The sequence below is a fragment of the Colossoma macropomum genome, unplaced genomic scaffold (genome assembly GCF_904425465.1).
Source record: "Colossoma macropomum unplaced genomic scaffold, Colossoma_macropomum, whole genome shotgun sequence".
Lineage (NCBI taxonomy): Eukaryota > Metazoa > Chordata > Actinopteri > Characiformes > Serrasalmidae > Colossoma > Colossoma macropomum.
In genome coordinates this window covers 1,863,213-1,924,160 of record NW_023494790.1, presented here as the reverse complement: position 1 = coordinate 1,924,160, position 60,948 = coordinate 1,863,213, and the positions used below count along the sequence as shown (strand labels likewise).

The following is a 60,948-nucleotide window of genomic DNA, read 5'->3' as shown; positions in this document are numbered from 1 at the left end:
TACAGTCCATGAAGACGCTACATGTTCACTTGCAGCTTCGCCTTTAGATTTAACTTCTTGCAAATGAAACTTTTACAGTTACACTCCTAAAAAAACACAGTTCCTCAAGGGTTCTTTAGTAAAGAGGACGCTTCTATGAGAACCATGAGTTCTTTATAGAACCATTTCATGCTTAAACAGTGATAACATGGTTCTGCAGACTGATGGAGAATGTGTTGCATTTGTTTCTATATAGAACCTTTTTGAAAATGGTTCTATGTAGCACCAAAAAGGCTTACAAGCGTGACACTGTAACAGTAGAAGGACCTTTTTGGTGCTGTATAGAACCACACACATCATAGTCTTCATCAATCTGAAGAGCCATTTAAGCATGCAAATGGTTCTATATAAAACTCATGGTTCTAAATGGAACTATTACCTTTACTGAAGAACCATCTTTCAAGAATGTAGACTGGCATACATAACTGTCCAAGAGAAAAACGAACAGCGACGTCTCTCTAACTCATCTTCGAATTCAAGTCAGTTTTATATAATTATGAAAATTTCTGGTTTCATATGAACAGATTTGGAAGTGAGACGCTTGATTGGATGTAGCTCACACGCTTTGAGCGGGGAACCATAGAGAGCCCGCTTTCTAGCTTGTGTGGATGAACGATGCAAAATTATGTAAAAAAATTTAAAAATAAAAACCATATCGCTGCTGTCGGAGGAAAACCTTCTTTTTCAGTTTTTGTTTTTGTTTTTCAGTTTTTGACATCATTTGAAAGTAACTACTGTCCTTTTACATCGTGTGTAAATTTCATGATGAATGGATCAAAAGAAACAACCTAAAATGACCTCACAAAAACTCTGGTTCCATTGACTTACATTAAAAGTAAAGTAGGTTTTTTCCTTCTCCTGTAAAGTTACCATTTTGGAGATGCCAGGTTTTGTTCCGACAGCAGTGATATGTCTGTACTTTAGTCTCTTTGTAAGCTTATGTGCAACAGCGAACAGCGTATCTGATTGTTCACTGCTCCACATTATGTTCAGTACTGTTCCTTAATTTCCATAACAACAAAGAAACGCCCACCAGCGGTGAGAAAAGAGGTCTAGCACGACGAAATGCAGCGAGAAATAATGCATAAGCATAATGAGCATAAATATAAATGTGGATTTTTTTACATCTGAAGCAAAGAGTGGAGCTTGATTTTCTCCTCTCTCTCAAAGGTCAAGGCTTTAAGTGCTGTTTATCTGATGGGGCAGTTTTGGTGTCTACCAGGTCTTCCAGGTGGTTGTTAGGAGCCACATTTTCTTTGGAGCTTTTAATAATTACTCTAATTTTGGAAACTCTCTTATTCTCCCTCTTTATCCAAGTGGACCATCTTATACTTAATCTCCTCACAAATATCTCTTTAAAAATGAACAACAAGTACTTAAAGTCTGTTTAGACTGTAAGCTGAATAAATAATGGTGCTCTCTGACTTCCCTGCAGTACTGTATGTGTTTGTGTAGGAGCAGAAGGGCAGCAGTTTCTCCGTCCACTAAGACCAAGGGTGGAAAGCTGCTGGCTATCCACACAACCATGGCAACAAAGATCGGTTCAGTATCTTTTTGGGTACGAAAAGCAGAGTTTTTATCCGATGAGTCTCCTGAGAAGGGCAGGTTTGGAGAAAGGCCAGCAGTACTCGTTGGGCACGGGGCCGTTGACGTTGCACTCGAAGAAGGAGAACATGGGGAACCATATGCGCGCGCGGCGGCTGTGCTGGTATGCCCGCGTGTTGGCCAGCGTGTGGTAATACAGGAACAGACGGGTGGTGATGTAGAAGGCGATGAAGACGTCGATGGAGTAGTGCTCGTGAGCGGCCAGGATGAAGAAGATTCCAAACAGGTTCAGCACCCACGACAGCGTGTGGATGAAGTTCCAGCTCCGCGGCGTGTCTGCAGCACAGAGAGAGAGAGAACCACGACAAATAAACACTGAGAGACAAACACCAAATAAACACTATCGATACTAGTTCATTTAAACCCTGAGGGCCCCATTTTCGTTACTACATATTCTCATTACTACATGCTTTACAGTTATCAGACTATCAAGTTACTTATAGCATAACATTATGACCCCCACCTTGTTTCTACGCTCATTGTCCATTTTATCAGCTCCTACAGTTACAGACTGTGGTCCATCTGATTCTCTGATACTTTGTTAGCCCCCTTTTATCCTGTTCTTCAGTGGTCAGGACCCCCATGGACCCTCACAGAGCAGGTACTATTTGGGTGGTGGATCATTCTCAGCACTGCAGTAACACTAACGTGGTGGTGGTGTGTAGGTGTGTGTTGTGCTGGTCTGAGTGGATCAGACACAGCAGTGCTGCTGGAGTTTTTAAACACCTCAGTGTCACTGCTGGACTGAGAATAGTCCACCAACCAAAAATATCCAGCCAACAGCGTCCTGTGGGCAGCGTCCTGTGACCACTGATGAAGGACTAGAGGATGATCAACACAACCTGTGCAGCAGCAGATGAGCTATCGTCTCTGACTTTACATCTACAAGGTGGACTGACAAGATAGGAGTGTCTAATAGAGTGGACAGTGAGTGGACACAGTGTTTAAAAACTCCAGCAGCACTGCTGTGTCTGATCCACTCAGACCAGCACAACACACACTAACACACCACCACCACGTCAGTGTCACTGTAGTGCTGAGAATAACCTACCACACCTGCTCTGTGAGGGTCCATGGGGGTCCTGACCACTGAAGAACAGGGTAAAAGGGGGCTAACAAAGTATCAGAGAAACAGATGGACTACAGTCTGTAACTGTAGAACTACAAAGTGCACCTATATAGTAAGTGGAGCTGATAAAATGGACAATGAGCGCAGAAACAAGGAGGTGGTCAGAATGTTATGCCTGGTTGGTGTACACACATATACACAATATACACTAGTATTTGCTCTAGTATTCCAATGTACAGTTGTACAGTAATAAGTTATGAAACTAAACTGTATGTAGTTGTACACATTGCCGTATGTGCAGTCTGAGTCTGAGGTAGGTAAATTTCATATCCGTGATGGGTGTATTTGTGTATTTGTGTTCTGACTCACATTCAGTGACGAAGAAGTTGAGCATGGTGAGGACGACGGTGTGTCCACTGAACATGTAGTCGCCGCAGGTCTGAACACCCGTCAGAGTCATTCCGAACCCACTCCAGATCGCCACGGCCCGCTGCAGCTTCGCCCACATATCACCATACATCTACAGGGGGGGGAGAGGGGGAGAGAGGGAGAGAGAGAGAGAGAGAGAGAGAGAGAGAGAGAGAGAGAGAATGAGAGAGAATGAGAGAGAGGGGAGAGAAAAGAGAATAGAGAAATAGAGAGAGACAGATAGGGAGAGGGACAGAGAGAGAGAGAGAGAGGGAGAGAGAGAGAGACAGACAGACAGATAGGGAGAGAGAGAGAGGAGAGAAAAGAGAGAGAGACAGACAGACAGACAGAGAAGGGGGAGAAGGAGAGAGAGAAAGAGAGAGAGAGAGAGAGGGAGGAGAGAGAATGAGAGATAAGAAAGAGAAAGGGGAGAGAAAAGAGAATAGAGAAATAGAGAGAGACAGATAGAGATAGGGAGAGAGAGAGAGAGAGAGAGGGGGGGGGAGAGAGAGGGGGGGAGAGAGAAGGGAGAGAAAAGACAATAGAGAGACAGACAGACAGACAGAGACGGGGGGAGAGAGAGAGACAGACAGAGAGAGAGAGAGAGACAGAGGTAGAGAGAGGGGAGAGAAAGAGAAAAAGAGTGAGAGAGACAGACAGTCAGAGAGAGAGAGAGAGAGAGAGGAAAGAGAGACAGAGGCAGAGAGAGAGGAAGAGAAAGAGAGAGGGAGAGAGGGAGAGGGGGAGAAAAGAGCAGAGAGAGAGACAGACAGAGACAGAGAAAGAGGCAGAGAGAGACACAGAGAAACATAAAAACACAGTAAAAGTATTTTAAAATAAACTGTAATCAGGTTTGGGCCGACACCTCCCAAAAGAAAATACCCTTTACATGATTTTGTGCATATTCAGCTCATCATTATCTCTATTAACGCTTTGGGTTTAATTACATCAGAACATAATCCAGTAAATATCAAACGTCTGAACACTGTTTTGTAGTAGTTGTTACTGTGGGAGCTCAGTTTAAGCTAATTCAGTAAAATGGCCCATATAAAGTGTAGGAGTACCTTCCCGGTGCACTGCAGGTGCTGCCCTGGCACTGAGAGGGAAGTGACAAACATGGTGATGCAGCGCAGCATGAAGACCGTCCCCATCAGGCTGCACAGCCTCCTCAGCAGGATGGACCTGAACACGCAGACACGCAGAACTGGGTCAGGACAGCGCAGCACTCAGTAGATCAGCTTTAAAGCCTCAGTGGATCAGAGCCACACCTTCGCTCTCAGTTACAGTTACTGCAGCTCAGATACAGCTGCATGCAAAAGTTTAAACACCCCTGGTAAAAGGACGTCGTTTACACCTGGTACCTTCATGTGTCTTGAGTATCAGGATTATATCTGGATGAGGCAAAGCCACACATGTTTCACCTGCGTGGAATGAGCGACACGTATAGTCATGCTTTTATTTCGCCGCCCATGTTAACTGGTCAGCGCTTTCACAGAAGCTGTGTGTGCGAAGCAGCAGAGCGTTCCAGATGGTGCACTGAAGCAGCGCAGTATTTAGAGAATAGACCCAGCACCAATTTTTTCGGCGCGTTGTGCGCGTTACACAGCAAAAAACACTGAAATAAGCCATTAAAACCAGTGAAAATCAAACAGAAAACTGTGTACAAACTTAAAAACACTTATTTAATTTAATTCATGATGAAATCCTAGTTAAACATTCTGTGCTACAGACAGGTTTCCCGGTTGGTCTACCAGCCTTGAAACTTTTGCCTAATCAGAAGTCAGAATGCTGTTGAGGATAAACAAACATACCGTGCACATTTATATATGATATTTTTATTGATCAGAGTGAGTGACGTGACCATTTATCCAGCTGGAAAAAGGAATGTCTGTATAACTGTCTCGCTGCTCTGCAGCACAAATGCTGTATGTATGAAAGGCCAGGGTGTTCAAGCTGTAGCGCTTGCACCACGCAGAAGCAGTGTGTGTGAATAAGGCCTAAGTGTAAATGCATCCAAGATGCTTTTAAAACAGATACAAGTCGACCGAAATGGTTGGGGACTGGATAAAAAAAAAGCTTCATAGCTTAACGATTTGTGGTGCAACTCTAAAAGAACAGTTTGAAACTAACTAGTGCAAACTAAAGACTTTAAACTAAAACTTAAGTACAATCTTAAAAATGATGGTTCTACAAGCGTTCTTTAGGCAAGGCAAGTTTATTTGTATTGCACCTTTCATACACTGCTGTAAATCAAAGTGCTTTAGAAAAGAAAACGGTTCCATATAGGACCATGGCTTTTCAAAAAGGTTCTATATAAAACCATATAAAACACATTTTCCATTAAAGCAGAGCAAAGTAAGTCTGTGTTTTCATTTACGTTATATTTTTTATCCTATACTAGTACATCAGCACATACTGAGACATATTTACAGCCAAGATGGGAAAATAGATATAAAATGTTGTGGCTCCCAAGGAGGTTTGATTTTTGTTGAAAGGACAAAATGGCTCTTCTTAGGATTTGGGTTGGCAACCCCTGTCTTAGTGTGAGGTGCCCAAACTGAGACAAAGGCCTAAACCAAGTGAAGAAATCCTTGCTGGTGGTTATTAGCAGTGTTATCTGACAGGTCAGTCTAAGGCAGCTTCAGTCTGATGGTCTGAACTCCAGACTGCAGCGCCTAAACTGCTCCGAGATATTTTTAGAACTGGGAACATCAGCCTGGAAAAACCCAGGACTCTTCTTAAACCATCACACGTTCACCTCAAACTGTGTGGAGGTGTTCAGTATGTCTAACAGACCTGATTATGTGGTTTCTGACACTGTATGACTGTTATCTATAAACATGGACTAAAGTATGTCAGCATAGCTAAAAACAGCAGCCTGAATTTTGTCTGTACTTCAGTCCATTTTTATAGATTAAGTCTTGTGAGTGGTGTGTGTGAGTGAGTGTGAGTTCACCTGTGTTTGTGCAGCAGCAGCACGAGCAGCCAGATATTACACAGGATCAGACCACACGCCTCAGCCATGGCGAAGGCCCAGGGGATTCTGGGTACACTGTAGAAAAGAGGGGAAACCGTTAATCCTCTTACAGACACGCTGAGCTTCATCAACTTGATCTTTCCTTTTGATTTTAATATCAGACTCACTGCATACAACTGCATGACCACCACACCTGCGCCTAAAAGCTGTTATTCACACATTTTCAGTGTTTTACCTGCAATCACACACCTCACCCTGTACGATTCATGCACGATTCAACTTATGCATGATTCGACTCACGTACAATTCAACTCATCGTGTACAATTAAACTCATCATGAACAATTCAACTCATCATGTATGGTTCATGTACGATTTAACTCATGTAGTATTCAATTCATCAACTTGTGCTCGATTCAACTCATACAATTCACCTCAGCATGTACGGTTCAATTCATCATGTACGGTTTGATTCATCAACTTATGCTCGATTCAACTCATACAATTCACCCCAGCATGTACGGTTCGATTCAACTTCTGTACGGTACAATTTATCATGTATGATTCATGTAAGATTCAACTTATGCATGATTCAACTCACGTGCAATTCAACTCATCATATACGATTCCACTCATGTACGATTCATGTACGAATCAACTCATCATGTACAATTCATGTACGAATCAACTCATCATGTACAATTCATGTATGATTCAAATTCATGTATGATGTAGGATTTAACTCATCAACTTACGCTTGATTGAACTCGCATACAATTCATCAATTATGTATGGTTCAATTAATCATGTATGATTCAACTCAGGTATATATCAGATATATCAACTCGTACAAATCAACTCATTATGTACGACTGATGTACAATTCAACTCGTCATATTCAGTTCATGGTGAGTTGAATCATAATTCACTCAACTCATCGCTTACAATTCAACTCATCAGGTACAATTCATGTATGGTTCAACTCATGCTACAACTCAAAAACACTAATTTTACAAATTATAAATACAAGTGATATTGATACAATAGGTATTAATTTAATGTCTGTCAATGTCCTGGAAGCCTGGTATTAAGTGCAGTTAGCTAATCAATCCTTAACAATGTTAAATGCTGCTGATGGAATTCAACAAATCCCAGAGATATCCAAAAGCATCCAGGACAAATCTGGAACCAAGCTCTATTCTTTAAAAGAGCTTAAATGATATCAATATTTTTGAAAAGAAAAACAGACACTTCTGTGTTTACGTTTACATGTATCTGCTCTAATGATATATGGGGTTTTAAATAATGTACTTAAGTGCTTTTGCACAGTGCTGTACTGTAACGTATCTTCCTTGGTATGAAGAGCAGGTCTTAAATAATGATTTGACAGTTTTCTTTATCAAACTATTGTAAAAAGCACAGATTGAAACTCTTCTGACCAAAAAGTGGTTTATGAAGTGGGATAAAGTACATGAGCTTTGGCTTTATTACCAACGTGGAGCTTTTAGTTTTGCAGTTTCCTGTTCCGGTTCTGCTGGAGTTTTTAAACGCCTCAGTGTCACTGCTGGACTGAGAATAGTCCACCAACCAAAAATATCCAGCCAACAGCGTCCTGTGGGCAGCGTCCTGTGACCACTGATGAAGGACTAGAGGATGACCAACACAAACTGTGCAGCAGCAGATGAGCTATCGTCTCTGACTTTACATCTACAAGGTGGACTGACAAGGTAGGAGTGTCTAATAGAGTGGACAGTAAGTGGACACAGTGTCTAAAAACTCCAGCAGCACTGCTGTGTCTGATCCACTCAGACCAGCACAACACACACTAACACACCACCACCACGTCAGTGTCACTGCAGTGCTGAGAATGATCCACCACCCAAATAGCACCTGCTCTGTGAGGGTCCATGGGGGTCCTGACCACTGAAGAACAGGGTAAAAGGGGGCTAACAAAGTATCAGAGAAACAGATGGACTACAGTCTGTAACTGTAGAACTACAAAGTGCACCTATATAGTAAGTGGAGCTGATAAAATGAATTATTTTAATCATGTTTTTAATGTCTATTCTGCTTTACTTTTTAAATGACTCCATCTTTTCATGTGTAAAGCACTTTGAATGACATCAGGGTGTGAAAGGTGCTATATAAGTGAACTTGCCTTGCCGGGTGGAGCTCAGTGATGAGTACATCGGAAAACCCGACACGCAGAGTCATTTTTCCAATTTTGCGCAATGCGCTTCGGCCAATTGTTTCAGCGCAGCCAACAGGAGAGCAGCGGGTGGGTCTGGTAGCTCCTCTCACCACCCAAAGCTTGGTTTTATCACAGAACTGCACTCGTGAGTGGTATGAAAGGGGTCCGATTTCTTGTCTTAACTCCATTAGAAGACCCCTTTCACACCACTCACGAGTGTGCAGTGCTTGCAAAGTGGGCAGCGTTCTCTGATAAATCTGACCTTTTGGGTGGCGAGAGGAGCTACCAGACAAGCCTCCTGCTCTCCTCCTATCACTGCAAACCCAAAAAGCACGGAGGTCATCTGGTTCCCTTTCAGGTTCTCTTTAACAGAACTAGGTACGGTTAATGTGAAAAACAGCCACACACGGGCGTGTTAAACCCACTCACCTGTCCAGGAAGATGTCGGGCAGTGGAGGATAGGTGCGCATGTCCGGCACGCGCTCATGGACGATCACCATGACGAAGGAGGTGAAGCCGAAGACGAAGACGACGTAGATGGAGCTGAGGACGGTTTTCCAGTATTCCGGGTCCAGCCGGCGACTCTGCTGCTTGTGCTTTCCGTTACTGTACTGGTACGGTTCTCCACCGAGAGCATCAACACTGTCACAGTCCCGCACCGACTCTCCGTTACACAGCCACTCTCCACCTGCGGACACACACAAACACGCCTCGCTCACACACTGACTTACTGAGGAGTCAAATTTACTATCAGCACAACAGTCTGAGTGAAAAGTAGAATCTCTAAATGTTTACATGAAGTTCAGAACAGATTTCATGAACTCCATAAGTTCAAAAGCATCTGATCAGCAGGTCAAATACAACCGAGAGTCGTCTGAACAAGAGCGCCAAAGGAAGGAATAAGACAAAAAAATTGTGATTTGGGAAAAATATGATGTTGCGGTACAGCGAGAACTTATAAACAATATATAGTAAACAAACAGTAGTGTTACCTAAAAAACTAATTAAAAACAACACGATTTTTATTCAATATCTGGAATTAAATCCAGTTAAATGGGACAAATATTTGCTCTCTTTATAATGAAACACAAGGTGGTCAGAAAAGCATATTGTATTGTACTGTTATACACCAATCAGGCATAACATCCTTGTTGTCCATTTTATCAGCTTTACCCTGTTCTTCAGTGGTCAGGACCCCCATGGACCCTCACAGAGCAGGTACTATTTGGGTGGTGGATCATTCTCAGCACTGCAGTAACACTGACGTGGTGGTGGTGTGTTAGTGTGTGTTGCGCTGGTCTGAGTGGATCAGACACAGCAGTGCTGCTGGAGTTTTTAAACACCTCAGTGTCACTGCTGGACTGAGAATAGTCCACCAAAAAAAAATATCCAACCAACAGCGTCCTGTGGGCAGCGTCCTGTGACCACTGATGAAGGACTAGAGGATGTGAAACTGTGCAGCAGCAGATGAGCTATCGTCTCTGACTTTACATCTACAAGGTGGACTGACAAGGTAGGAGTGTCTAATAGAGTGGACAGAGAGTGGACACAAGAACAGGGTAAAGGGGGCTAACAAAGTATGCAGAGAAACAGATGGACTACAGTCTGTAACTGTAGAACTACAAAGTGCACCTATATAGTAAGTGGAGCTGATAAAATGGACAATGAGCAGAGAAACAAGGAGGTGGTCATAATGTTATGCCTGATTGGTGTAATTTATCATGATAACATTACATATTGAGGTGGGTATAGTGTAGTGTGATACACCTCTGCCTTCTATACTGTAGACTGGGCTTCAAGCACCCTGCACTATACCAGAGTCCTTGGGCAAGACTCCTAACACTACCTTCACCTACCTGTGTAAAATGATCAAACTGTAAGTCGCTCTGGATAAGAGCGTCTGCCAAATGCTGTAAATGTAAAAATATTGCGATATTACCCAGTTAGGGCTGAACGATTTGTGGAAAATATCTAATTGCGATTTTTCTGACAAATATTGCGAATGAGAACTGCGTTTTTTTTAATTGAGGTTCTGAGGCTCGACCCCTGAACGCACTGTATCAAACTGCCAGTAAGCTGTGGTTGTGATGTCACAAAACATGGAGATTTTCTTGCCTCTGATTGGTCTAACTCACCTACAGGCAGTTCACAAACTCTTATTAGGTTCCGTTTCCCCTCTTAAAACTTAAAACAACGTTTTTTGCTACAGTACACACATAAAGATGGTTCTTCAAGGGTTCTTTAGTAAAGACAATGGTTCTATATAGAACCATAAAGAGACAGCAACTCATTTGCATGCATAAAAAGTTCTCTGTGTGGTGAAACGGTTCTTCAGATTGATAGAGAATGTGATGTATATGGTTCTATACCGAACCTTTTTTAGCCTTTCTTAAGTTCTCAATATGTTCAAAATGTTCTACTATTGATAAAGGTTTGACATCAACAAGCAACAAAATAACAGTACCAATCCTTTTTGATGCTATACAGAACCGCACCAACACGTTCTCCAATCGGAAGAACTATTTCACCAGGCAAAGAACTTTGAAGAAAGAAAATTGCAGCTCTTGCGATTTGAAAATTGCACTGCCTTAAATTGTGATTTATATAAAAACGATAATCTTTCAGCCCAATACCCAGCGCTAGTTAATATCACAAGGTTGCTTCAATTTGAATAGTGAGCTAGAAATAGTACAGTATTTGTTATATTTGTTCATTTTAATTGTAATTTAACATTTTTCAAGATTTTAAAAATTTCTGTTATTTCCTAATACGCACCCACCCACACACACACACTCACACACACACAGGGGTACTGAGAATGTAGCTGACTGACTAACACTGTACAGTCATAATACAGTTACATTGATGACATTTAAGAGTCTCTTAATCAGCGCAAAATATAGAAGTGTTTTATCATCTATGTGGAAAAACCTGCTATTCCAGTACAAACAGGCCAGAGTCTCAATATACAACACAACACAGGACCAGTCTGTGACTGATGTATTGTAGTCTGTGTCCAGCTGTGTCAGCCTCCACTGGTATGTTTAATGAAAGGTCTCTTTCTGACCAGCAGCAGCTGAAACCAAAAAGCTACATATTTGCAATTATAAGCTGCCACCAACCGAATACCAACAATTTTATTTATTTATTTGCCAGTTTTTCTCCCCAAAGTTAGTCTTTTTAGCCAATTCACACATGCTGTTCAGGCCTGGTCGTCACAGCTTCTTTCTTTTCTGTATGTTTTCATACCAAGTGACAAAACGGCTGAACATGGAGGAAAACACTTGCTAATCCACTCTGTATAGGTTCAATAAAAATGGAAAAAAAAGGATTTCGCGAAGCTAAAAACAGCTGTAAAATCTATCCTGAAGCCTCAAAGCTCCAGCATTAAACTACAGAAAAGGGACACACGACGATATTGGAATCGTGTCAGTATATAATTGTGTTAAATATTTTTTAAAATTAGACAGGAGTTGCCATGCGATGGACTGGCGACCTGTCCAGGGTGTATCCTGCCTTCCGCCCAATGACAGCTGGGATAGGCTCCAGCACCCCACCGCGACCCAGAAGGATATGCGGTTTAGATGATGGATGGATGGATAGACAGGAGTTTAGATTTGACTGACATTTCAAGCTGATATTTGATGAAGTATTTATTGTACTCAGAAAAAGCAGAATGTTTAGACTGGATTAGGCTACATTCAGACAGCGGTGTGTATTAAAAGTCTACGTCTTTTGCGAAGTGGAGAGGATCTTTATGGGGGGTGCTGAAGGCAGGAATTTCACTGGGAAGCGTTTTTCAGAAAGTTGGAGCGTCAGTGCACGCTCTCACTACAAAATCACTCCCATATCGCTCCATCCCGCAAGCCAGACAGTCCTTTTCTCCACACACTGGCCACCTCCATAGGACATGAGTGATGCAGCAACCGAACTGCCACAGCTGGCACTGAGCACAACGAAGTGCTACAGATGTTGCACACAGTTCGTCTCATGTCGTCCATTTCGCTGCGTGAATGATAAAGTATGTACATTTGTTTACACTCTCAGGTTTCTGGCTTGTGATTGGGCCATTATTTCAAGACTATGTCTTCCAAAAAAGCCTCTGAAGCACAAAAAAAACATTTTTTTGTCTAATAACAGCCATAAATTATTTAATTCATGAAATGAAGTGTGTAGCGTCTTGTCCACACATTCAAGACATAAAATAAATACAGTGAGAGTAAATCACACGGAGCGGGTTTTCTCTGATGTGTGAGAAACTGAAAACCAGGAGCGGAACTGGAGCGGATTGATGACAGAACCAGGGCTGAACGATTTGTGGAAAATAAATAAATAAATAAATGGGTGTGCTGTATGTGGTTCTGCACAGCATCAAAAAGGGTTGGCACTGTTACTTTGTCGCCTGTTGATGTCAAACTTATAACAACAGAAGAACATTTCGGTCCTATAGAGAACTCTCTTCAAAAAGGTTCTGTATGGAACCATATACATCACATTCTCTATCAATCTGAAGAACCATTTCACCACGTAGAGAACTTTTTATGCACGCAAATGGGTTGCTGAGTCCTTATGGTTCTACACAGAACCACTGTCTTTACTAAAGAACCCTTGAAGAACCATCTTTATTATGTGAGTGGATTAGCAAAAACATTGTTTTAAGCTAAACCTAATAAGTTGAACCTAATAAGAGTTTGGGAAATGCCTGTAGGTGACTTAGACCAATCAGAGTCAACCAAACCTGCATGTGTTGTGACATCACAACCACAGCTTACTGGCAGTTTGATACACTACGTTCAGGGGTCGAGCCTCAGAACCTCAATTAAAAATCAATTAAAGAACAAATCGTGCAGCCCTAGTAACACAAGAACATACAAATAAGCAGTTAAACACCAATAAGTGCCACAATGAGCTGCTCTATCTGATGAATTTGAATATCTGATTAACAGGTTTAGTGCTGATTAATAGGGAAGACAAAGTAACCAGCAACATCTGAGCTTTAACAGTGTAGCTGAATGTAACTGACCTTTTAATATGTTATAACTGCTTATTATAGTTTAAGGCGTTTGCAACCTAGTTAGTAACCCTTAATAAGCTAATTTAAAACCATTTATAAACGCTTTATAAGGGTGGTCTTATCGTAAGCTGATTTTTCATTGAAAACCATGTAAGAGGAGCAACCGAGTTTCTGGTGAACCTACCAGCGCTCCCCTGCGGCGAGTGTCCGTCGTGGGCGAATCCGAGCTCCTCCAGCACATCTGCGTTTTGTTTCTGCAGCTTACGGAGCGACACCATGAGCCTCTTGATGTCCCCGAGCACTTTGAGCTCGAGCGGAGGGGAGCGCAGGTCATACTCAGTGAGGGTCAGGAGGCTGGTGCCGTCCAGCCGGTGTTTGTTACACAGCAGGTCCACATAGTCGCAGAAGCCTTCCTCTCGCAGCCAGCGGCCCACCTGCTTCACCGTCCAGTATCGGACCCCCTGCTGAGCCATCGCACCGCTCACACACTCACGACACACCACACTCACACTGCACACACAGACACAGGAAAAGGAACAAACACACATTAAGTTTGTCTTATATGAATGTAAATAATTCTGCTCAAAATAATGCAGATCAATATGATCCTTATCAAATCAAGGCTTTTCACACTGCAATTAAACTGAAATATGGTACAAAGACTTACACCATTTCTTCATATCTGCATGATAGATAGATACATAGTCAGAGAGACAGTCAGACAGACAGACAGACAGACAGACAGACAGTTTGCTAGCTGGCTAGATAGGCAGACAGATAGACAGACAGACAGACAGTTTGCTAGCTGGCTAGACAGACAGACAGTTTGCTAGCTGGCTAGACAGACAGACAGACAGACAGACAGAGACAGATAGACAGAGTTTGCTAACTGGCTAGACAGACAGACAGACAGACAGACAGAGACAGTTTGCTAGCTAGTTTGCTAGCTGGCTAGACAGACAGACAGACAGACAGACAGTTTGCTAGCCAGCTAGAAAGACAGACAGACAGACAGTTTGCTAGCTGGCTAGACAGACAGACAGACAGACAGACAGACAGGCAGACAGGCAGACAGACAGACAGACAGACAGACAGACAGACAGACAGAGAGTTTGCTAGCTGGCTAGACAGACAGACAGAGAGTTTGCTAGCTGGCTAGATAGATAGACAGACAGACAGACAGTTTGCTAGCTGGCTAGAAAGACAGAGAGACAGACAGTTTGCTAGCTGGCTAGACAGACAGACAGATAGACAGACAGACAGACAGACAGACAGATAGACAGAGTTTGCTAGCTGGCTAGATAGACAGACAGACAGACAGTTTGCTAGCTGGCTAGACAGACAGACAGCCAGACAGACAGACAGACATAGACAGAGTTTGCTAGCGGCTAGATAGACAGACAGACAGACAGACAGACATTAAGTTTGTCTTATATGAATGTAAATAATTCTGCTCAAAATAATGCAGATCAATATGATCCTTATCAAATCAAGGCTTTTCACACTGCAACTAAACTGAAATATGGTGCAAAGACTTACACCATTTCTTCATATCTGCATGAATTAAAATAAGGAGGAGAATCTATTCCGCTTATAACCCACTACAATAATACTCACATATCACACCTTTTTCTGTAAAATTACTCCAATAATAACAACAACACTGCATGACGGACAGATTCAGTACCGCTGAAATGATCACACAATACTTATCGGATTGGTTCCACATTAACACCCACGGAGTGAAGTCAGCACTAAAACAATCATCTGCAGCTCTGAGTCCATCTCAGCCTCAAAGTCGAGCCTCAACTCGCCGAGCTGGAGGCTGAACATAACGAGCTCAGGGCTCAGTGCAGCGGAGCGATTTTAAAACACCGCTGATGAGCCTCCCCAATGCTGGAAAAGCCTCTGGCACTTAACCAAGTAATTCATTAAGACTTAACCACCAAGAACACTCAGTCTAATGGAGATCAGAGGGTCTGCAGATGGAAAACAGGAGGGGGAGAGAGAGAGAGAGAGAGAGAAAAGAGAAGGGAGACTGGAGGTCTTAGTAATTTATGAAATCTACAACAGTAGAAAACGTAACAATACGATAAGATGTGTTGTTTTTTTTCACCCCTGATAGACAGACAGACAGATAGACTATTAGCTAGCCAGCCAGCCAGGCAGACAGACAGCAAGCTAGCAAGCACACATATAGATACAGACAATTAGACAAGTAGGCACTTTGCTAGCTAGGCAGAAAACGTTAAATAGATCGACAGATAGATAGTTGCTATATATATAGCTGAATCTATCTGTCTGTCTATCTTCCTGTGTGTGTGTGTGTGTGTGTGTATATATATATATACACACACACACACATATATACACACACACATACACACACACACACACACACACACACACACACACACAGGAAGACAGACAGACAGACAGATAGATTCAGCTATATTTATTCGGAACAGAGAAAAAAGACCCAGCAGTTCTACGTTTTAAAAATACTATCAAAAAATGTGATTTTTGTTCAATATTTGGCACTAAATACAGTTAAACAGGACTAATTTTGCTCTCATTATAATGAAACACGCAGTCGGTGTTCTACAAGTACTGACAATATACACGATATGTTCAGAAAAGAATATAGTATCACACTGTGGCGTAATTTATCACGATGATGATATACAGTGTCATATTGCCCAGCCCTGAAACAAACTATAATAGTAATAAACCTACAATGATTTTATTCCATATCTTACAATCTGAACGGCTAAATCCATTAAATAGGTCTAATTATATCCAGGATAGGCTCAGAAAAGCATATCATCATACCGCCCTCCCCTAATAGACAGAACAGACCGACAGACTGACAGATAAGCAGACAGACAGACAGACACTTTTTGAATCCAATGCAGAGTTACAGCACCAAAAGAACAGAACCAATACACAAGACAGGCTCTAACCCGTACAGCGCTGACACGACTGTGACAGGAGACGCACAACACTAAGTTAGAACGCAAGTAAACATTTACACATGATGTAATTTCACCCCAAATAAAACGGCATCCAAACAAAGTGGCCTTTGCTGCAATGTTATCAGTGAATGAGCCCTACTTTACCTTACAAATGAAGCTCCCGGCTGAAACAGTCACGTTCCTGTTGTTTAACTAAACCACAGACAAACAGGCAGGACGGTTGTCACACCAGCAGCACCTCAAACTGCTGACCAAACAGACAGAATAACAGCTACAACACTTTTTACTTCTCTATCCTCTCCAACAAAACCTCTACAGCGCCAAACCGTGAGACTCCAACACAGTAATGACGCTAATACAGTACAGAGCTAACATGAAGATACTCTACAATACTGTATACAATACATTAGAGAGCAATTACAGCACAGCAGAGCTGACATAAAGCTAAGGAAAGCTATTTAATACCACAATTAGATTGTACTGCACTTTAATTCTCTACAATACAGCACAACTCAACACAGCAGAGCCAATATGAAGCTACATAAAGGTGTCTCACGACTTTACACTACACTGGCCTATAACCATCTAATAAACAGCGCAGTATAACACAGTAAAGCTCCATAAAGCTTTTTATACCACCATTACATAATAACCTACAATACAGTGCAACACAGCACAGCTACATAAACATGTCACACTAAAACAATCCAAAAAACACAGTATAGCACAGTAGAACTAACACAAAGCTAAGAAACGCTACAATAAGCATATGTTACACTACATTACACTATACTGGCCTATAGTGACCTATAGAACAGTGCAGTACAGCACAGTAGAGCTAATAAAGCTAATAAACTATCTATAATACAGGGCAGTACAACACAAACTACCTACAGCGCTATGTTACACTACATTACACTATACTGGCCTATAGTGACCTATAGAACTGGACAGTATAGCACAGTGGAACTAACACAAAGCTAAGAAACACTACAATAAGCATGTGTTACACTACATTACACTATACTGGCCTATAGTGACCTATAGAACAGTACAGTACAGCACAGTAGAACTAACACAAAGCTAAGAAACACTACAAAAAGCATACATTACACTATACTGGCCTATAGTGACCTATAGAACAGTACAGTACAGCACAGTAGAACTAACACAAAGCTAAGAAACACTACAATAAGCATATGTTACACTATATTACACTATACTGGCCTACAGTGACCTATAGAACAGTACAGTACAGCACAGTAGAACTAACACAAAGCTAAGAAACACTACAATAAGCATATGTTACACTACATTACACTATACTGGCCTTTAGTGACCTATAGAACAGTGCAGTACAGCACAGTAGAACTAATAAACTATCTATAATACAGTACAGTACAACACAAACTACCTACAGCGCTATGTTACACTACATTACACTATACTGGCCTATAGTGACCTATAGAACAGTGCAGTACAGCACAGTAGAGCTAACAAAGCTACAGTCTACCAGTCTGAGCTCCTCGACAGCAGACAGAGCCTGTGAGTGCTGAGTGAGTAAGGCGTGGCTGGAGTCACTCAGTTGCTCAACTGCTCACCCTTCCCTTCAATTTCAACTGACAGAGTCTCTAACAAACAGCACGGAGATCCCTCACTGAACCGGCTCTCGTATATACACAACACCGCTCCCCTCCCGAACTCCGTTAACACAGAGACAACCACACCGGGACAACACACACACGCACAGGGACAATGGGCCTCATTCAACGAAAGCAGCACAGATTTAACCGCCTTTAATGACATACGAACCACTCCGGCCTCTAATAAGCAGAGTCTGACTCATGGAACTTCACACGATGTGGAAACCAGCACATTCAAACACATCTGTATGTCTGTGTGTGTGTGTGTGTTTACTAGTATATAGTTAGTAATAACATTTTTCAGTTTTTGACGTAATTTGAAAACATCTTTTTTCCTTTACATTGTGTGAATTTTTCAGGACGAATGGACTAAAAGAAACGGCCCAAAATGACTTGGAACGAATTCTGGTTCCATTGACTTACATTAAAAGTAAAGTAGGTTTTTTCCTTTCTCCTGTAAAGTTACCATTTTGGATATATGAGGTTTTCTTTCGACAACAGCGACATACATTTTTGTATATATATATATATATATAGCTCATCTGCTGCTGCACAGTTCACTGGTCGCAGGACGCTGCCCACAGGTTGCTGTTGGCTGGATATTTTTGGTTCCAGCAGCACTGCTGTCTGATCCACTCGCACCAGCGCAACACATATTAACACGCCAACACCACGTCAGTGTTACTGCAGTGCTGAGCGTGACCCACCATCCAAATAATACCTGCTCTGTGGGGGTCCTGGGGGTCCTGACCACTGAAGAACAGGGTAACAAAGCATGCAGAGAAACAGATGGACTACAGTCTGTAACTGTAGAACTACAGAGTGAATCTATGTGGTCAGTGGAGCTGATAAAGCGGACAGTGAGTGCAGAAAGACCTCTCAAAATGCTGCCTGTTACCTATAATGAGTTTGACTGTTTTTCACCATCACTGAGGGCTGTTAGCACCATGAGATCTCAGATATGGCCACAATATGATCTGATTACATTATCACACCGCCGGTAATTATTTTAGTATTTTTTCACTCACAAGTACGTCACATTTCGAGTGTAGGAAAGCTGCAGTAATAACTCTGTAAAAATCAAGTAGACAAGCCGCACAAAAACACCCAAACATTCAACAGCGCAATAATAATAATAGTAATAATAATAATCACATATTATGCAACTGCAGCTATTTGTCTAAATGCGATTATTCTAAGTGGGGAACTCAGGCCAACATTGTTTACTTACTCCTCCAACTTAACCCACATTCCAGCAAAAGTGCTGTTATTTCAACGAAACAATGACCGCAGTATCTTTTACAGAGGGACAAACACAGCAGCTCAAAAACGGACTGAGTAACTTACAGAACCGCAGTGGAACTTCAGTCCGTTCGGTCTATTATCTACTTGATGGAGGCTGGAGCTGCAAACCAACACCGTATGATTTCTGCTAAATAACTTTTAAAAGCATCTGTATATAAAGCAACCTACACACGGTCTTTAGACCACTCTACCAAATTAGCTCAGTCCCACAGTAAACACTATTTTAAAAACAATGAAATATTCAGATCTTGGGTATTTATAAGCATTACGTTCTGATCTATATAAAGCCAAGGCATTAATAGAGACAGTTATAAGCTAAATATATACACAATCATCATTTATAGGGTTCTTTCTACTGGGAGGAGTCTGTCCCAAACCCCAACCCCTAAACGTACACTTGTGAAAATAATATTTAAATGTTTTTTTTTTTTCAGCGCTTTTGAAAATATCTTTTTGGATTTATTTTAAAGTGAATTTGAAAGATTTAGATGTGTCATGAGTTTGAGTCCCAAATCCAACCACTAAGGCCCAGTCCCAGTTCTTATTTTCACCCCTACCCCTTGTTTTCGAGTGTTGCCCCTTGAACTGAGTTACAGGGTAGTGGTTGAAATCTTCCCTCTGAAATGGGACCCTCAAATAAAAAGAGCATCACTTCATTAACAGCTACCAGCGCTGCTCTGTAGGCGACCCTGCCAGTCTGCAGTGACAGCAGAGGAGGGTAAAGTTCAGCTCCTCACTGCTGGGCTTTAGTTACATTTAGGGCATCATATGATCTTCAAAGAGGGGGGCAATTATTTATTATCACCCACCACTGATTCTTCAGTGATATGAAGCTGAAGTCAGATATTCACCAGCTTCTTGTTTTAAGTTTAAACTTGTGAAAATTATGCTTAAAATTTATTGCATTTATTTCAACATTCTTTTTGATTTACTTTCAAGTTGAAAGATTTTGATTTTCAATAAAGAAAATGCCGTCCCAGCGTTTTCATGTCAGTACCAAAACACCGAGTTTTGGTCTGTGGGCGGGGCCCTAATTTAGCCACGCCCCTGCATTTTAGAGCAGGAAGTGAGGCTGCATCCCTGCCCCTCATGGCCACATGGTGAGCAGTTAGATCCCACTGTTTTGAAGTAAAAGTGTCTCAAAGTCTGAAAATTAGTGACATTAAGAATTGTCACTCCTGAAACATATTTTCTGCAATTAAGTACTTTTTTTGTGTTTTATTGAAAAATATGATGATTTTATGTGTGAACAGCTGTTCAAAGCTGTTCTAAAGCTGTTCTGTGAGCTATAATTGTCACTACTGAAACATTTGGTAAAGTTTCAACAAGTTGTGGTTGTTTTGAATTTTTAATCATTAGTTTCAATAAAATAAACATAATTAATCTATAGGGTCACTCAAAGCAACAGGATTTTAGTCTCAAGTCCAAAATCAATTAAAAGTCCCAAATGTGTTTCAGCTCTGACTCTCAACCAGCTCAGCAGACTCCCCCAAATCTGCAGTGCTAAATTACAGCAACTGAGAGAGATCAAAACAATATAGGAGTTAATTTTTTGACTTAGTAACCGAAAACACTTATGATGAATATACTTTTATGGTACAAAAGCATGAAAGTATCAGAGATCAGGGGAAATTTGGAAACATATCTGTCCAGAACTGGCTGGTAACATTGCTATTGGAATACAAGATGACGTCGAAAACCACTGTACTTGAATCAGTTTAGCTGCCTAGAACAGACCTGTGTTACATTTAAGCCCACATTCACTGTTAGAAATAAAGGTTCTGTTCAGGTAGATTTTTTGCTCATCAAGGTACAAACAGTGTAAATGTTCCCTCAAAGCTCCAACAGTGGTTTTAAGGTCTGATTGTGAACCTTAAATCAGTTTCTCCAGGTGAAAAGTTCGTATTTGTACCTTTTCATAACCGAATGTTTTAAACAGAACAGTAAAATAAAAGCCTGGAGACGAGACGGGGTGTGTGGAGTCAGTACAGCTTAGAACATATCATTTCAGTGGATTATGGTTCAGTTATATTCCCTGACTAAAGGTACTGAGATGGACCCTTGAGGGTTCCAACCCAGTGACTGTTTAGTACCTTTATTTCTGAGAGTGTACGCTGTGCCCCGCTCTCTCTATCTGCCAACAAAAAACAAAATTAAACCCAAAAAGGGAATTATTAACTACATTAGTGATTGAAATGGAACCGAGATTACCTTGTTCACTAATAAGAGCATTTTAATTTGCACAGATCCACCAAGATACGACTGGAGAGTAAATGGATGGAGTGTCTACTCACCTCTGCACGCAACACAACCTGCATGTCCAACTGATATGACAGGCCACGTTACTCATAAAGCTCTTCTCTTTCTCTCCCTCTATCTCTCTAGATTTCTCTATCTCTCCCTCCCTCCCTGCCTCCCTCCCTCCCTGGGGCAGGCGAAAGATCTCCGCCACATCATGTTCTGGCCAAAGAGTGCGATCCTGTCCCGCCGGATAAGAATATCGCAGCACTAATCGCTCACACAATCTGCACATTGTGTTCAGTGGAGCAGAGTCCAGCTCTGTTACTGCTGCCCTCAGTGAAACTCATCCTACACGACTCTCACCACCAGATGTGTGTGTGTGTGTGTGTGTGTGTGTGTGGGTGTGTGTGTGTGGGTGTGTGTGTGTGTGTGTGTGTGTGTGTGTGTGGGTGTGTGTGGGTGTGGGTGTTCGCCTTTGGGGGCAACTGAGGGGGTTAAATCAGGACTCATACAACAGTCAGGGCAGATTTGACGGGTCGAGAATAAACCAAAAAGCAAATACTTTGATGATACTATTCATGCGAATAAACCGACTAATAATAACAACATATAATATAAATAATATATAATATAATAAAGTGGCCTGTAAGTGTGAAGAGCTGTAACGATAAAATGATTGGCTGAGATTCTGTTTAGATTCTGTTCATATTGGGAGCTTAATACAAACACATTTTCACATATTGGGAGCGCACTGCGAGTTCTGGAACACAAGCTTTCTAGAACACGAGTGCATTTCGCATATTGGGAGCGCACTGCAAGTTCTAAAACACAAGCTTTCTAGAACACGAGTGCATTTCGCATATTGGGAGCACAATGCAAGTTCTAAAACACAAGCTTTCTAGAACACGAGTGCATTTCGCATATTGGGAGCACACTGCAAGTTCTAAAACACAAGCTTTCTAGAACACGAGTGTATTTTCGCATATTGGGAGCACACTGCAAGTTCTAAAACACAAGCTTTCTAGAACACGAGTGCATTTCGCATATTGGGAGCACAATGCAAGTTCTAAAACACAAGCTTTCTAGAACACGAGTGCATTTCGCATATTGGGAGCACACTGCAAGTTCTAAAACACAAGCTTTCTAGAACACGAGTGCATTTCGCATATTGGGAGCACAATGCAAGTTCTGGAACACAAGCTTTCTAGAACACGAGTGCATTTCGCATATTGGGAGCGCACTGCGAGTTCTGGAACACAAGCTTTCTAGAACACGAGTGCATTTCGCATATTGGGAGCGCACTGCAAGTTCTAAAACACAAGCTTTCTAGAACACGAGTGTATTTCGCATATTGGGAGCGCACTGCAAGTTCTAAAACACAAGCTTTCTAGAACACGAGTGCTTTTCGCATATTGGGAGCACACTGCAAGTTCTAAAACACAAGCTTTCTAGAACACGAGTGCTTTTCGCATATTGGGAGCACACTGCAAGTTCTGGAACACAAGCTTTCTAGAACACAAGTGCATTTTGCATATTGGGAGCACACTGCAAGCTCTAGAACACAAGCTTTCTAGAACATGAGTGTATTTTCGCATATTGGGAGCGCACTGCAAATTCTAGAACACAAGCTTTCTAGAACATGAGTGTATTTTCGCATATTGGGAGCGCACTGCAAATTCTAGAACACAAGCTTTCTAGAACATGAGTGTATTTTCGCATATTGGGAGCACATTGCAAATTCTAGAACACAAGCTTTCTAGAACATGAGTGTATTTTCGCATATTGGGAGCGCACTGCAAGCTCTAAAACACAAGCTTTCTAGAACATCAGTGCATTTTTGCATATTGGGAGCGCACCGCAAGCTCTAGAACACAAGGTTTCTGGAATATTAGTGCATTTTTGCATATTGGGAGTGCACCATGAGTTCTAGAACACAAGCTTTGAAGAACACAAGTACATCTTCGCATTTTGGGAGTGCAGTGCAAGTTCTAGAACACAAGCTTTCAAGAACACAAGTGCATTTTCGCATACTGGGAGCGCACTGCAAGTTCTAGAACACAAGCCTACTAGAACACAAGCACATTTTTGCATATTGAGAGCGCATTGCAAGTTCTAAACCACAAGCTTTCTAGAACATGAGTGCATTTTCGCATTTTGAGATCGCACCCCAAGTTCTACAACCCAAGCTTCCAAGAACACAAGTGCATTACTGCATATTGGGAGCATAGCCCAAGTTCTAGAACACAAGCTTAATAAAAATAAATTAAATAAATAAACTAAAATAAATAACGTTCTATGCACTCGCTAGATGCTATAGTTGGAAGACAAGTCTGGATAAACGTTCTACCCACCCAGAGTCCAGCTCTGTTACTGCTGCTCTCAGTGGAACTCATTAAAGCTCCTGTAGGACTTTCACTCCCAGATGTGTCGGTGTGTGTTCGTCTCTGGGGGCGACTGAGGAGGTTAAATCAGGACTGAGAGAACTGAGAACTGAGAAACGTTCTCCAAGAACGTGTTTCCTCCTCGACACATGAAGCCCCTGAATCTGTTCCAGGTGCCCTTCACACAATAGCACTGGACAGCTGACTGCGTTCAGAGGAGAACACTAACTGCCAAGTTCCGTCACCTGAGCTAACAGACACTTGACTTTGGCTAGAACTGAGTGTGACTTTGGATTCCAGACAAACAAAAGCATGAAGCAGATCCTGGTTAGAACACGAGTACGTATAAACGCTCCACACACAAGGTAAAGCACTAAGACACATTTTGACATTAGCAATCTAGAGCACAAGTTCTAGAACGCAAGTACATTTTTTACATTTTGGGACTGCACCCAAAGTTCTAGAACACGAAAAAATGTAAGCATATTGGGAGTTCTAGAACACTAGTACATTTTCACATATTGGGAGCACACCCAAAGTTCTAGAAAACAAGCTTTTCAGAACACAAGTACGTTTTCACATATTGGGAGCACACCATGAGTTCTAGAACACAAGAACACTTTCGCGTTTTGGGGTCGCACTTCAAGTTCTAGAACACAAGCTTTCGAGAAAACAAGTGGCCTTTTGCATACTGGGAGTGCACCTCAAGTTCTAGAGTATAAGCTTTCAAGAACACAAGTACATTTTCGCATTTTGGGACTGCACCACAAGTTCTACAACACATGCACATTTCTGTATATTGGGATCGCACCGCAGGTTCTAGAACACAAGTACATTTTGGCATATTGGGAGCGCACCTCAAGTTCTAGAACACAAGCTTTCTTAAAAAAAACTGGTTCTACGCACTTGCTAGATGCTGTAGTTGGAACACAAGCTTGGATGAACGTTCTACCCACTTTCTAAAAACTCTAGTCACAACATACGTATGTATATAGCCTCCACACACAAAATAAGAGGACTAGAACACAAGTACCATATTAGCAGCATATCAGAATGCAACACAAGTTCTAGAACAGAAGGTTCTAGTTAAGTCAAGCATTCTAGGAGAGAAGTATGCTACTCATATTGTAGTACAGGCCAAGTGCTACAGCACAAGCAATCTAGAACACAAGTGTATGTTCACATATTTGGAGAGAACTCCCACGTTCAAGAAGACAAGTTCTGCACACTCGCTAGACGCTCTGATTGGAACACAAGTACGCACGGAGGTTCTACACGCTCTCCAAGGGCTCCAGTCAGAGCACAAGTGTAAATAAACACACCACACGCAGGTTAAGGGCTCTAGAACGTAATATAAAACGCAACGCCTGTTCTGGAGCAGAAGTGCGCATAAACACTACGCACTGGCTAAGCGCCCTTGAACGTCAGTTAAGTAAGGTTCTGTTTTGGGATATTGGAGCGCAGCCCGGCTCTCAGTTTATCTGAATGGCCGTAAACCAACGTGGAGAATTGGGGGTGAATGGGTAATAAATCACGTATATATGTATATTATATAGATATATTACACATATTCATATATCTTATTGTCTTTCTTGCTTGGCTGGCTGGCGCCAGATTGTAACTGCTCGCGCCATTAAAGGTGGAACGGGAAAATTCGAACAAGAAGCTGGAGAATAAGAAGCTGACTTCTTAAGGTAGCCAAGCCGAGCTAACTAGGCTACCTTAGCTTACGAAAGAATACCCAGCAGCAGTCAAATAAACCCAACCCCAGCCTTCACAGCACCTAATCGAGTCACAAAGACGTGTATGTGGCTTATTTATTCGCCCGGTCCCCGTTTTCGTGCCCAAAACACAGACGCAGCTGGTTAGCCTAGCCTGGCTAACTCGGCTATTGCTGTTTGCTATCGCTTCCCACTGAAGGCAGAGATCTGAGGCGGTCTGACTCACCGGATTACCTCATGAGAGAGAGCTGTTAGACCGCTGAGGGGGTTTTACCGTGACGGGTTTGAAGGCGACTCCAGATCTGCTCTCCGTTCGGACGTTTGCAGTAAATCATCGTTCACTGACTGATTACCACTGTCTGCAGGCGCGGGCATGCGCTTGACAGATGTGTGCGCGTGCGCTCGCGCGCGTGTGTGTTTGTGGTGTAAACAGGGCGAACAGCAGCCCCTTTCCTAAAACACTGACATCCGCTGGTAACACTAGGAAACATACGGAGCCCTTAAGGTGACATGACGATTATTTATAATAAGGCGTGGCCACAGTTTCCTATACTGACGCTACGAGTTACTATATTGGGGCCAGGGGTTACTACACTGAGGCCACAAGTCACTATATTGATGCCACGAGTTACAATTTTGATGCCACAAGTTACTATATTGAGGCCACAAGTCACTATATTGATGCCACGAGTTACAATTTTGATGCCACAAGTTACTATATTGAGGCCACAAGTCACTATATTGATGCCACGAGTTACTATATTGAGGCCACAAGTTACTATATTGAGGCCACGAGTTACTATATTGAGGCCACGAGTTACTATTTTGATGCCACAAGTTACTATATTGAGGCAACAAGTCACCATAGTGATGCCACGAGTTACTATATTGATGCCACAACTTACTATATTGATGCCGCAAGTAACTATATTGAGGCCACAAGTCACTATATTGATGCCACGAGTTACTATATTGAGGCCACAAGTCACTATATTGATGCCACGAGTTACTATATTGAGGCCACGAGTTACTGTATTTGCAGAGTTGAACAGCTGGCCATCCTGTGTGTCTGATGCTGTTGGTTCTTCTGCCTTGATTGGGTGCCACTGTAAAATCAGGTGCTGTGCAAACCTCACCAGCATGAACTGACTCACTATCTGACCATTGCTCCACCTGTTTTTCCCCGTTTCTGTATTCTAGTATTTTATACTAATGCTTTTTGCTATCTGGTGTCGACCAGAGCAGGATGGGTTTGAGTCTTGGTTCCTCTCAGTGTTTCTTCCTCTTGCTCTTAGGGAGTTTTTCCGTGTCACTGTTGCCATTGGCGACACTCATGGGAGCTCAGAGCCAGATTTTTCTGTAAAGCTGTTTTGTGACTACATATGTTGTAAAAAGTGCTATATAAATAAAGTTTGACTTGATTTGACTATACTGAGGCCACAAGTTACTATATTGACGCCACAAGTTGCTATACTGAGGCTACGAGTAACTATATTGATGCTACGAGTTACCATATTGATAAGTTTCTATACTGATGCCACGATTTAATATATTAAGGCCACAAATTAATACAACCTCATTTCCAAAAAAGTTGGGACGCTGTGCAAAATGTAAATAAAAACAAAATGCAATGATGTGCAAATCATTTAAACCCTATATTTAATTGAAAATAGTACAAAGACAGCACATCAAATGTTGAAGCTGAGAATTTTATTGTTTATTGAAAAATATTTGCCCATTTTGAATTTGAAGCCAACAACACGTTCCAAAAAAGTTGGGATGGGGGCAACAAAAGGCTGGTAAAGTTGTGTAATGCTAAAAAACACCTGGTGGTTGATTGGCAACAGGTCAGTAACATGATTGGGTATAAAGAGCATCTCAGAGAGGCGGAGTCTTTCAGAAGTAAAGATGAGGAGGGGTTCACCACTCTGTGAAAGACTGCACGATCAAATAGTGCAACAATTCAAGAATAACGTTTCTCAACGTAAAACAGCAAAGAACTTCTGCTTTTCATCATCTACGGTACATAATAACATTAAAAGACTCAGAGAATCTGGAGAAATCTCTGTATGTGAGGGACAAGGACGAAAACCAGTATTTGCTGGCTGTGATCTTTGGGCCCTCAGGCGGCACTGCATTAAAAACAGACATGATTCTGTAGTGGAAATCACTGCATGGGCTCAGAAACACTTCTGAAAACCACTGTCTGTGAACACAGTTGATCACTGCATCCACAAATGCAAAAGTTAAAACTCTAAAACACAAAGAAGAAACCAAGTATAAACAGGATCCAGAAACGCTGCCACCTTCTCTGGGCCTGAGCTCATTTAAAATGGACTGAGGGGAAGTGGAAAAGTGTCCTGTGGTCAGACGAATCAACATTTGAAATTCTTTTTGGAAATCATGGACGCTGTGTCCTCCGGGCTAAAGACAACTCAGCTTGTTATCAGTGCACAGTTCAAAAGCCAGTATTCATGATGGTATAGAGGTGCATTAGTGCACATGGCATGGGTGATGTGCACATCTGTGAAGGCACCATTAATGCTGAACAGTATATATACATGTTTTGGCAACATATGCTGCCATCCAGACGACATCTTTTTCAGGAAGGCCTTGATTATTTCAACAAGACTATGTCACATTCTGCATTTATTACAAGAGCATTGCTCCATATTATAAGAGTCCAGGTGCTAAACTGACCTGCCTGCAGTCCAGACCTGTCACCACTAAAAACATTTGGCGCATTATGAAATGAAAAATACGACAAACGAGACCCCGACCTGTTGATCAGCTGAAATCTTGTATTCAAACATGAATGTAAAAACATTTCACTTTCTAAACTACAGCAGTGTCTCCTCAGTCCCCAACAATTACAGAGTGTTGTTAAAAGAAGAGGTGATGAAACTCAGTGGTAAACAGGCCCCCAACTTTTTTGGAATGTGTCGTTGGCATCAAATCCAAAATGGTCATATATTTTTCAAAAACAATAACATTTCTCAGTTTCAACATTTGAAATGTTGTTTTTGTAGTATTCTCTTTTAAAAATATAGGGTTCAAATAATTTGCATATCACTGCATCTTATTTTTATTTACATTCTGCACAGCGTCCCAACTTTTTTGGAAATTGGGTTGTATATTGAGGCCGCAGTTTACTATATGGAGGCCACGAGTTACTATGTTGAGGCCACGATTTACTATATTCAGGCCACAAATTAATATATTGACAACACAAATTAATATATTGAGGCCACAATAGAAACTTAACTTGTTGCCTCAATACATTCATTTGTGGCTACGCCTTATTAAAAATAATCACCATGTCATCTTAGGGGCTTCATAGAAACAAGCAGAAAACCCAAAGAAATAAAGTACGACAATTACAGTTAACGAAGTATAAAGTAGCTGTGCATTAATTAACAATTGCAGAAGAAATACTTCTGTAAATAGTTTGCTGCAGAGGCTGTGTTTACTTTTTATCACTTCACAGAACAGTTTATGTAGTTTAGCCAGGAGTGCCCAAACTTTTGCACACGGCCAGATGCCTTTAAGAGACGTCTACAAGTCATATGCACCTATTTAGTGTGTATGCACCATATATACCTCCCTACAGAAAGGCAAAGAGTTACTATATTGAGGCCACAGGTTACTATATTGAGGCAAAGAGTTGCTATATTGAGGCCACAGGTTACTATATTGAGGCAAAGAGTTGCTATATTGAGGCCACAAGTTACTATATTGATGCTACATGTTACTACACTGAGGCCACGAGTTACTATATTGAGGCAAAGAATTAGTATATTGAGGCCACAAGTTACCATACTGAGGACATGAGTTACAATATTGATGCCACAAGTTACTATATTGAGGCCACAAATAACTATATTGACACCACAAGTTACTGTACTGAGGACACGAGTTACTATATTTAGGCCACAGTTTACTATATTGAGGCCACAAGTTACTATATTGAGGCCACAAATAACTATATTGATGCCACAAGTTACTGTACTGAGGACACGAGTTACTATGCATGCACAAACATATCACTGTTGTCTGAACAAAACCTCGTATCTCCAAAATGCTAACTTTACAGGAGAAGGAAAAAACCTACTTTCCTTTAAATGTAAGTCAATGGAACCAGAAGTTTTTACAAGTAATTTTGGGTCATTTCTTTTGGTCCATTCATCATGAAATTTACACACAATATAAAGAGCAACTGCCTTTTTCAAATTATGTCAAAAACTGAAAAACGACAATAATGGAGATACGAGGTTTTGTCCCGACAGCAGTGATTTTATATGTTTGTGGAATTTTAACTTGAACAGTAGGACAGATATTCGCTGAGATGTGTGTTTTTTGCATAATGGAAGTTTATTAGCCTAAATTTCAGTGCAACCCATTACGATTTACTCCCAGTGTAAGATAAATCAGAAAATCAAATTGATCAAATTGATTCCAAACAAATATATTCACTCAGATTATTACTGCACTGCTAAAATGCTAAAAAAATCAGAAGGTAAATCAGTTTGTGTCCGTTTCTGAGTCTATCAGTAGGGATTTAAATTTAGAGCAGTAGGCCACATCTGCTGCTGTCACTCTCTGATCAGCGCTGTCTGGAGCAGATCCACTGCGTCAAACCAGCGGCGTCCCTGAGCAGGCGCAGAGCGCAGGTCACAGGTCAGCATGTGTGATGGACAGAGAGAGGGAACTCCTTCAGTGAAAGAGCTGGAGAAGGTTCTGTATGGAGGGAGACGGAGCGGAAATCATGTGGATGAAGTCTGGCCCAACCTGTTCCTGGGAGACATGTGAGTTGGGTTTGCATTCGGGTTAGAGGTTCATCAGAGCTGCTTTAAAGAGCACAAATCAGTCAAAATACAATCTGCTTTCTGAAATAGTTTGATGTGGTGTGTAAACATTAATAAACATACTGTTCACTCCCCAGTGAGTACAGTATGGAAACTAATCTGCAAATCAGCTTGTTTTGAATTCAACAAGTTGTGATGTTGCAGCAGTTTAGCTCCGCCCATTCAGCCTACAGCAGTTTAGCTCCACCCATTCAGCCTACAGCAGTTTAGCTCCACCCATTCAGCCTACAGCAGTTTAGCCCCGCCCATTTAGCCTGCAGCAGTTTAGCCCCACCCATTCAGCCTGCAGCAGTTTAGCTCCACCTATTCGGCCTGAGGCAGTTTGGCCCCACCCATTCAGCCTGCAGCAGTTTAGCTCCACCCATTCAGCCTGCAGCAGTTTAGCCCTGCCCATTCATCCTACAGCAGTTTAGCCCCGCCCATTCAGCCTACAGCAATTTAGCCCCACCCAATCGGCCTGCAGCAGTTTAGCTCCACCCATTCAGCCAAAAGCAGTTTAGCTCTACCCATTCAGCCTACAGCAATTTAGCCCCTGCCCATTCAGCCTACAGCAATTTAGCCCCACCCATTCAGCCTACAGCAGTTTAGCTCCACCCATTCAGGCTGCAGCAGTTTGTAATCATGTTTCAGATAAACCAAATCTAGGGTTAAGAGTTTTCCACAGGGCAGCTAAAGACAATCAAATCCTCACAACGATGTTGCATTGATTTCTGCTCATAGGTCAATAGCTAATGACCGCTATGGCCTGTGGAAGCTGGGGATCTCCCATGTCCTGAATGCGGCCCATGGGAAAATGCACTGTCAGGGCAGCCATGGGTTTTACGGCTCGTCTATAGAATACTACGGCATACCTGCGGACGACTCGCCCTCCTTCAACCTGTCTGTTTATTTCCAGCCGTGTGCCGACCACATCCATCAGGTGCTGAGCTCACCTGGAGGTAAACCTGCTGCCCACTTCACCGCTATTGCAACAGCACACAACATAATTTACCTTTGATTTACCTCATTTGTATGCAGGTAGCTTTAACACTGTTGTGCGCTTTAACTGAATTTGCTGTACATATGGTAGAGTTTCTAATAAAGTGGCCAGTAGGTGGACAGGTGGCGTTAAGTTAGAGGATGGTAGCGTTAAGTTAGAGGATGGGTGGTGTTAAGTTAGGGGTCGGGTAGTGTTAAGTTAGAGGATGGGTAGTGTTAAGTTAGGGGATGGGTGGTGTTAAGTTAGAGGATGGGTAGTGTTAAGTTAGGGGATGGGTGGTGTTAAGTTAGAGGATGGGTAGTGTTTAGTTAGGGGATGGGTAGTGTTTAGTTAGGGGATGGGTGGTGTTAAGTTAGAGGATGGGTAGTGTTAAGTTAGGGGATGGGTGGTGTTAAGTTAGAGGATGGGTGGTGTTAAGTTAGGGGATGGGTGGTGTTTAGTTAGGGGATGGGTAGTGTTAAGTTAGGGGACGGGTAGTGTTAAGTTAGAGGATGGGTAGTGTTAAGTTAGGGTATGGGTAGTGTTAAGTTAGGGGAGCGGTAGTGTTAAGTTAGAGGACAGGTAGTGTTAAGTTAGAGGATGGGTAGTGTTAAGTTAGGGGATGTGTATTGTTAAGTTAGAGGATGGGTAGTGTTAAGTTAGTGGATGGGTAGTGTTAAGTTAGAGGATGGGTGGTGTTAAGTTAGGGGACGCGTAGTGTTAAGTTAGGGGACAGGTAGTGTTAAGTTAGAGGATGGGTAGTGTTAAGTTAGGGTATGGGTAGTGTTAAGTTAGGGGAGCGGTAGTGTTAAGTTAGAGGACAGGTAGTGTTAAGTTAGAGGATGGGTAGTGTTAAGTTAGGGGATCGGTAGTGTTAAGTTAGGGGGTGGGTAGTTTTAAGTTAGGGGGTGGGTAGTTTTAAGTTAGGGGATCGGTAGTGTTAAGTTAGAGGATGGGTAGTGTTAAGTTAGGGGATGGGTAGTGTTAAGTTAGGGGATCGGTAGTGTTAAGTTAGGGGATGGGTGGTGTTAAGTTATAGGATGTGTATTGTTAAGTTAGAGGACAGGTAGTGTTAAGTTAGTGGATGGGTAGTGTTAAGGGATGGGTGGTGTTAAGTTAGGGGATCGGTAGTGTTAAGTTAGGGGGTGGGTAGTGTTAAGTTAGGGGATCGGTAGTGTTAAGTTAGAGGATGGGTAGTGTTAAGTTAGGGGATGGGTGGTGTTAAGGGATGGGTGGTGTTAAGTTAGAGGATGGGTAGTGTTAAGGGATGGGTGGTGTTAAGTTAGGGGATCGGTAGTGTTAAGTTAGAGGATGGGTGGTGTTAAGTTAGGGGATCGGTAGTGTTAAGTTAGGGGGTGGGTAGTGTTAAGTTAGGGGATCGGTAGTGTTAAGTTAGAGGATGGGTAGTGTTAAGTTAGGGGATCGGTAGTGTTAAGTTAGGGGGTGGGTAGTGTTAAGTTAGTGGATGGGTAGTGTTAAGTTAGAGGATGGGTAGTGTTAAGTCAGTGGACGGGTAGTGTTAAGTTAGGGTATGGGTAGTGTTAAGTCAGTGGACGGGTAGTGTTAAGTCAGTGGACGCGTAGTGTTAAGTTAGAGGATGGGTAGTGTTAAGTTAGAGGATGGGTAGTGTTAAGTTGGTTCTGAATCTTGTGTTTGTGTTCAGCACGGTTGCTGGTGCACTGTGCGGTGGGCGTGAGTCGCTCTGCTTCGTTGGTGCTTGCCTACCTGATGATCCACCAGAAGCTCCCCCTGCTGGAGGCCATTAAAACTGTCAAAGAGCACCGGTGGATTTTCCCCAACCGCGGATTCCTCAAACAGCTCCGAGCTCTGGATATCACACTATACGGCTCAAAGTGAACAAGCAGCAACACTCAGGACTGTAATTCCTGATCTATATTGCTGTAAATACCCTGTGCATTCAGTTTACATACTGTGGATACATGTATATTCTGTGATTGTGTATGTGTATTGTATTAATTCATATTTATTTGTCAGGAGTTTATTTGTTTGCTATTTGTATCATGTCCCATTTACCAGATGTTAAAGAAGCCATGAGTAAAAAGCATCAGGTCAGAAAACTACTTAAAGGTGCAATGTGTAAAATTTAAGTGGCTCTATTAGCAGAAATTGAATATAGAAAACAGAACTATGTTTTCATTTGTGCATAAATCACCTGTAACTACGAATCGTTGTGTTTTCATTAGCTTAGAATGAGCCCTTCATATCTAAATACTGCCTCTAGAGGGCGTCTTTTGCGTTTTTATGCTGAAGCGACAGCTTGAATTGGGTGGCGCTGCAGCTCCAGTTGGAAGACGTAGAAAGAAGAAGAATCAGTGGTTGCTGCCAGTGCTGGGTGACCAATTTGTGTTGTGAGAAGTTGGAGAACCAAAATTTTGACAAATGGAGGATCAGACTTATTATTTTAAAAAAGTGAGGGAGGGTGAATCCTCGCAAAAACTTGAACCAAAATGAAATCGGGACAGGCAACGGCAGAAAACCTGACAGCCACTGTAAATTCTACTACATGCTTGGAAAGGGAGGGGTGAGGGAGGGGGGTTCAGTTGGTTGCAATCTGCAACCTCACCACTAGATGCCACTAAATCTTACACACTGCACCTTTAAAGGGACATTCTGGCCTACAATGTGACATTAATATGTTATTTGTCTCATCAGTTTGACAGATTTTGTAGACTGTAAGCTTTGAACATGTTGAGTTTACTTAAAAATATTTTAAGCTAAATCCACAAATTTCCCTTCTAGAAACTTTAGTTATTTATGCAAACCTGAATATGCTCTAAAATACGTAAATTTTCTTAATTCTTTATAGTGACATGTCGCTGCTGTCGTAACAAAACCTCCAAAATGGTAATTTTACAGAAGAAGGAAAAAACCTACTTTACTTTTAATGTAAGTCAATGGAACCAGACTTTTTTCCAAGTCATTTTGAGCCGTTTCATTTGGTCCATTCATCATGAAATTTACACACAATGTAAAGGACAACAGGCGTTTTCAGATTATGTCAAAAACGGTAAAACTAGGTTTTCTTCAGACAGCAGTGATACGCTATTACCACTTACAGTGTATTGTTTTTGTGTTGTCGGCCATCAATGTTCCCACTACAATACCCAGCATGCATCACGCAAATACATCACACAGTCATTGGGGATCCCTGTGGTGCTCAACAAACCCTGCTAGCTGATCTAGAGGTTAATAGTGCCAGCTAGCATTAGCGATACAGCACCTAAATTAGACTTTGTCTTTAGCCGCTTTTCCACTGCATGGTACCGGCTCGACTCGACTTGACTCGCTTTTTTTGGTTTTTCACTGGGCAAATCTGCTACCTGGTACCAAGTACTTCTTTTGTTGACACCTCCGTTGAGGTTCCGAGTGGGCTGAGCCGATACCAAAGAGGGATGCAAAAATGCTACCGAATGCTGATTGGTCAGAAAGAATTGCTAAACGTATATGCTAACGCTAGCTAGCACTTTAGCATGGCTTCTTGCGTTGCCTTTGAGGAACCAGAATCATCTCGTTGTCTGAACTTTAATGTAGTTTTTTTTCAGCGCTCTTTTGTCTTGCAGCCTCTTCCAAACAAAAATTGATCTCTTTCATGTCTCAGCAGTTTCATGCAGCGTCGCTATGGCGACCAGCCACATTTGGGGGCGCTATATCTGCAGTGGAAAACAAAGTAGCTGGTACCAAAAGCAAGTAGAGTTGACTTGAGCCACACCACGTGGTGGAAAAGCAGCTGTTGTTTTAGGAATAACTCAATCAGCTACCATAACATAAATGAATGAATTAAAACAGCCCATCATCAAATAACACCCAAAAGCACCTCCACCTTCAATGTGCATCATCAGAAGGGGTTTAAAGCAGGAAATCTCGCTCTAGCGACACTGCACTACCACTCTGAGAGGAAAGCAGGCGTGTTTACAACAGATGAAGCAATGTTTAAACTTTTTATTTTGGCTGGAGTGGCCCTTCAGTATCATCCAGCATCTACCAGCAGAGGAACTGAAGTGTTTTAGACTCTGTTCTTCTCTTTTTGGTCTAAAATTAAATGCTAAAGCTCCAGAGTGAGAAGTGAAAGCAGTCCAGGAGAAAGCAGTCCACAGCTAAATGTTAATGAGGGAGGTGTAGATTACTCACTAATACACAAACGTACACATCAAAAATTGTGCTTATTTAAATCTCCCCTTTGATGGCTGTAATAAAGTGCCGTTTTCAAGCAGATAAACAGCTCACAGTGAGATCCAGCCAGGCTAAAGTGCAGCCTCCACATGGTGGGGTTAGTTTAACACACTGTTACAGCTAAGACCCCCAGAGTAAATGATCAGAGACTCCATATACATGTACATTCAAAACAGCTAATTTTTAAAAGTTTTAATGAAGATGAATTAAAAATGTACCCATGTACAAAATGCATGTGAATAAACTTTCAAGAGACAATTATCAGAAGGTCGTGAATTTGGTCCCTGGTGATTCTACAGTTGTCCGTGGCCGGGAGTCCAAGAGAGCACAGTTGGCCTCGCTCTCTCTGGGTGGGTAGGATGGCCCCCCATCTCCCCCCATCACTCAATGCAGTGCTAGCCAGTGCAGGCGTCTGTTAGCTGACGTAACAGATCTGGAGGTTAGTGTTCTCCTCCGAGCGCGTTCGGCTGTCCAATGATACTGCGTTAGCGGCAGTTCGAAAAGATGTGGTGGAGCTTCACAGGTCTCAGAGGAAGCCTGTGTTTGCCTTCACCCTCCTAGCGCTGGGGGTATCGTGTGATTGGGGGAGTCCTGACTAGTGAGAAGAATGAGATACAACCAAATTCAGGAGAAAATTGGGAAAAAAAAGAATTTGTCAGTGTTGGAAACGAGTCTTATCATATTTTGATGAATATGTTTGATTTCAAATAACACTGGGCCTTATTCATTCCTAAGTTTGTTCTTAAACATGTTCTTGAGAAAGGTCCTACGTCACATTCATGTCTTGTCCCTAAAGCGCAGAACCGTTCTCACCTTTGTGCTCCTGAGTGTGTGTAGATTCTGTTCTTACCTAAGACCGAATCCCAGATGAGAGAACACTGGTGAATTTCAGGATCTTTGTAAAACTGTAAAGTGGGTTTAAGAGGAACGTTCTTCATAAGAACGGCTGGTGAATGAGGCCCATTGAGCTGTTTAGATTTAACTGTGTTTTGCAGAGATTTATCAGACATTTTTACCCCACCTGTGGTCAAAATCCAAAACGTTGTGTTGGTTTTCTGAGTGTAAATAAGATACAGGTCCTCTACAGAGACACACTTCTGCACATTTTAATACACAATCACTCTTTAATTGCTCAATTTCACATATTGTGGTAAAATATAACATAAAATGTCATAAAACACAAGACTTTATGGCACGTAGTTTGTTTTTTTCTCCAATATGGTAAATTCAAAACAAATAAAAGTTACGTGCTAAAACCTGCAAAAGTGGCTCTGATTCTGAAACATGTTCTGCAGAGATGGTCAAGGTTCTTCCCCTCCAGGAGGTCATGAGGTCTGTAAGCTCCTGTACTACACACTTGAAAAATAAGGGTTTTTTAGTAAAGAAAATGGCTCTATTTAAACCCATGAGTTGTATATAGAACCATTTGAAGCTTAAAAGGTTCTTTGCATGGTGAATTGGTTCTTCAGACCAAAGGAGAATGTGTTATATACAGTTCTATATGGAACCTTTTTTGAAAGTGGTTCTATATAGACCCAGCAAAAAGAGTTCTTCTAATGTGTACACGCTTAACATCGTATCAGTCTGAAGAACCATTTCACTATGTAAAAAACCATTTAAGCAAGAAATGGTTCTATACAGAACTCACGGTTCTAAATAGAACCATTGCCTTTACTAAAGAACCCCTTAAGTATGTAGAATCACTGTACTAGAACTTTGAGACTGCAGCTGGTCTGCTGAGCAGGTCTTCACTGTGTCCTCAGAGTTTGACAGACATATTTCACACACAGATCTTAAGTCTATATTTAGATTCTGTAGTAAGTCTTTAAAGCCCACCTGTGACCCCCCCCCGCCCCCCCGCCCACCCCCGCCCCCCCCAGCTGCCAACGCTGACGCTCATGAACAGTGAAACCAGTTTAGTAATGATTCACTGTATATAATTCCCATAAATATATCGGCTCAGTTTTGTGTTTCAGTTTACTAAAAGGGGAATTTCACCAAATTTTCCAAAATGCATGTATAACTCAGTGTGTGAGATGTAAACAGAGTGACTCAGAGTGGTTTGGTGTGAAATGGTTCAGATGTCTTTACAGTGGTGGTGATAGGAACCCAGAGGTCGCCATGACTACAACACAAATATAGACATTTTATTTACTATCCAGAACCACCAGTGAACCTACACGAGTCTTCTGAGCTTATATGGAATGTTGATGATGGAAAATAGTGGAAAATCTGAAAAAATAAGATTTATTTAATAGCAGAAACAAAAGTCTGAACACTTGTTTTCCACTCAGTGTATCACCCGCGCTGCGAGTCCTAAGAGCAGATCTATGAACACTGTGGGCCGTCGTTTACTCCATTTTGGCCGTAACAGTTTAACAGCCTGAAAAATGCCTGATTTGCAGTTAAATAAACAAGATTATTGTCAATAACAATAATAATATCAGTAGTACAGTAAAGATGATAAAACAATAAAAATAGCAGTGATAATACTATAACTGTGCACAAAGCAATTCTTGTGCTAGCCTGGACGTACTTCTTTTTTTATGTGTGCACTGATATAAACAAATGCTGCAACTATACATTCCGCTTTATACTGCTGATACAGTATATAAACTCCCTAAAAACCCAAAAACGTAGCTCATATACTGCAATATTATCACTCAATCAGCCAGCCTGTTATGTTAATCACATGACACAGTCACATCACTGTTATTTCACATTTTATTCTTTTCAATTGTTGATATTTTAACACTATGAAGTTGTTTGAGCTCTAGCCAGTAGGTGAGGGGGGGCAGTACATGTCCTGCTCGACCCCTACTGAATACTTTTATTGGCTTACTATCAAAACATCTGCATGAATCTTCACGTAATTATATGCATATGAGAGCAACTTGGTGCGTGTTGGTTGCGAAAGATATGTAAATAAGGTACTCATGCATGGGCGCTTGTTTTCACGCACTGAAGCTGATTCAACATTTGTGACGAAATGTTTTGTTGCCTGTTTCCTGAATCTGATGTTCGTAGATCATTCAGGACGATCAAATCTGCACTTGCTTCTAATTTTAATGTCCTATTTTCTCTAAATAATTATTATTTTGAAACATATTCTTTCTTGATGAGTAATAACTCATTTTTTGGACTTTCATTATTTGAACTTACATTTTCTTCCAGCAGAGTTGATCACTGTAATGATCTTCTTACTGGAGAAAGCAGTCCATCCTCTAGAACCCGTACAGAATGCAGCAGCACGGATCCTCACAGCACCAACACAGAGAGCTCATATCCCCCCGTTACACACTGCACTGACCGCCTGGATCTGTTAGAGAGAGTTTAAAGCTCTGCTGCCGGTTTTTAAAGCTCTAAATGACCTTAAAGCTCCTGAACGTCTGTTTATGATCTCAGATCTGCAGATTCTGACCTTCTGAACTCCTTCAGTAAAACAGAAAGCCTGGAGAGACTCTTTCAGTTGTTCTGCTTCTAAACTGTGAAGCTCAGTTCAGCTTTTATTAGACAGTCGAGCTCAGAGCTCACTTTTAATAAACATCTGAAAACGCAGCTCTTTAACTCAGAGCTTCATTAAACTCTACGGCTCTTTGGTGTTTATCTGTTTAATCTGTGTTATTGTCTTATATGATTTTCAATTCATTCTCATAGTTTCTTATATTACTGTTAAGCTTTATCATCTGTCCATAAAGCACTTTGAGCTGCCACCGGTTTGAAAAGTGCTCCACAAATAAAGACATTATTATTATTACTATTATCATTATTATTATTAAGTCAAATTGAGTCACATTTTAAACCTTAAACAGTCTTTTTTCCACCTATCTGGGGGAAACAGGGTTTCATATACAAAAAACCACATAAGTCAAACGTTTATGCTGGTTTATGTGGTTATATTGCACTGGTCATATGCTAATTACGACGTTTTGCATGTCCTCATTTGTTTTGAAGTGCTTAATCAATAACGGGCCGAACAAACCAGCGCAAAGTATCGGTTGAGTCCCTCTTTTTGTAAATCTGCTCTTTAGTCTTATATTAAATTTTGTTTGAAGATCTAAAACAATTAAATACAACAAATATGCAAAAACAGAAGAAAACAGAAGGGGTTAAATATTTATATGGCGCTTTAAATACTAAACAAAAGCAGCACAAGTACTGACCCCTGTGGAACTCCACAAGTGACAGTAGTTGGGGCTGAATGCAGTTCATTAACTCTCACAAACCGCTGTTAATTACTCAAATAAGCCTGAACAGAATGTGTGTGTTTGTGTAAGGGGTTTGGGCATGTGGCATCCGAAGCCCGTGTATGTGTGTGTGAGTAACAGTACACTGATGTACTAAATATGGCGGTGGTCCAGTGAGCCCACCTGCTCTCTCTGATCACTGGCACAAACCCCTAACACACACACACACGAGCCTTATCAGCACACTGCTAATCAGAGATGACCGCTCAGAAGAACCAGAGAAAGGAGTACCTGTGTGTGAAGGACCTGGAGAAAGTTCTGGACTCCTGCACTCTGGAACTGAACCAGATCGACGAGGTCTGGCCGAACCTGTACATCGGAAATGTGTACGTACTGACCGCTTCCTCTGTTTACTCCACTTTGACGCCTTACACTGTAAACAGTTCTTACTGTAAACATCCTAAATAACGTACAGTAAAGTATAAAACTCTTCTGAGAAAGATATTTATCACACAGGAAGCACTTATTTTTCAAAAGGACACTAATATTGAAATAAATACAAATAAATAAGTAACACATTGTGATTAGATGAGCATGTTTGTTAACTTAAAGAGGAAAATTCTGAGATGTTGAGATGTAAACAAAGTCATTCAGAGTGACCTGATGGTCCACTGTAGAGAAACCTACCAACTCAGATTTCTTTACAGTGGTGGTGATTGGAACCAGGGGTCGCCATGACTACAACACAGATATAGACATTTTATTTACCATCCAGAACCACCAGTGAACCTACACGAGTCTTCTGAGTTTATATGGAATGTTGATGATGGAAAATAGTGGAAAATCTGAAATAATAAGTTTTCTTTGGGGACAAAAACACCCTGTATGTGTCCCTCCACCATGAATGGATTTAGAAATATGTTTTGGACAGTTCTCAGACTTTATCTTCAAAAAAATTAATTTGAAACAATTTGTCTGGCATCAGGCAGCATATTCATAACCATGTAATTCATTTCTGTGAGGGAGCTTTTAGAGGTGGACGTCTGGTTCCTATCACCACCACTGTGAACAGTTCTGACTGTAAGTAATTCTGAATTGCATAAGTTTCTCTAGAATGGAAAAGAGTTTTTCCCAAACTTTCAATCATGATGGTTCACATTTATATCTCTTCTGTCTTTTTTGCGGACACAAAACACATTTTATCCCCGACTTTTAGCCACTGCTGACTTGCTGTTCACACAGGATGATGACCACAGTAATACAAATGTACTGACCTGGCCTCATTGTAGCCTTGGTACATGTTACAGTATGTCAGATGTGAATTTGGAAACACTTACCTGCCTCTGTCACAACAGTGTGATATATTTTGCCCGTTCTGTCAGGACTCTGACATACCTCCCCACTCACCATCTCTCTCTCTCTCTGTCTGCAGGAGAATCGCCCAGAACAGGGCGGCTCTGCAGCGGATGGGAATCACCCACATCCTGAACGCTGCGCACTCCAAGCGCGGCAGCATCGGGGACCAGAACTTCTACGGCACCAGCTTCGTTTACTGCGGAATTCCAGCAGAAGACTCGTCTTACTTTGACCTGGACATCTACTTCAGATCAGCGGCTGATTTTATCCACAAAGGCCTGAAAACGCCTGACGGTGAGAGACTCTCAGCTGAAACACACACAGAGTTACACTTACAGCGTTTTATCACTGCAACAAACACACAGGATAAAAGACGTGAGAAACGTTCGTAAATTACCTGCAGATTAGGGTGTCTGTGAAAGCCAGAGGTTACCTCCTACTGCTAAACCCCTAAGACCTGTCTCCTAATCCCTCAAACCAATCCTCTATCTCCAAACCCTACCCCTACCCCTAACTACTAAACAATTACCCTTAACCACTATCTCATAACTCATATTTCCTCATTTTTACCCCTCCACCCCACCCACTAACCCAAATAGCCTAATCCTTACCCCATCACCCACCCATTAACTCAAATCTCCTAACGCTTACCCCTCACCCCTACCAACTAACCGATATCTCCTAACCTCTAACCCTTACTTACATATCCTAATCCACCCCTACTTATTAACCCATATCTCCTTATCCACACCTCTACCCCTAACCCATATATCCCAATCCATACCCCTAACCCATATCTCCTAATCCATACCCCCACCCCTACTTACTAACCCATATCTCCTAATCCATACCCCCTCATCCCCACTAACAACACTGTATCTCCAAATTCATACCCCTTCACCCCTAACCCATATGTCCTAATCTATATCCCCTCACCCTTAACTCCTAATCCTAACCCCCTCTTTCCTATTTACCAACCCATATCTCCTAATCTCTACCACCTTAACCATATCTCCTAACCCATACCCCCTCACCCCATCAACTAACCCGTATCTCCTAATCCATATCCCCTCACCCCTAGCCCATGGGTCCTAATCCTTACTCCCTCTCTCCTACCCACTAACCCATATCTCCTAATCCTTACCCCCTCACTTCTACCCACTAACCCATATCTCCTAATCCTTACCCCCTCACTTCTACCCACTAACCCATATCTCCTAATCCTTACCCCCTCACTCCTACCCACTAACCCATATCTCCTAATCCTTACCCCCTCACCCCTACCAACTAACCCATATCTCCTAATCCTTACCCCCTCACCCCTACCAACTAACCCATATCTCCTAACCCTTACCCCCTCACCCCTACCAACTAACCCATATCTCCTAGTCCTTACCCCCTCACTCCTACCCAGTAACCCATATCTCCTAGTCCTTACCCCCTCACTCCTACCCAGTAACCCATATCTCCTAATCCTTACCCCCTCACTCCTACCCAGTAACCCATATCTCCTAATCCTTACCCCCTCACTCCTACCCAGTAACCCATATCTCCTAATCCTTCCCCCCTCACTCCTACACACTAACCCATATCTCCTAACCTCTAACCCTTACTCACATATCCTAATCCACCCCTACTTATTAACCCATATCTCCTTATCCACACCTCTACCCCTAACCCATATATCCTAATCCATACCCCTAACCCATATCTCCTAATCCATACCCCCACCCCTACTTACTAACCCATATCTCCTAATCCTTACCCCCTCACCCCTACCCACTAACCCATATCTCCTAATCCATACCCCCTCATCCCCACTAACAACACTGTATCTCCAAATTCATACCCCTTCACCCCTAACCCATATGTCCTAATCTATATCCCCTCACCCTTAACTCCTAATCCTAACCCCCTCTTTCCTATTTACCAACCCATATCTCCTAATCTCTACAACCTTAACCATATCTCCTAACCCATACCCCCTCACCCCATCAACTAACCCATATCTCCTAATCCTTACCCCCTCACCCCTACCCACTAACCCATATCTCCTAATCCATATCCCCTCACTTCTAGCCCATGGGTCCTAATACTTACTCCCTCTCTCCTACCCACTAACCCATATCTCCTAATCCTTACCCCCTCACTCCTACCCACTAACCCATATCTCCTAATCCTTACCCCCTCACCCCTACCAACTAACCCACATCTCCTAATCCTTACCCCCTCACCCCTACCAACTAACCCATATCTCCTAATCCTTACCCCCTCACCCCTACCAACTAACCCATATCTCCTAGTCCTTACCCCCTCACTCCTACCCAGTAACCCATATCTCCTAGTCCTTACCCCCTCACTCCTACCCACTAACCCATATCTCCTAATCCTTACCCCCTCACTCCTACCCACTAACCCATATCTCCTAATCCTTACCCCCTCACCCCTACCCAGTAACCCATATCTCCTAGTCCTTACCCCCTCACTCCTACCCACTAACCCATATCTCCTAATCCTTACCCCCTCACCCCTACCCACTAACCCATATCTCCTAATCCTTACCCCCTCACTCCTACCCACTAACCCATATCTCCTAATCCTTACCCCCTCACCCCTACCAACTAACCCATATCTCCTAATCCTTACCCCCTCACTCCTACCCACTAACCCATATCTCCTAATCCTTACCCCCTCACTCCTACCCACTAACCCATATCTCCTAATCCTTACCCCCTCACCCCTACCAACTAACCCATATCTCCTAATCCTCACCCCCTCACTCCTACCCACTAACCCATATCTCCTAATCCTTACCCCCTCACTCCTACCCACTAACCCATATCTCCTAATCCTTACCCCCTCACCCCTACCAACTAACCCATATCTCCTAATCCTCACCCCCTCACTCCTACCCACTAACCCATATCTCCTAATCCTCACCCCCTCACTCCTACCAACTAACCCATATCTCCTAATCCTCACCCCCTCACTCCTACCCACTAACCCATATCTCCTAATCCTTACCCCCTCACTCCTACCCACTAACCCATATCTAGTATCCTGTCATTGTGGGGGTACATAAAGTCCATGAAGGGCTGCAAATGGTCACCAAGCAGTGAGTCTGGTGTCGTGGTGTGAACAGAGGCACTCTGGAGGGTCTTCTGATTGTATATCCCATGGAAACTAAAGAACGCTGCACGCTGATATGGGTGTGGGGCCTCCTGCACTGAATGTGGATGTGATTTCTGCCAGAGTCGCTTGTCTGTTTGCACAGACAATTCTAGCCAGATGCCATCGGTCACAATCATTAAGGACCCGTGGGTGACCAGAGCGCTTTGGAACTGGAATGTCCCATCCATCTAGCACTGTCGTGCCTCATTTGAACTCTAATAATTCATGTCACCTTGCCATGAGCACACTGGACAGTGTTCAACCTCACTCACAAGATAACACCTCACAACTTCGACAGGCGTGGGCATTCCTAAGCCGTCCCCTTAGGTAATGCCAATAATCAGTTTACATACTGTTATCCCATGACTTTTGGCACACCTGAATACTGTGTAAGGCCTGAATACTCAGTTTTTAAAATAGTTTTATAACTGTGGGTCAGCAGTTTGAACTAATTCAGTAGAATGGTCCATATAAGTAATCGAGATTGTGTATTAAAGGCAGTATATAGTACATGTTACATGTCATCTCAATAAGATTGTTCTGTATGAACTGCCCCCTCTAGGGAAGGTGCTGGTACACTGCATTATGGGTATGAGTCGTTCGTCCACGCTGGTGCTGGCGTATCTGATGCTGTATCACCACATGCCGCTCCGCTCAGCCATCCAGCGCCTCATTCGGAAACGAGCCATCTACCCGAACAGGAACTTCCTGGCTCTGCTTCTGGACCTGGACCTGCAGCTGAAGAGGAAACGAAAAACCTGCGTACTGCTGTAAACAACAAACAAACAAACAACAGACTGTAGCTGCTCTGTTCGCAACAGCTCAGTGTTTATTGATTAGAGGTCATGAAAATCTGCAGCAAAAGAGGACCTGAGACTCTAGAAGAGCCACTCAGAATTCCACCAATAAGATAAAGGCCTGCGATAGCTGAGCCAATAGAACAGCAGCATTAAAACTTATCTGAGCCAATAGGAGAGCAGAATTAAAACGCAGCACCGTGTGGAAGGCAGAGCTCACCCTGTTTTGAGTGGAAATCAAATAAATTAAGAGTGGCCTCTGACTTTGCACAGTAGCGTAGATGAGCCAATAGGATAGTGGCCTGGCATAACTGAGCCAATAGGAATAGCTTATTAAAAACAGTGGATCATGGGAGCATGAGATAAAATAGTGACATCACAAAACTACTCTCACTGGCCATTTTATTAGAAACACCTCCCTTATAGCTCCACCATGTAGGTGCAGAGTTACAGACTGTAGCTAATCTGCCGCTGCAGTCTATCAACCTCCTGTACTTACATTGATCACTGGTCAGTTTGGTCAGTTTTTACACACATTAGTATCACTGCTAGGTTGAGAGTGGATCGTCCACCCAAAAATATGCAGACAAGAGTGGCTCTGTGGGCAAAAACTGAAGGGCAACAGCACGACCAACACAAACTGTGCATCAACAGCTACAGTCACTAACTGTACGCCAACTAGGAGGAGCTACAGGAGAGGAGTTTCTGATAAAGTAGATTGGACTGTATGTGAAATACATTCACATATATGCTACACGAGTGATATCTTATGAGATATATGTGTTATATGTGCCCTAATCATTGTGCATTATCTTAAAGTTTAAGATCCATTATGGTATAAAGTATTAAAATAAGAGTTGATCTTATAGTAAAGCAGCATTAGAGGCCACATTTAGAGTGAAATCACTGAGGAGACCATCTGCAGCACAGGGAACACACACATACGCCACCATTCAGACGTTTGACATGTCATATTAATTACTGTTGTCATTTTAGTCAATAATAACATGCACACTATGCACTGAAATATTATAAATTAGTCATTAGAAGGTATTAAGGTGTTAACAAAGACTTATATGATAAATAAGAGACTGTAATTATCAACGTGTTGTTATTTCTTATAACGTTAAATGGCTTAAGATATACATTTGATTAGAACTCCATTGTGAATATTAGTTTATTTGAATTTTATCTGGAAATAATGTTATTTGAACTTAATTCTGGATATTAATTTTATTAGAACATAATTCTATTTTATTAGAACTTCATTCTGAATATTAACTGGCTGCCACACACAACGATGAGCAACTGAAAGCTGTTGTCCTCAAGCAGTTCATTGTTGATTGGCAACAACAGCCAACTCTTAGCAAAGTAGGTAGCAGGTATACATGGCCCAGTGACATTGGTCATGTTGGTATAACATTGGCAGATCATATTGGGCCAAAGACATTTTGGCCGGTGGGCCGATACCGGCCTGACATTAGCTGGCAATCATTGGACCTCATTTACCAATATCTTCGTAAGTTCTTTCTTAAATGTGTTCTTGAGAAAGTTCCTAAAAAAAGTCAATGTCAGATTCATGACGTGTTCTTAAAGCGCAGAACTGTTCTCACCTTTGTGCTCTTGAGTGTGTGTAGATTCTGTTCTTACCTGAGAACAAACCCCAGATAAGAGAACACTGGTGAATGTCAGAATCTTTGTGATTCCTCTTAAGAATGGTTGGTAAATGAGGCCCAGTGTTAGATGTTGGGCCTTTGTTGGCCTGATGCTGGCTAGAGGTCAATGTTAGATGGTGAGCGTACACTGGATTGATGTTGGCTAGAGATCAATGTTAGGTGATACATACATTGGCCTGAGGTTGGCTGGAGATCAGTGTTAGACGGTGCGCATACATTGGCCTGAGGTTGGCTGGAGATCAGTGTCAGATGGTGCGCATACATTGGCCTGAGGTTGGCTGGAGATCAGTGTCAGATGGTGCGCATACATTGGCCTGAGGTTGGCTGGAATTGTTTATTATGATTTATTTTGATCATTATTAATACTATCTGAAACGATTAATTGAAAAATGTGTGTACTTAAGCATATTTTATGTTGCCGGTGTTTTTAAAAGCAATAAGACCATGCATTACAGTGATTTTATCATGTGTAAGGGGGTTTTACTGCCTAACAACACCTCTTAACCATAACACCAGTGATACACAGCCTCTCTTGGCTTATTGCTTTAATATATTTGTTTTATATTGTTAAACACTATACACTACTGTAATTCCAAACTTTTGAACAGTAAACGTACACAGTTACTACAGTAAACAACAACAATGCAATTTGAGAATATCAGAGTAGCTATCAAAAGCTGTTACACTCAGATACTGACCACATTCTTCACTATCTGTGCACAACGAGGACCAAAGAGAAAAGGTCAATATTGCAAAATGGGAATAGTCACATGGAAGTGTTAAAGAAATGTATAGTTTTGTTTCTAAATCTTTAAAATAAATGTCTGAATAAAATTCTGATAAACCATTTCTTCTCACTCCTTTTTAAAGGGATATTAACTGTAATTAAATGATCATAACTGAGATGATTTGTGAGTGTTTGTTTATTCTGAGCATGTTGAGCTGATGCAATATGTGTGAATATGTAATGAGAAACGCCTCTTACATATAAATAACCCCACTGGTTAGGAATGAGGGCAGCTAATTTAGGACGCCATGCGTGTGAGGAACGTGCAGAACACTTACTACTCTGTGATTCAGACCACTTTAAAGTGAGTTTTGAAGTACAAAAAAATATCACCCCCCATTTTTGGTGTCTGAAGTTTGCTTCTTTAGTTGAGCAATAGAGGAATGAAGCTAATGTAGCTAACAAGTAATGAACTATTACATCCCACCAATATATATATATATATATATATATATATATATGTACAAGGTTTTGTTCTGACAGCAGCGATATATATATATATATATATACATATATATATGTATATATATATATACATACATATATATATATATATATATATATATATATATATATATAAATATATTTATTGAGAGACAGAGATAGAGAGAGAGAGAGTGATTTAGTCACTGTTTTTCAAAAATGAGGCATTATTTATATCAATTTTATTATTTTATATTTATCATACATCATATAAGAGTAATTTTTACAAAATGCTAAAAAATTCAAAAATGTTATGAAATTATACACTGAAATGATCCATTACTGGTAATTCCTTGATGTAAAAACAACTAGCTATTTTAATCAGCAATATTTGGGCACTATTTAAAAAAAATAAATAAATAAATTAAAATTTATCACATTTATCATATATTTTTCACATTTTTTATTTTTATGTCACATTTATTTTTTGTCTCATATTTTATATTAATTTTATTCAAATCATATTTATCATATTAGAGTTATTAGTATCAGTTTTTACATGTATCAGCAACAAATTCAGTTGAACATCACTGAAAACTGTTCCGAAATTTTGAATACTAGTGCTCATATGTCTGTCCCATATGTATTATACATACAGTACTGTACAAACATCAGAGACCACCCTTCATTTATTTCATTTACAGTCATAAACTCATAATTCATTTTTAATGATGAGATGATATATAAAATAATCCACAAAGAAAAAAATAATAATAATTCAAGAGTTCAAACCTGATTAAAAGCTACAGAGAAACTGTTTCCTAACAACCACCTGGAAGAGCTGGTCGACCCCAAAACTGCCCCCATCAGATAAACAGCACCTAAAGCTTTCATCTCTGAGAGAGAGGAGAAAATCAAGCTGCTTCAGATCTGAAAACATCCACAGGTGTTTCTGTCCATCCTTCCACTGTGAGAAGACGACTCAGCGCTGTGGGTCTGAAAGGATGTATAGCTGATCAAGAAGAACCTCACTGAGAAAAGGAGACGGACACATCAAACAAAGAAGCTGAACGATGGACTGACCACCCTAGAGTCCAGACCTCAACACCACTGAATGTGTTTGATTACTTCAGAAAATGATCAACCAGCTTCTAAGACTGAACTTTGGAGGTGTGTCTGCAGATTCTTTGAGGAGCTCAAGGTGAGTCTCCTGAAAAGAGTGGAAGCTGGAATAAAGGTACACTGACTCACACAGCTGAGAGTCGATTTAGCTGTTGAGGCTTGAACTTAATGATTGTTTTGACCGAAAGTTAAAGGCACTCTGTATTACTTATCAGCTACATTAGCCTCGTAGCTCCAGTGCTAAATTAAAGAAGCAAACAACAAACACGTCTCGGCTGACTGACCACATCTGATGTTGGGGGTTAATCTGCTGAACAACAAGCAAAACAAACAAAATTAAGGACAGGGAACACAGCTGAAGCTCTCAGCTTGATGCCATTCTCAAGTTTCCTGGAAAGCATTATAGACATCTCTCTCTCTCTCTCTCTCTCTCTCTCACTCTCTCACTCTCTCTCTCTCACCCTTACGTACTTGCAACCCGATCAGCTCCAGCTCTCTCACTCGGAGCCTGTTTGGGAGCGGAGCTGATACAGCAATGATCTCTGGAGTTTGAGCAAACCAGGTAATTCAAACAGCCTGTTAACGAACAGAGACATTCATTTAAACTGTGTAGTAGTGATATCTGAGCTGTAAAATACTTCAGTTTTGTAGGACTGTCGCATGTCGTAGCAGTCTTAGATCCACCCTGCTGTCCTGCTGCAGGTCAACGAGACAGATTTATGAACAGAAATGAATCTGTTCGCTTTTTCAGACAGAATCTGGCTGATTTCACAGGCTATACTGATGTACTTTGGCACAGATAGAAAACTGACAGTGTTATAATTCAGAATGATGGTTGTTTGTTTGAAGCAAATAATCTCACATTTCCATTTAGTTTTTTCATTTTGGTTTTGATTACAGTTTAGTTCCAGTTGGTTAAGGGTGCATTAATACTCTCAGTTTTCTAAAAAGTGATGGCTTTAGTTTAGTTTTTATGTAGTTTAAGTTTTAGTTTTAGTTCTTTAGTAGAATAAAATCAGTACCAGCTCCAGTTTTCCAGTCTTCACTCACTGAAGTTACTGCGCAGTAACTGTAATTATGGCTGCGCATCGCAAAGCAAATTTCTTATTTTTCTGCCGGATTTTTGCCGCAGAGATATCAACACTGTTCCAACTCCAGATTCTCTGGTCCGATTGCGAGATTCGGGCTTGTACACAGCTTTCTGGATCGGATGCACAGTTTCCATGTAGCAATAGAATTTTGCATAATTTTTTTCCCATAGGAATGAATGGAGTGCAAAAGTTTTGGCACCTGTCTTGTGTCACGATGATACAAATACAGTAACACACACACTCAACACACCACACACACACACACACACACACCACATAAATGCACACGCACACACTGTTAAGGTAGCAGGAGATTTTAGGTAGCAGTGTATTAAAGGTGGCACTGAATTTAAGGTAGCGGTGAAGTTAAGGTAGCAGGAAATCTAAGGTGGCAGTGGACTTACGCAGCCACCAACTTAGCATCACCATAGCAACCACAAAGCAACCACCTGTAATACCATAGCAACAACCCAGCATCCACTTAGCAACATAATAGCAACCACCTTCCAACCACACAGCAACACCATAGCAACCACCTAGCAACCACCTAGCAACCAGCCAGCAACATAGAAACTAGCAACAACCTAGTAGGAAGTGGGAATGTGACCATTGGGAACGTTGACTTTTTGCCCTTTTATAAGAGGGACATGATTCCAGTGTTGGTGCATGAAGATCAGTTGACGATGTTGCTGCTGTGTTGCATGTGTCTACCTGTGGGATCAGGTAACAGGTGAATTCGGGTCATGCCACGGGGCAGCAGCTACCTGCGCTGCGCCGAGATGGGAGAGGGCAGGTACGAGACGCCGCCTGCCTCTGAGCTGCAGAGGTTACTGTGGATCAAGCCTGGCTCCAGCGGTCATCTCGACGAGGTCAGACCAGGGATCTACATAGGAGACATGTAAGAGTTCCTCTCAGAGAACACCAAAGCAAAGAGAAGGGACCGTTTGGTTCCTGATAACATGACTAAGAGATTAAAGAGCTCACAGCTAAGACATGTTATCTGAAGTTTTCTTTTTTTTGGTTTTTTGGTTGAGCTTAACATAGCTAACAAGTAATGGAAGCGTACACCCCATCAATCAACATGGTGCTAACAGCACGGCCCTACCCCTCTGTTTATTGTGTTCACGTCTAGGGGTGGGGTGTCCCGATTCTTGTTGAGATAGAGGGGTGGGGTGAAGTGTTGGGGCTACATGACCCTCCAAACTGAGGTTTTTCAGAGACTCCAAACAGAGAGTTATGAGAAAGAAAGAAAAACCGGCAAGATGGAGAACAAGAGACCAAAGAAACCCACAAATGTGAGAATTTTCTTCAATAAAAATCATAATAACCACTGTATTATCATAGATTAATGTTGTTTCAGTGTATTATGGTCCTTTTCTTCATAACAAGCATAAAAAATTGCTAATAGTAACTAACGTCTCAGTACTTCATTGTCATATCACTGAAGAATTAGGGGTGGGTGATAATAAATAATTGCCCCCCTCTTTGAAGATCATATGATGCCCTAAATGTAACTAAAGCCCAGCAGTGAGGAGCTGAACTTTACCCTCCTCTGCTGTCACTGCAGACTGGCAGGGTCGCCTACAGAGCAGCGCTGGTAGCTGTTAATGAAGTGATGCTCTTTTTATTTGAGGGTCCCATTTCAGAGGAAGATTTCAACCACTACCCCTGTAGTTCCAAGGGGCAACACTCGAAAACAAGGGGTAGGGGTAGAAATAAAAAATGGGACTGGACCTATGCCTTTAGCCTCAAACTGTGTCAGACTGTTAGGTAATCACACACCTCTCTCTCAAAGATGAAAGCTTTAAGTGCTGTTTATCTGATGGGGGCAGTTTTGGTGTCTACCAGGTCTTCCAGGTGGTTGTTAGGAGACACGTTTTCTCTGTAGCTTTTAACCATTTTTTTAACCTCCAGTTTTGTTTTAGAAACGCCTGTTTTTTTTCTCTCAGTAATATATGTGGTTTCTGACATTGTACGACACGCTGTTATATATAAAAATGGACAAAAGTAGCTGTTCTACTGACGTTTCAATTTTGTCCATAGCATTGTCAATGTTTATAGATAACAGTGTATAATCAAGCCTATGATTTGAGGTTTGAGTCAATTATGAGATGATTTAGGCATACAGTTAGCACCACGCTAATTGGTGGGATATTCATTACTTGTTAGCTGCATTAGCCTTGTAGCTTTAGTGCCAAACTAAAGAAGGACAGTTCAGACACCAAACATGTCTTGGCTGATTGTCCACCTTTGGGGAAACTGTATAAATGTGATGCTTCTGTATTCGTCTTGTTTCAGGTACGCAGCGAAAGACAAACACTTGCTAAAGGGCCTGAAAATCACTCACGTGCTGAATGCGGCTCATGGGAAATACAACGTAAACACAGGGGCCAGTTACTATAGAGACACCAACATCAGCTACCACGGCGTGGAGGCCTTCGACATGCCTTCATTCGACCTGAGCCCCTTTTTCTACTCCGCTGCCCGGTTCATTAAGGACGCTCTGAGCACCCCCGGAGGTGAGGAGGTGAAGTGCATGTGTAGGAGTCCAGGCCAAAGTCACTGGACACTTTAGTACAAACCCCTCCCCTGTGCTTCCACTCAGTGACCACTTTATGAACTCCAGCTGCCATATAGACTGACTATATAGGTGTATAATTACAGACTATAGCCCATCATTGGCCAGTTTCTGACCACAGGCCCTCACACACTGCAAAAAATGGTATCTTGTGAAGTAAAATTATCTTAAAGATTAATCTAATATTTCTCCTGTTGAGACTGTTGTAAGCTTAATTTAAGATTATATACCTTACTTCATTTTTACTTGTTTTAAGTGGTTTTATTAGGTCACTGTGTTGGCAGATAGTTTTGCTTGTTTTAAGAAATGTGCTTGAAACTTCTGCCAGTATAGTGAGATAATTTTACTAAATAAAATGACCTAAAACAAGAAATATTGTCTAGAAATAAGCTGGATAATCTTATAATCAGTGCACAACCATGTCAATATGGGAAACATTAGATATATTGACTAGATTTAAGATCATTTCACTTGACAAGATACTATTTTTATTTCAGTAAAAATAGTCACTTTGTGAAATAAGGTCTGTACTTTTCTAAAAACAGCTTAGGGAGAAGTGCAAAAATTACCAGCAAAAAGGTTTGGTGTGAAACGCTCTGTTCTAGAGAAACTTACAGAGTCAGAACTGTTCATAGTGGTGGTGATAGGAACCAGACGTCCACCTCTAAAAGATCCCTCACAGAAAGTTACTACATGAAATGGTTATGAATTCACTGCCTGATGACTGAAACACTGTTTTCCGATAGTTTTAATGAGGTTTCCAACTAAAACAAATTTTTAAAAATTCATTCACAGTTGAGGGACACATTGCAGGATATTGTGAGGCAAAAAAGCCCAGAAAGAAACTGATTATTTCAGATTTTCCACTATTTTCCATCATCAACATTCCATATAAACTCAGACTCGTGTAGGTTGTAGGTAGGTAAGGTGTTTGTGTATTGTTGTACTGTTTGATTAGGCCTACTATGCCGATAAGCTGCTGTACGCTGTGTTGTAGGTAAGGTGTTCGTGCACTGTGCGATGGGCCTGAGTCGTTCGTCCACGCTGGTGCTGGCGTACCTGATGATCCACGAGAACATGACGCTGGTGGAGGCCATCAAAGCCGTGGCAGAGAACAGGAACATCTGCCCCAACACTGGATTTATGGAGCAGCTCCGCCAGCTGGACAAACAGCTGCACTACCAGGGCAGCGCCTCCTAGTGCTGGTCTTCTACACCAACCAGCCGTTTATAACGCCCCACAGGCCAACGATGTGACGCCCTAGATTAGGCAGGCAAAGACCCTGATTGGCTGGATGTAAAGTGTTCCTTCAAAATAAAAGAGTTAAGTTTAGTGTTAGGGGTTATGATTTGCTGCAGTTAGCTCCAAAATTATTGGCACTCTTGGTAAAGATGGGTTAAAAGCTATTATAGACACTGCCGATTTAATTATATAGGTTAATGTCACCTCATATTTACATCGCAGTGAAACATGACGTAATGGATGGCCAGAAAAATCTCCTGAAAAATATTAATGCAAACATGATTCAGTTACATTTTGTTCATAATATAATAATATTATAATATATTATAATAATAATTTCTGGGGTGCCAATAATTGTGACAGGTGGTTTTCTTGATAATCTTGATAAGGGTTTTTGTTTTCTTAGACTAAATGAATTTTAATTAGATAGATAATCACTAAATTATTAGATAGGTAATTAGATTTTAGATATTAGATAGATATTAGATTAGGTTCAGTGAGCTAATTGACTACAAAGACTTTTTTGTCCATGTTCTTTTTTAACCAACAGTCTCCAACAGTGCCATAACCAAGGGTGCCAAGAATTATGGAGATGACTGCACTTCCCCAACCAAACTAGTTGGTGTAAATTTCCATTTCAAAATAAACAGGGTAACAGTAGGATTAGCTACAGCTCATTAGCTACTGGGTGGGTTTGAGGTTATCATTCAGTGTAAATGGAGGTTAATGCTAGGCTAGGCTAGTGTTAGCTAACATACTGTAAAAGTGTGGTTTTAAGCTGCTCAGCTTTATTTGATTATAAACATAATTATGTGCAACGGCCACTTAATTAAGTCCAACTCATTGTCCATCTTATCAGCTCCACTGACCATATAGTTTCACTCTGTAGTTCTACAGTTACAGACTGTAGTCCATCTGTTTCTCTGATACTTTGTTAGCCCCCTTTCACCCTGTTCTTCAGTGGTCAGGACCCCCAAAGGACCCCCACAGAGCAAGTATGATTTGGGTGGCACTGACGTGGTGGTGGTGTGTTAGTGTGTGTTTGGTTTGGTCTGAGTGGATCAGACACAGCAGTGCTGCTGGAGTTTTTAAACACCTCAGTGTCACTGCTGGACTGAGAATAGTCCACCAACCAAAAATATCCAGCCAACAGCGTCCTGTGGGAAGCGTCCTGTGACCACTGATGAAGGACTAGAGGATGACCAACACAAACTGTGCAGCAGCAGATGAGCTATCGTCTCTGACTTTACATCTACAAGGTGGACTGACAAGGTGGGAGTGTCTAATAGAGCGGACAGTGAGTGGACACAGTGTTTAAAAACTCCAGCAGCACTGCTGTGTCTGATCCACTCAGACCAGCACAACACACACTAACACACCACCACCACGTCAGTGTTACTGCAGTGCTGAGAATGACCCACCACCCAAACAGTACCTGCTCTGTGAGGGTCCATGGGGGTCCTGACCACTGAAGAACAGGGTAAATTTAACTTCGGTTCAAAGCTAAGACATTATTCTCTTCTCCTGTCACCATTCTGGAGATACCAGCGACAGTGAGTGTGTTTACATGCACTTAATAATCCAATAACTGCAGAAAATCAGATTTTGTCAGTAATATGATCAACACGTTTACATGCACTTGGGTAATCAGATAATGGGGAAACTCCAGGTCTACATGAGTCAGGCAGTAATCAGATTTCTGCTTTACAACCAGCCAATAAACTCACAGAAGACGACGTGACGTAAACATAACGTAAACCTCAAACTTCATAATGCGGCTTTTTTTAAACATCACACCACTTTACCTGAAAATATGAACAAACATCATCTAGTAAATTTAAATCCTTCATTTCGTCACGCATGTATTTGGTTTCAGCGTCGCCACGAGACGCAGCAAAACACTTTTGGAGCGACTCTGAAACCAAATACATGTGTGACATGCTGTTTATTTCCAGTACTGCAGTCTGATCTTGTGCATGCAGAGACTGAGAAATCCGAAAGAAATCAGAGTAAGAGTTTACATGCACTGAGAAATCTGATTACTGAGATAAATCTAGACCTTCTGGACCTTACTCCGATCTAGGGAAACAGCGTATGCTGTTTACACGACCATTTGAATAATCAGATAACTGCAGAAATCCGAATATGATCGGATTACTGAGTGCATGTAAACACACTCTATATCGAGTTATAAGGCTGTTTTTGTGGTTGTTTCTCACTATTTAGTAGTTGAACATTTGAGCATGTTTGCAATTTCTACTCAAACTTCTCATGAGGCCAAGCTAAAGCTATGAAGTGATGAAGGTCAGCTGTTTTACTAGAGCTGCTACTAGTTTAACCCTTATGTGGTGTTCAGATTTGTGGGACCCATTTTCAGTGTTTACCAAAAGAAAAAATGATGTGATTTATTATTATTTCAGCCTCAGATTCTTGGCCTTCGCTCATTTTCTGTGAAGAACATATAAAATAACCCATTTTCAGTGTCTTCACTCTGTTCACCCCCCACACGTTTATATTACACATGTGGTGTTGGGTGAACCTGCGGGGAGTAAAAGTGTGGAGGTGCTGGGTCCTTCACTCTGTTCTTCTCCTACATGGCCTGCTGTTAGTGTGTGTGTGTGTGTGTGTGTGTGTGTGAGGGTGGACAACATGGACAGGCTGCTGACTGGCTACAGCTGCTAAAGGAGAACCCTACACTGGACACTTGTGATATTTTAAACATCTGGTATTTTTACATAAATTGTTATGACTGTATTGATTTAAATAAACAATAATGCAGTGGGTCACCAGACCACTGAGTCACAAACACACCAACACCACACAAGGGTTAACCCACTCAGCTCACTGAGAAGCCAACCTTTCTATGGACCAATGATCTGCTACTCTGTGTGGCACGAGGGAAAACAGGAAAGCAGTGGGTGTGACTTTAATTTAATTTAGACCACAGTGGCGGAGTTTATCACTCAAAGGAGAGTTTATATGAGCTTAACTTGTGTGCCTTTCTTATCTTACTGAAAGTGCTCAAAAAACTCAAAAAGTTTACTCACTTTTTTGAAATATAAGAGTTTAATTGTTCCCTCTTCAGTCCATAAATAGATTGGTGTGAAATGGTTCAGATGTCTTTACAGTGGTGGTGATAGGAACCAGGGGTCGCCATGACTACAACACAGATATAGACATTTTATTTACTATCCAGAACCACCAGTGAACCTACACGAGTCTTCTGAGTTTATATGGAATGTTGATGATGGAAAATAGTGGAAAATCTGAATTAACAATTTTTATTTGGGGATTATTTTGCCTCATAGCAATTCAATGTAAGTCAATGGAACCAGACTTTTTTTCAAGCAATTTTCAGTCATTTCTTTTGGTCCGTTCATCATGAAATTTACATACAATGTAAAGGTCAACAGGCATTTTCAAATTATGTCAAAAACCAAAAAATGTCAAAAATGGAGATACGAGGTTTTGTTCCGACAGCAGTGATATACTCCTCTACTGTGAATGGAGTTTAAATATATGGCAAAAATCTTTCCAAATCTATCATAAAACAGTGTCTCAGTCATCAGCCAGTGAATTCATAACCATTTCATGTAGTAACTTTCTGTGAGGGAGCTTTCAGAGGTGGACGTCTGGTTCCTATCACCACCACTGTGAACAGTTCTGACTCTGTAAGTTTATCTAGAACAGAGCGTTTCACACCAAACTGCTCTGAACGACTCTGATTACATCTTAACCATTTAATTATGCAGGAATTTTTGGAAATCCAGTGGAATTCCTCTTTGAGAGTGTACAGTAGCTGAGGGCACATAGTGTGTCACTCTAAACACATTCTCAGCTGTCTGAGGGAGTCTGAGGCTCTGCTGAACGTTTAAATTTATCTCAGTGACAAACACAGCCGAAAATACAATCAGCTCACCGCAATTCACACAGGACCGCAGAGCCGCAGTCCGCAGGCAGCCGTGAAGGAGTTCAGGTAAACAAGCCTCCGTGAGTTTCTCCTACACTCTTCAAATGAAAGCTTCCTAGATGGTTCTCGATTTGGATGTACGGTTCTAGAAAAAAATCTTTTATTGCCATAGAACGTTTACATTACATAGAGGTTCTTTAAACCTGTACCTCCCATTAACACAAACGAATAAGCATCCAATAAAAGGTTGCTCCAAAGCCAAACAGTGTGATTTGGGAGTGGTTTGGTGTGAAATGGTTCAGATGTTTTTACAGTGGTGGTGATAGGAACCAGGGTCGCCATGACTACAACACAAATATAGACATTTTATTTACTATCCAGAACCACCAGTGAACCTACACGAGTCTTCTGAGTTTATATGGAATGTTGATGACGGAAAATAGTGGAAAATCTGAAATAATACGTTTTCTTTGGGGACTATTGTGCCTCACAGCGCCCTGCATGTATCCCTCCACCATGCTAAAACGACATCACATTTGTTCATTTTTGTCACATTTTTGGGATTTTTATTTAATAAAAGCCTGGGATTTTCACTCAGTACTCCTGTAATGGATTATATTACACACTGTTAATTGTTGCCAGGATTGCCCGTCCATAATTATACTTTTAAATCAGCTCATCTTATAATATTTTCTACAATAATGGGAGAAGACAGGGAGCCATCCTGCTCTCCCAGAGAGCAAGGCCAGATGTGCTGTCTTGGACTCCCGGCCATGGATGGCTGTGGCATATTAATATTCAACTCTAAAACATTTTTAATATAAGCACAAGCCTTTAGACCAGGGGTCGGCAACATGCGGCTCCAGAGCTCTTTTACTGCCCTGTTGTGGCTCCACAGCTGAATCAGATTAGTAGGTAAAAATAAAATAATCCTCCTTTACAGTAAAATAAAGCTCTGCTGATCGTTCAACACAGTTTAACAGTAAATGGTCTTAAACTCTGGAGTTAATGTAGAACTGCTGATTCACCCTTTAACCCTGAAGATCAGCGCAGACTGCTGGTCACCATAGCAACACAGACAACAATCCTGCCAAGCTAGTAGCTAACGAAACGGCAAAGAGAGAGATTTAAGATGAACATCGATAATTTGGAGATGAATGGACTTATTAGTGTTTATAATCACTCCAGCTGGTTTCCTGATACGTTTAATCTGCAACGAGAAACTGACAAACACTAAAAAGTCGCGAGGCTGAAGTTTCAAAAGTAGAACAGTTTCTTGTAAAATGTCTCTCAACGTTCGACTTTTTACGAGGCTGAAGTCGCTTCTCATTCTCCAGCTTCTTGTTCGAATTTTCCCGTTCCACCTTAAATGGTGCCTGAGGTGCCACAATGTAACTGCTGCACCAATTAAGGTGGAACGGGAAAATTCGAACAAGAAGCTGGTGAATGAGAAGCGACTTCAGCCTCGTAAAAAGTCGAATGTTGAGATTCATTTTACAAGAAACTGTTCTACTTTTGAGAAAAAGTTTCCTGCTGGAGATGTGAAAAAAGCAGCTACAGCTGAGCTAAAGATTAAAGCAGAGCAAAGTAAGTCTGTGTTTTTGTTTATATTATATTTTTAGTCTATACTAGTACTTTAGCACATACTGAGACATATTTACAGCCAAAATGGTAAAATGGACATGAAATGTTGTGGCTCCCAACATTTTGTGGCTCCCATTTGATTTTTGTTGAAAGGAGAAAATGACTCTTTTAACATTTGGGTTGCGACCCCTGCTTTAGACCAAAAACTTTTGACTGGTGGTGTAATTGTGCACAAAGTAAACATCGCACAGGTCAGAAGCTCTACAGACTGACCAACAGACGACTGTGTTTAAGCAGCTGTAGGAAGAATGGAGAGAAGGGAGGAAAGAGCTGCAGACGGACATCTGAAGTTTGGCTATGAGACTCCGCCCACCTGTGAGCTGCTGGACCTCCTGTTAAAAAGCCGCCGCCCCTCTGACCCGTTTGACGAGGTCTGGCCCAACATCATCATCTCTGATGCGTACGTAGAACCCAGGAGAACCCAAATCTCCAACACCTGCGCACGCATGATAGAGCTTTACAGACATTAAAGACACAGTTCAGCTAAATCACTTAAGTCTGTCTGAGGTTATTTACACTCTTGATGTTCTTCAAGGGTTCTTTAGTAAAGGCAATGGTTCTGTTTAAGACCATTTCATCCTTAAATGGCTCTTTGCATGGTGAAATGGTTCTTCAGATTGGAGAACGTGTTGCATATGGTTCTATAGAGCACCAAATAGGTTCTTTCACTGTTACAATGTCAAGCTTCTAAGAATAGTAGAACCCTTTTTGGTACTATGTACACTCCTAAAACAGATGTGTCTTCAAGGGTTCGTTAGTAAAGACAATGGTTCTATATAGAACCACAAACACCCAACGAACCATTTGCTTAAATTGTTCTTTTCATGGTGAAATGGTTCTTCAGACTGAGGTAGAATGTGTTGTATTTGGTTCTTACCAGTATGTGAAACGCCCCCCTGGTATTCGGGGGTCCCAATACTGGCTGCTAACTCCTTCACTATAGCGGCACTGATGCTTCAATGGCAGTAAATGTTTGTAAAAGTCTCTGTAGAGTCTCTGTTCTAGTGCGGTTCTGCGCTCTTCCTCTCATTAACTGAGATCTTCCTCGTCTCCTCATCTGTAGAGTCTCTGTTCTAGTGTGGTTCTGCGCTCTTCCTCACATTAACTGAGTCAGCTACAGCGCCACCCTGAGGCAGAGCAGTGCTGCAGCTCTGGTTAGTTAAGAACACCACAGACAGAAGCTGATTTGTGGGTGAAGCAGATAAACAATCAGCTTCACAGAATTTGTATTTGGGCGTCTACTTTTCCCTAATAGACAGCATAATAATAATAACTCTTATTTTATTTATTTACCATTATTATTATAGGCAGAACGGTGGTGCAGGGGGTAGCGCTGTCGCCTCTCAGCAAGAAAGGCCTGGGTTCGGTTCTCTGGCTGGGCA

The 60,948-nt window shown here is 41.6% G+C and overlaps 5 protein-coding genes across 11 annotated transcripts in view; 4 read left to right on the top strand and 1 right to left on the bottom strand.

Moving 5' to 3' along the window:
* Positions 1 to 322: 322 nt before the first annotated feature.
* Positions 323 to 26,003, bottom strand: LOC118808999 (sphingomyelin synthase-related protein 1-like). 7 transcript variants are annotated; one of them, XM_036571907.1, is made up of 8 exons: positions 21,520 to 21,601; positions 21,319 to 21,359; positions 13,487 to 13,812; positions 8,718 to 8,976; positions 6,078 to 6,173; positions 4,186 to 4,303; positions 3,083 to 3,233; positions 323 to 1,920 (listed from the first exon to the last, which is right to left on the bottom strand). In XM_036571907.1, exons 3-8 carry the CDS (start codon positions 13,773 to 13,775, stop codon positions 1,616 to 1,618), a joined length of 1,218 nt encoding a protein of 405 aa, XP_036427800.1. In that variant the 5' UTR covers positions 13,776 to 13,812; positions 21,319 to 21,359; positions 21,520 to 21,601; the 3' UTR covers positions 323 to 1,615. The 7 variants fall into 7 exon arrangements, with proteins under 7 accessions (XP_036427800.1, XP_036427803.1, XP_036427795.1 ...); XM_036571910.1 differs by lacking the exon at positions 21,520 to 21,601 and adding an exon at positions 21,437 to 21,480; XM_036571902.1 differs by lacking the exons at positions 21,319 to 21,359; positions 21,520 to 21,601 and adding an exon at positions 25,843 to 26,003.
* Positions 26,004 to 30,237: 4,234 nt separating this feature from the next.
* On the top strand, positions 30,238 to 33,307 carry LOC118808793 (dual specificity protein phosphatase 13-like). Its single transcript, XM_036571670.1, has 3 exons — positions 30,238 to 30,373; positions 31,154 to 31,371; positions 33,055 to 33,307. Exons 1-3 carry the CDS (start codon positions 30,252 to 30,254, stop codon positions 33,246 to 33,248), a joined length of 534 nt encoding a protein of 177 aa, XP_036427563.1. The 5' UTR covers positions 30,238 to 30,251; the 3' UTR covers positions 33,249 to 33,307.
* Positions 33,308 to 39,935: 6,628 nt separating this feature from the next.
* Positions 39,936 to 46,721, top strand: LOC118808998 (dual specificity protein phosphatase 13-like). Its single transcript, XM_036571901.1, has 3 exons — positions 39,936 to 40,155; positions 41,202 to 41,419; positions 44,859 to 46,721. Exons 1-3 carry the CDS (start codon positions 40,028 to 40,030, stop codon positions 45,068 to 45,070), a joined length of 558 nt encoding a protein of 185 aa, XP_036427794.1. The 5' UTR covers positions 39,936 to 40,027; the 3' UTR covers positions 45,071 to 46,721.
* A 2,842-nt stretch (positions 46,722 to 49,563) lies between these two features.
* On the top strand, positions 49,564 to 54,256 carry LOC118808792 (dual specificity phosphatase DUPD1-like). The gene is made up of 4 exons (XM_036571669.1): positions 49,564 to 49,663; positions 50,916 to 51,090; positions 52,491 to 52,711; positions 53,768 to 54,256. Exons 2-4 carry the CDS (start codon positions 50,936 to 50,938, stop codon positions 53,968 to 53,970), a joined length of 579 nt encoding a protein of 192 aa, XP_036427562.1. The 5' UTR covers positions 49,564 to 49,663; positions 50,916 to 50,935; the 3' UTR covers positions 53,971 to 54,256.
* Positions 54,257 to 57,698: 3,442 nt separating this feature from the next.
* LOC118808926 (dual specificity phosphatase DUPD1-like) overlaps positions 57,699 to 60,948 on the top strand; it is a 5,694-nt gene continuing 2,444 nt past the window's right edge. The window contains exons 1-2 of the mRNA XM_036571806.1: positions 57,699 to 57,988; positions 59,804 to 59,966. Of these exons, the coding sequence (XP_036427699.1) occupies positions 59,815 to 59,966 (152 nt within the window). The 5' untranslated portion in view covers positions 57,699 to 57,988; positions 59,804 to 59,814. The remainder of the gene's footprint in view (positions 57,989 to 59,803; positions 59,967 to 60,948) is intronic.

Coding starts and splice junctions, on each gene's coding strand:
- LOC118808999 (XM_036571902.1), bottom strand. CDS start 25,943: ATGCCCGCGCCTGCAGACAGTGGTAATCAGTCAGTGAACGATGATTTA. Junction 3,234..4,185: donor ACCTGCAGTGCACCGGGAAG/GTACTCCTACAC, acceptor CCCCCCCTGTAG/ATGTATGGTGATATGTGGGC. Junction 1,921..3,082: donor CAACTTCTTCGTCACTGAAT/GTGAGTCAGAAC, acceptor TCTGTGCTGCAG/ACACGCCGCGGAGCTGGAAC.
- LOC118808793 (XM_036571670.1), top strand. CDS start 30,252: ATGTGTGATGGACAGAGAGAGGGAACTCCTTCAGTGAAAGAGCTGGAG. Junction 30,374..31,153: donor AACCTGTTCCTGGGAGACAT/GTGAGTTGGGTT, acceptor TTCTGCTCATAG/GTCAATAGCTAATGACCGCT. Junction 31,372..33,054: donor GGTGCTGAGCTCACCTGGAG/GTAAACCTGCTG, acceptor GTTTGTGTTCAG/CACGGTTGCTGGTGCACTGT.
- LOC118808998 (XM_036571901.1), top strand. CDS start 40,028: ATGACCGCTCAGAAGAACCAGAGAAAGGAGTACCTGTGTGTGAAGGAC. Junction 40,156..41,201: donor AACCTGTACATCGGAAATGT/GTACGTACTGAC, acceptor CTCTGTCTGCAG/GAGAATCGCCCAGAACAGGG. Junction 41,420..44,858: donor AGGCCTGAAAACGCCTGACG/GTGAGAGACTCT, acceptor TGCCCCCTCTAG/GGAAGGTGCTGGTACACTGC.
- LOC118808792 (XM_036571669.1), top strand. CDS start 50,936: ATGCCACGGGGCAGCAGCTACCTGCGCTGCGCCGAGATGGGAGAGGGC. Junction 51,091..52,490: donor GGGATCTACATAGGAGACAT/GTAAGAGTTCCT, acceptor GTCTTGTTTCAG/GTACGCAGCGAAAGACAAAC. Junction 52,712..53,767: donor CGCTCTGAGCACCCCCGGAG/GTGAGGAGGTGA, acceptor GCTGTGTTGTAG/GTAAGGTGTTCGTGCACTGT.